This window comes from Trachinotus anak, unplaced genomic scaffold (assembly GCF_046630095.1).
Source record: "Trachinotus anak isolate AG129_WGS33_773 ecotype Australia unplaced genomic scaffold, CSIRO_AGI_Tana_v1 ptg000009l, whole genome shotgun sequence".
Classification (NCBI taxonomy): domain Eukaryota; kingdom Metazoa; phylum Chordata; class Actinopteri; order Carangiformes; family Carangidae; genus Trachinotus; species Trachinotus anak.
The window spans coordinates 8291255-8363343 of record NW_027273860.1 but is presented as its reverse complement, the minus strand read 5'-3'; the positions used below and the strand labels follow the sequence as shown (position 1 = coordinate 8363343).

At 40.1% G+C, this 72089-nt stretch overlaps 3 protein-coding genes across 5 annotated transcripts; 2 read left to right on the top strand and 1 right to left on the bottom strand.

Moving 5' to 3' along the window:
• Positions 1-219: 219 nt before the first annotated feature.
• On the top strand, positions 220-5484 carry en2a (engrailed homeobox 2a). The gene is made up of 2 exons (XM_071485019.1): positions 220-1108; positions 3156-5484. Exons 1-2 carry the CDS (start codon positions 622-624, stop codon positions 3473-3475), a joined length of 807 nt encoding a protein of 268 aa, XP_071341120.1. The 5' UTR covers positions 220-621; the 3' UTR covers positions 3476-5484.
• Positions 5485-31666: 26182 nt separating this feature from the next.
• rbm33a (RNA binding motif protein 33a) lies at positions 31667-58662 on the top strand. 3 transcript variants are annotated; one of them, XM_071485015.1, is made up of 19 exons: positions 31667-31875; positions 34954-35029; positions 35702-35750; positions 36231-36304; positions 36451-36763; positions 38634-38807; positions 39499-39667; positions 39868-40115; positions 41372-41666; positions 43153-43214; positions 45688-45817; positions 46283-46647; positions 47393-47656; positions 47907-48203; positions 48632-49420; positions 51170-51346; positions 52206-52391; positions 52808-52896; positions 53092-58662. In XM_071485015.1, the coding sequence occupies exons 1-19, from the start codon at positions 31857-31859 to the stop codon at positions 53138-53140; spliced, it is 3825 nt and encodes a 1274-aa protein (XP_071341116.1). In that variant the 5' UTR covers positions 31667-31856; the 3' UTR covers positions 53141-58662. The 3 variants fall into 3 exon arrangements, with proteins under 3 accessions (XP_071341116.1, XP_071341117.1, XP_071341115.1); XM_071485016.1 differs by having other exon boundaries at positions 41369-41666; positions 46283-46635; XM_071485014.1 differs by having other exon boundaries at positions 41369-41666.
• A 2340-nt stretch (positions 58663-61002) lies between these two features.
• Positions 61003-69879, bottom strand: shha (sonic hedgehog signaling molecule a). The gene is made up of 3 exons (XM_071485017.1): positions 69233-69879; positions 64928-65189; positions 61003-62794 (listed from the first exon to the last, which is right to left on the bottom strand). The coding sequence occupies exons 1-3, from the start codon at positions 69530-69532 to the stop codon at positions 62106-62108; spliced, it is 1251 nt and encodes a 416-aa protein (XP_071341118.1). The 5' UTR covers positions 69533-69879; the 3' UTR covers positions 61003-62105.
• Between the last annotated feature and the right edge of the window lie 2210 nt (positions 69880-72089).

Genomic DNA, 72089 nt, shown 5'->3' with positions numbered 1-72089 from the left:
AGATGAATTATTGGGAGGATCCGCGGACATGCACGGGATTTAAATGAGGTTTCTTCTCCGTTAGTCCAGGACTCTTTCCCTTTACCGAGGCGAGGATGGGCGTTTGTGGACTGCTCTGGGTCCGCGTCACATGGCCTGGTTTCTGCCACCCGATTGGTCCAAGGCACGTGTCTGGGAGGACGGTGGGAAAACGTCACTCGGGGGGCTCGTATTGAAAATAAGAACAAAACTCCAGAGTGAGAGTATTAGAGCATCAGTTTAGGAGCCTCTTTATTTACCCTTAGTTTAGTTTAGGTGTAGGCATTACTGAGCACACTGAAATCGGATAACACTAAATTGGATGGTGCGCAAATGGCACATGTTTTAGGTCTACGGTGTCAGTTGTAACCCGAGATTGAGGGAATATATGTCAAAAAGTATGCTTTTCTCTGAGGACACTACCGCAAGGCTTTGCATGGTGTCCAAGGCACTCACTAGTATTTGAGTTTTATTTATTTATTTTTTTATTTTACGCGTGCAGTTTTTTGCAATTTAATTTCCCCGAAGTTCTTTGCGAATTTTATTGCAGCGGAGAGAGCGACAAAGGGGTTAAAGAGAGTAAAGCGGGGAAAGTGAATCAGTATGGAAGAAAATGATCACGGCAACAGAGACGTGGTGGAGCGGCAGGAGTCGGCGGATGAATCAAACAGAGCCATCCTTCCCCTGTTACAGGCGCCGGGGAACCTGCAGATCCCTCACCGGGTCACCAATTTCTTCATCGACAACATCCTGCGGCCGGATTTCGGGAAGAGAAAAGACGGGGGCGCAAACCAAGAAGAGAGTAGCCTGGCATCGCGGGAGAGCCACAACAGCCCCGCCGCCCCTCAGACCGAGCCGGTGGGGAGCACGGTGCCGGCGGAGGGGACCTCCACTCCACACACGGTTACCGCCGCTAAGAAGCCCACTATAGCCGCCGAGGAGCCCCTGAAAGCCCGCGGGGAGAACGGAGACCAGTGCCTAAGCTCAGACTCAGACAGTTCCCAAGCCAGCTCAAACCAGGCCATGTCTCAGCCCATGCTGTGGCCAGCCTGGGTTTACTGCACCAGATACTCGGACAGGCCTTCTTCAGGTTGGTGGCACCGTGCATGCGTTTTACTATACCATATTCTCGGTAACCTGAAATACCCCGTAACACTGACCCCGGATGCCTTGACCGACTTCTGCCGAGCAGAGTGGAGCGAACCGTGCAGTTCAGAGACTGAACCAGATATACATCTAGTTGAAAAATACAGAAATATTACTGAATACAAAACACAAGCGATCGCCTAGCTTATATCAACAACACGTCTTTGTGCAACGCACAAAAAAAAAAAAAAAAAAAAAACATTAAAAAAAACGCAGAATAAAAAGAAATTAAAAATTGGCTTTTCGAAGAGAGTTTTACAAGCAAACGAGAAAGAAGAAAATGTTTCTTTTAAAACACTGACACGTTGTAAAATGTTTATATTTGGATAACTCGCCAAAACATAAAAAAAAAAAAAAAAAACTGTCAATTTTTCCAACTATTACGCGCAGATTTTTTCTTCACCAAAATGCTCCCGTTCAGGCACATTTGTGTGGGTTATGAATTATAGCTGAAGCTGGGGTCCTGCATGTGGGCTGGTAAACACGAGCGCTGACAGGCTGCACGTCTCTCAGAGAATCCGCTCCATATTATTCCGTGCGATTGTCGCAGCTGGTTTATTTTTCTCGTGTGTTTTTTGCTCCTTGGTAGCACTGGATGAGTTGCGTTTGGGATGAATTCAAAATGCCTGTTTTCACAATGGACGCTCCCACTGGTTCACGTATATCCTGGCCAGCAGTGAGCTTTTTGGTTTTTTTTTTTTTGTATTATTTATAATCTTCATTTGTAAGGAAACAATGGCAACAACCTCTCAGCCTGCAGCTTGGTTAATATCTACTGTAATTTTTTTGTGTGTCCATCAAAAGTGGAGTACAACTTGTTCTCATGCATTATGTAACGCTGTATAGAGTGGCGTAGGCGACTACTACGAGTTGTAGAGCTGCACAGTTTTTATATGGGCTGCTTGGGAAAAAAAAAAAAAACAACACACACATACACACACACACACACACACACACGCACAAGCTGATTCATCAGTAAAGAAGTTCGGCCTGTATTATGTCGTTTTAATGTTTTTTTTCTTTTCACTGTTTGGAGGAGGGAACCAAACACTCAGACCAAAGCTCCACCAAACAGGCCTCGATCCAGATAGAAAATTAATGTGTATCCACTGTGCTGCTCAGATTCTGTTCACGTTTGCTCATTGTGGAGCTTTTCAAGTGGCCCACAAAAACAAAAATGCTAAGTAGCTGTATTGAAATTTATCCTGTCTTTTTTTTTTTTTTTTTTTTCCCCAACCGACTTTGCAACAACAGTGGCTGAGATGTGTCACTGATGTTTTCCAGTGTTGTCCTATTGGCTAATAATTCCCTACTACTAGAGACGGTGTGTGTGTGTGTGTGTGTGTGTGTGTATACGTACGTAGCCTATGTGTGTGCAAGTGAGGAAGAGGGATAGAAACAGGGAGGGAGGGGAGGTTTTTGCTTCTTGGAGGATTTCTCCAGTGGACGTGCCAACATTTTACAATAACTTGTCTTTTTTTATTATTTTTTTTTTTTTACCGTTTGTCCAAAATGTTTTGGGCCATTAGAAAAACTTCATTTGGGGTTGTTTTTTTTTTTTTTTTTTTTGGAACAAAAAAAAAAAAAAAAAAACTTCTAAAGACAGTAATGTAGTAATGTCAACATATGTCTAAACAACCATTTGTTTACTTATTTCCAAATTTTGGAGACTGAAATAAGTTTCAAAATCTACATGTTCTTATGAAATACACTTTACGCAACTGCTTTAGATACAATTGGAGGCACTATCCAATATCAAGAGTAGCAGATTAGTATGTTGAGTATTTTAAAGGGAAACCCTAAAACTGCGTATTTCTTTGGTTAGGGGGTTTTTATTGATCACTTTGCCTGATTATTGCCAATGTAAAAGTTTACCCACATTTTCTTTTAATCTTTGCCTATATTCATTCCCATGTTTTGACACTGACAAACCAATGTATCTGTGTTTGTCAACCTCCCCACCTCCAATCCCCAAATCCCCTCCACTCCAGGGCCAAGATCTCGCAAACCAAAGAAGAAAACGACCAGCAAAGAGGACAAGCGACCACGGACGGCCTTCACAGCAGAACAGCTGCAAAGACTAAAGTCGGAGTTTCAGACAAATCGGTATCTGACCGAGCAGAGGCGGCAGAACCTGGCGCAGGAACTGGGCCTGAACGAGTCCCAGATCAAGATCTGGTTTCAGAACAAGAGGGCCAAAATCAAGAAGGCCAGCGGCACTAAAAACGGCCTGGCCTTGCACCTGATGGCACAGGGACTGTACAATCACGCCACCATCACGTCGAAAGACGAAAAATCAGACAGCGATTGATTTTCAGAGAAGTAACAGCAGCCTCCTGACGAAAAAGAACCTATAGTAATCCTATAGAGTTTGTTTTATAGAGATGTCACAGCAACACTCTGCCTACAGGAATATCTCATGACACCGCAGCAGATCAAAACACCACAAAGTACTAAATGTTGGCCCAATACAATGGGTCCAGGACAGCATCAGAAATAATTACAAAAATACTCCAGATGAGCAGTAAGGTCACTGAACCGCCGAGAGTCCCTACAGGAACACTGGCTGACCTCTATAGGTTCCTATAGGAGTATTATAGTGATTTTTCGTTATAATGGAGGTTTAATCAAGCCTACAATGCAATAATTTCATCGAATAAAGGGCCAGTGTATAGAGTATACCAGCATAAATTGTTTAAAAAATAACAGAGAGAGATATTTCTGCAATATCACGTCTATAAAAGATGTTGTATAAAGGTATGTTTTCATTGTTTGTCGCCCCCCCCCCCCACCCCCACCCCCAAGGAGGTACAAATGCTTACACCCTTCATTTTTCTATAGGCCTACTGCTATCCATGATTGTCATCATTACACATTTAACTGGCACTTGACGTTTCGATCTGTCAGTGAAGTGAACAAACTTAAGTCCAAAGAATATTTTTCTGCTGCATCCAGGCTACTGTGAATTTAAATAAATGCTAACACGATTTTATTTCCATGCTTGTTGGTTTCCTTGGTTGTGTTTGATGTGAAAAAAAAAACAAACAAAAAAAAAACAAACAAAAAAAATGAACAGGAGGTGTTTTTGAGTCTCACTCGCAGACCTAATTGGGCAGACAATGAATTTTGATACGTTTTTTAAAAAGAAATTCACAGGAACAGTTTATTATTCTAAGTGACTGAGAGAGGTAGCGATTTTTTCTAACACGCCACTTCACTAAAATGCTGACTTAAGCCTTGTTTCTATGTATGTGGTCGTCTCATAGCCTTTAAACAACTATAATGCGCGTATTCCCTTCGTTATACCAATGCATCAGTGCAGCTATTATAGTTTTGAATAGCAATATGAGTCATTTTTTTGTAGCTAAATGATTTCAAGGCTATAATGCTGCCCATAAAGTCACAGAAACAACTCTGTAGCATAAAGACAATGATGACAACCATTTTGCGCACTCTTGAGTATAGACTATAAATGCAGGTTATTGGATGTTCTTGTTAAATCTTTCTCTATATACATTTTTATTACATATCCATATATCATAAAAGAAGGCAAATCCATCAGTGACTGTATTACAAATGTTGGAAATCTCTTATCGTTGTTGAAAGGACTTCATATGTGTATTTATATAGATTATATTGAGAAAAAAATCTATCCAATGACCAGTGTTGCTTTAGAGTAGATATCTGAGGTGTTTACACTGCTTGTTTATCTTGCAATAACTTCTTTTTGTTTTCTTTTCTTTTTTTTTTTTTTTTTTTTGTGAATGAAAAATAGTTTATGGGGCCTTTGCATGAAAGCTGCAATTTGTTGTACTTGGGCAAATAACTGTGTTTATAAACTTTGGTCTTTATCGACGGAAGTATGATCGAGCTAAGTTTTAGACTGTATCCATACCAAATTGTGGACTTTTTGCCTTTCAAAGTGTTTTTGTTGTGTATCTGCAAAAAGTGTGTGTGAATTAAAATCCACCAAACAGAAACACACTTTGCCTTAAAGTTCAAGTGTGAACTTTTTATGAAACAGAACTGTGCCGAATCAGAGAAGCAGTATTACTTCAAATGCAGACTATTCAAGTTTAATGCCTTTATGAAAACTGCTGGTACGACATTATGAATTTACTCATCAGCGTATATCTATCTATATATGAACATGTTTAAATAAAATTACAACACAGAGTTGTAGAATACAATGCTATTTTTTATTTTATGTTGGAAGTATTCTTTGGTATAAATGTACATAATTTGTATCATGTATTAATTGTGTAATTAACTGCCTCCTGAAAACTGCAAAAGAAGAGTAAATAAAGCTTGAAGATTATACACAAAGTTTCTGGAACATTTATATGAAGCAAAGTTTCATATATTGATCTAAAAATGCAGAAAAAAATAACTGAGGTCTGGTAAGGCAGCAAATGTAAGCTTCAGTCAATGTTTAGCTTCTGCAGGTCTGAAAAAACAATTGCATTACAGGCTAAATTTGTCCAAAAGAGAAACACATACAATAATAATTTTAAATAAATGTTTCAAGACTTCAAATAATCACAAATTTGATCACAAACATTATTAATTTGCATAGCACAACAAACATCCACTCATTCTATGGGCAGTTCAGGATCAGATTCATGAAGGATCAAATTCTCTGGTTGTGAGATTAAAACATTAGCAATAGCATCAACATTATGCAAGGGAAAGCCTTGAACAATTCCCAGGCATGTTTCCTCAACAATGCCTTATCTGCATTTCCATACTTGCACCACTAGTCTTTGAACGCCATGTCTAACGGCCAGTGACTACCCATTAGAGCAGATAGGGCTGCTCCCAGCAGTGTCTTCACGACGGTCAGTCCTCCTCGCTGCTTCTGAAAAGAGCCTGTGCTTCTATCACAAGGCAGAAATGGGAGTCGAAAGGAGAGAGAGACAGAGAGAGAGAGAGGGTGGGGGTGAGCAAGGGAGAGAGAGAGAGAGAGAGAGAGGGAGAGAGAAAGAGAGAGGGAGAGAGAGAGCAATGAAGGTCAAAGCCTGTCATGGCTGCAGGTGGCTGGTTTCCCCCTCCCACCCTGCAGTAACCCATTCTCCACACACAGCTTTCTCACTCACTAACTCGTACTCTCCCTCTCCTCTCCTTCACACACACACACACACACGCACACACACACACTCTCTCTTACTATCACTTGGTTTTATTATATTCTTGCCTGGCACACATACGTCCGCACACACACACCAACACATTTCATTCATTTTTGTTCCTCCTCACATACGCACATGCCCCTGTTGTTTTGGTCCTTCATTCAGAGCATCAATAGGAACTCTCATCAAAATATTCACAGGCAGAGAAGCTCCCTGAAGTTCAGATAGGGACACCAATGCATGAACAATAGCTAAAGCTGTAAGGCTGCATGGGCACATTCTCCTAGAACAAAAGCCTTCATCTGAGAATCATTTGATTCATCTCCGACAGTGAGATCCAGGTGGTCAAGTGACCTCAAGTGGTTGTCGATCAGGGCTCTTAACTGAAACGGAAAAGTCTTGACCTGCTGTCAAAAAATAATACATGGCAGTATAAATCATCCTAATCTGTGTAGATGACACAGAAAAATAAACATCTCCTCCAGAACGTGATGTAGAAAGTGTAAAAGTGCCTGGAATTACAGTTATCTTCTGCAGGATTGCTGACTATTTCAGAAAGTTCTCATGCTGTAGAAATGGAAGTGAGCGCTGGATACATCAGGAAAGTATCAATGTCTACCTCTAAACACAAAAGGGCCCCATCCTGCTATGACCTCTCCTACCATCCTCCCCCTCCCCTACTGTGTCATTTACCCACAGTTTTTAAATGCTTCCTACGGCCAGAGAGGAATCTGCTCAGAGGTGCCTGGGCTTTGTGGCGGAAACATAATTAAAGTGGTGAAAGATGTAAAAGGTGAAGAATAGGGATGACATCAGGCCAATTTCACACTTGGCACTCGAATGGCTAGGTCCAAGCCAGGACTCTTGCCTCGCAACACAGATCAAAGCCCACTGTCACCGCACCAGTGCAGGAAAAAAAAAGGCAAAAGGACACCTAACTATGCTAATCCCCAGGACGAATATATTTTAATCTTGTTAGAATACAAGTTAATGCCGTGGCTCAGTGACTGAACTTTCTGGCAAGAATGAGAGGTGGACAGAACTACTTTTACCTTTTCTACATGAGGTGCCTCTGTCTGGCACCGGATAAACAGCCAGAGTCTGAACAAACTTTCTTTTGGGCAAACTCAGCGTATTATAAAGCCACATACTGTACAGGCTGCAGATAGCAGTCACAAGCCACTGAAAAGGCAAGCAACAGTTTTCATTAAGTACAACCATGGAGGGGAAAAAAAAAAAAAAGCTCAAGCCCAGTCGCTGTGTCAGTGACCCCGTCTGAATCCCCACTAGGGCACCTAACATGCAAAGGAAATGAGTATTTTGTGGACTGGTTTGTCCCCTCTCACATTGAGCTCTCCTTTCTCAAAAGCACCTTGGTAACCCTTGATCTCTCATGTATGGAAGTCAGGGCACTGGGGCCTGCAGAAGTTGACTAGGCAGACAATGGCGAGCGGATGCTTTCTGGAAAAGTCACACCCAGGCAACTCTCATTTCACACACCGTGTTTGAGTGACCCTTGAAAAAAGATGCAAGACTTTTCACTGAAGCTTCTTTTTGTTCCCTTAACGAAATTCAGGGGGGAAAAAAACATCAGTGTCCTTTTTCCCATGTAGCCACCACATCTGGTTTCTAGAGTGGATGTTTTCTGCTCAGTGGGACTGAATTAAAACATGAAATCTTGCATTAAAATTTCATAGTTGTTTATAACATGGTTTGACCCACAGTGCTTCTTCTCTACCTTAGCTGAATCGTGGACGTATCTCAAAAAGATTACCTCTCTTTTGGACAACATGTGGAAACAATAACCAGAGAACAGCGTAGGAAATATATGCACATGAAGAGTAGGTGTAAAGAACCAGTTTATGCTACAATTGAAATGATGGCAGGATGTATCTGTTGTTACAATTACAGGGATTCTGAGAAAAGGCCACAACTTTCAAAATAATGTACTGATATGACAGCTCCCTTTTAGCCAAGTGGAAGGAGACGTCTTTCACTGAACAAAGTGATTCATATTTTATTTGAATCCATGAAACATCAACAGTTTTTGTCCATTTCTAACTTTATAGCAGCGCTTAACATAACGAAGGCTGCAACTAACGATTACTTTCATTATCAATGAATCTGTTGTTTACATTTTTCATTAGCTGATTAATCATTTAGTCGATAAAATCACAGATGATACTGGAAAATGCCCATCACAGTTTCCCAGAGCATGAGGTGACTTTTAAATTGCTTGTTTCGTCCGACCATTGACCAAAAACCAAAACAGATTTTATTTTTCATGATAAACACAGCAGTGAAAGGCAGGAAATGCTTCCAATTGCTGCAAGTGTTCAGGAGCTTTGCTTGATAAATGACTTGAGCTTTTATCGATAACAAAGACTGTTGTTAAATACTTGTTTGTCAATCAGCTAATTGATTCATCAACTAACAGTTACAGCAGAAAATATAAAGATAACACCAGTAATAGGACTGTGATATATGTAAAATCAATAACATTTCACTTTACGCTCTTTCCCATATAGTATAAGTCATTTTTTTTCCCCCAACAAATTCCTCGATCATTTGAGTTGAAGTTTGATAGAGCACTGATTAGCCATTCATGTTAACAAGATATGGTTAATTTTAAGTAGTTTTCTTTCCCCCCAAACACATATTAGATTATCAGTGCAGTTAGATCACCTTAAAATACTATAACACCTAGTGTGGCGGTTGATTGACAGTTGAGCACTAAGGAGTGTTCAGTCATCTTCTACAGAATATGTCATAAATAGAAAAGTTTTCTCAAATTCCAGCTTGGAATATCTGAGTAATAAACTTAAAATCAAAAAAAAAAAAAAGAATGAACAGCACCTACCTTCTTCTGCCCTTTGCATCTGAAAATATAAGTAAAATATGAGCTAAAATGAGTATCTGCGACGATTAAAAACCCCCTCTCATAATAAACAAGCTTTAAAAACCAATTGTGACTGCACAGAATGACACAGATATAATACTTTTCTCTAACATTGCCAACATGGCTTTGGGTGTTTTATGCGGTGTCTCTAATGGATGGGAGTAAACAACGTTGAATATTTTCCAAAATAAGTACTGAGTTCATTCTTAATATCACAAAGGCAAGAGTCAAACATTCAGCACTCTGTTGGAAATACAAATGCAAGCAAAAGTATCAGTTGTAATGTGATATGCTGCATTATAATTTCATAATTCATAAGGGAGTGTATGCAATGAAAACTAGATCTCTTGAACAGGAGCAGTCACGGTGATTGTGTTTGTAGGTGTGTCTTAAAAAGGCTCTCTCACATTCTTCTTCTACATACTAAATTAAGATGTACAATGTACAGTCATGCCAGTTCGGGCCTCTTTTTTACTGAGTTTGTGTTGCTTGCTGACACACAGCTAGACAGGGTCAAGGATACATCTGACTCACCTCAGGCCCCTTGCTCTCCCCAGGGGCTGGCCTGTCACTCACTTTGTGGTTACGCATCATAGCTGACAGAGGCACAAAGTAAGAGCTCGATGCTGCATCAACAGCAGCAACATCATCACCAAAACCCATCCTTAGTATGACATCTTCCTCCTAGTCCACCACCAACTCTTTACACTGTGGAAGGGAAGGGAAAAAAAAAAACATTCACACCAAGAAGCAATAATAAAATGTCATTCAGTTTGAGTAGGAGGACCTAAAAATAGAAGATATGGACGTTTACCTTAAAATTCTCCACACTGCAGCCTGGATATGGTATGCTTTGCAATAGAGTTGTTCTGAGGTGGCAGCCAGTCCTGCAAAGGTTTAAAATGATTGGGTGTAATACTTAATTTCAGTTGGTTTATTGAGACTGAATACACACATCTACGCTCTGTGAGCCATTTTAAATGGGTCTCTAGCTCACTGAAATAGCACTGGGTTGGTGTAGCGTATAGCCTTTAATTGGTGTTAGTTAGATGACATAATAAGCACATGCATAGAGCTGTTTGACTAAGAGAAAAGGGTTTCAATGATCACTGATCATAGCACTTTGTTCTTTCTACATTAAAAATGAATATACACTGAAATACTGTACTGCACCACTTTAGAATACAAATGATGCTGTGGGCAACGCTGACAACCCAAACTAAGACATATTACAACTAAGAAATATAAGCAGTATATGAACAACATAGCTTGTTCTTATATCTTAGATGCTACAGAGCAGGAAATTCTGTGATAATCAGCGAGCGCCCGTTCCCATCGTGCTGAGCTGCAACCGATCATTTAGGGAATAAAATGGTTGCTCGCCAAAAACCTGCGAGAAAATATGTTGTCACTTTCCATTGGAATGTAGTAAGTGTCACAATAAATACCAAAAAGCATAAAAGCGTAGATGTTTAACACTTGGCTGCATTTGTACTCTGAAATGTTGGAGACGTGGTTTCGCAAATGATACCTAGATACATTTTATGTCTTAAATTATTTTGCAGGAGAATATACAGCGACATTTTGTTCTATAGCTATATATATTGTGGCCGAAAATAGAGCACTGTCGCGAACAACAGATTTTGGATGAATCTGCGACAAAACAGGTTAACCCTTCCCTGGTTTCAGCCCCAGCTACCTGTCTAGACATCTTTAGATTCTAAATCCTACTCAGACGGCCGAATACACCAAAAAATAATCATCTCAGTTTGAGATGGCATACAAGGAGAACTGCGGCTCGGTCGACTGTGCCTTAGCTCACAGTAGTGGGCGTTTCTCTCTTTCTCCCTCTCACTCATTTTGCTGCATGCTGCCATTTTAACTGTTCCTGAGTGGCAGGCGAGAGGGCGGGGTTGGTAGTGGCGGCCATGATGGGGGAAACTCTACACCCACTCCTGAGGAACAGACTCAACATCAAAGCCAATTCACACATTAGGCTATGTTGTGGTTCAGGCCAAAACTAGGGATTCTGGGTATAGGACAACATATGACGCGTAATAAATAATTATATCGACCACATCTCACTGTGTGCATGACAAAACATTTTTATTAGAGTATAAAAATACTAATTATGTTAAATCTCACAATATATTGTAACTGAAAATTCCTTCTAATGTTACAAAAAAATGTATCCAAAAATTCAAGACTTGTAAGCAGAGGTTTGAGATGTTTAAATTCAAAATACTTCGTAAACATCAATATTATACATCAGTGAGTCTACTTTTTTTTTTATCTCCCAAAGACTTAGAATCAGATTGCACTGCATATTTCTCGAGAATCCATTTTGGATATTTTCAAATCTCTTGAGTATATGTTTTTTTAGTTTTTTTGTTTAAAGTACAGATTACTAAAAAAGTGCATGTACAGAAGATCTACAGATCATCATGCACATTACTTAAATGTAAAACCACAGTTTCGTAAAGATAAAACTGAAAAAATAGAAAGAAATGTTACATCTGGCCGAGACAGAAAAGTGGCTCGACAAGGCACAACATAAAAACAACAGCTCAGAAAGACAGTTCTTACTCAGCTATGTTAATGTTAAATATTGAGTAAATGTATGAATATTTTTTACAGTTTACAGGATACAACAGTTTCATCAGAATCAAAGCTTACTTACTGTGCAGGAGAAATAAATGTCCAAAAATGTATCAAAATCAAAAAACAGTCATGAATCAAAAACAGTAAGGCTTCCTTGGTGTTAGAATAAGTCACAAATGAAAAAAAATAAAACAAAATCAGTCCTCCCTTAAAGACGTGTCATCATGGGGTCAGATGAACTAAAGCAAACAAACATAAAATTGTCAGAAAAGTGTCATTTTAGAGCTGAAAAGCAAAGGCATTAGTCAGCAATATTATCTGTCCTGACCTGACGCTCTCTATCCTCACTGAAAATGTCACAATTATTAAAATCTAAACAGGAACTTTTGCCAATAAATTCATGCTTGTGGTCGCTCAAAGCAGATTCAGTGTTATGTGGGTCACATCCATATCCCCGCCTCATTTCCCCACCCCCAACCCTGAAAATTAAAAAGAAAAAAAAATGTCTTCCTCGGATAACCAGAGTGGCTCCTAACCAACTACATTTGAGGTCAAAGTTCATTATGTCCCCTTGGCAACACCAGGGCAACAAGGAAGGGTGTCTAGACGGGTCATGGTATCCCCCCAATGCCCAAACCAACCCACCACCCCTGGCTCTTTCCGGAAGGAGGTGTCAGCAGCAGCCAAGTGCAGGGTAAACAGATCAGGGGGGGTGGCCTTTCACCCTCATGAGGTCGGCTCAGCACCTCCACCCTCCACTGATCAAAGATGAGGATCCTCCATGCCAGGACCTTGGTCAAAGGGGGCAGGGTCGGGAGATGAACTCTGCGTTTCTGTAATCTAGACGTGTCCAGACCCGATTGTCTTCTTTCACAGCCCAAAATGGACCCTTCCGGTGCCGCTGATTACATTAGGGAGGACAGCCTCTTTTCACAGGGGCGCCCGGACAAAAGAGGCGCTTCCGTGCCCCTCGCCATCTGGTCCCAAAATAACAGAAAAGGTCCCAGAAAAAAAAAAAAAAAAAGCCCAGCCAGCACACAGCCTTAAATGAAAGGAAAGCTGTTTGAATAGATGGGATGGCTGGACAGATAAGCAAACATACAGTAAAGCCTCACACATTTACGCAGAGATTGGAACCCAATCTACATCAGCAAATAAAGCAGTGTACATGGGCTCTGATGAGCAGGCCTGCAAATCAATGACGGATTTAAGCAAAAATGGAATTCTGCTGTGCACCAAACACAGAGCTGTGCCACACATACATCATTATTATTGCAAGCGATCACTGCCCAGAGGCTGTTCCATTAGTTTTAAACTAATCTGCTATATGTTGTACCACCACGGACCACGTGGACAGATATGTGATGGAAATTAGAATAAAACACTAAAATATGTGATAGTTCTGAGTTTTTAATACAATACAATCAATAGGAATGGAGATAAATAATTCAAGACGCCATACATTAGGCATAATATTATTAGACTAGCCAAAATGATTTTAAATCCGAATATAGCATCACATTGAACTGCCAATTAGCAGTATCTGCAGCCTCATAGACCCTGCACACTGTATGTTTGTCCCTTAGTTTCAAACAGGCCCAGTCCTTTGAGTTTTCTGTCAGTGTTTCTGCACGTTGTCATGACGTTTGACTCTTCGCTTCACCCATCAAAGATTTTTTTTGGGGTGATTTAGCCTAATTGCAGCTCATGTTGCCTTGAAAACTCCCAGAAATCCAAGTACTGATTAGTATACCTCTGTTATATCTGAAAAATGCTACTAACTGGCACTCCAGATAATATCACCAGCCTCTGTTATTGTTTGTAACAGTGATGAAGTTACTTTATAGCTGGGATTCTGTGCCACTGTTTTTCTGTCTATCTCTTACTATCTACCTCTGTCTATACTACATAATGACAACCCAGCTATTAATACTCAGATGAAGAGGTTGGGTTTCAAAAGACATCACGGCTGACGTAATCTATCACCTGAACATCTCTGCTGTCAAACAGTTTTGGTTTGTTGACAACATGAGATGAATTTAAAAGTAGAGGATGTTATAAAATAGCTAACCTGTCCTCATTGCTTTCCAGTACCACTTTGTTCAAGGTATAATAATGTGGTCTGTTAAACTCAGCAGCCTCTTTGAGAGGTTTTACGTGTTCAACATGCAGGTATTTCAGATAAGCTATGTGGTGTTATACTGTCACCAAATGTATAACTCAGGGCTTTTGGAGCTCTGTTTGCTAATGCTGATTATGTGCTTTGCTATGCATGGCCTGTTTTTCTCTCACAGTTTAGGTCCACAAGGAAATTTGGTAAATAAACAACCTCATTAGTGGCAAAGGTGATGCTGCCCTTGATCTTGAATGGTTTTGTCAGGAGAAAGGTGAATGTGCGGCACTGAGAAGTAAAGTTAGATGGAGCAGCCTGCCCACATGGGACTATCTGCTTTGTTATGAAAACTGATTTCATGACAAAGCTACAAATCTAAATTCAACTCTTGACTGGCACAAGCCAAGTAACGATGATATGTAAAGATGTACTGTGTACAAGCACAAAGCTCCCTCCGAAACATATGGTTCTGCACAGATCATTCAATTCTAACAGCTACAAACCACAGGGATATTGTGTCTTCTGCTTAAATGTGATACTGAAGGATTCTCAAAACCTTGAAATTTGTCTAACACAACCATCACACTGTCCACCAGTCATGACGGGGAAGCTTGGACCATGAACCAATTCAGTGTCATCTCTTCAGTCTATACCTGCTGCCCTGCACACAAGATCAGTTTATGTAACCAGCTACAGCAAAGAACTCAGTTTCTAATCAATGTATGCATTCAAGGTTTCGGACAGATGTGTCGTCCTAACTTTGAATTTAGATATGAGGGATTTATAAAATCCAATTTATAAGTATTGCCAGAGCAAACTGATGTTTTAATGAATCATGAGATTTGTGAATATTGTTTGTAGAACTAGGACATACAGAATATCCAAGGTAAAACTAAAGATGATTTTTTGATAACGTTTTTCTTATTAGCTTTGAACTCCAGAGAAATTATGCAAAGCTGATTTTAAGTACTGAAATTGAATGTAATTTTAATATAAAAATTTCATTTCAGTGTTAAAGATACAGTATTAGGTCTGGCATAGCAAGGTTTGTAAAAGATAAACAGCACTTCTGTGACTCATTCACCTTCTAACTTTTCCTTTTCTACAGTCACTAATTTTCTAACTTTTCTCTGCCTGCTTTTCTTGCTTCTATTCTTCGTTATCCCTCCTGTACAGGAACCCTACACGAATCACATCCAGACCTAATACTTTCAGTTTTCTGTTTTATATACAAGAATAAAAGTGAAATGCATGAACAGAAGCAAATAAGTAAACAAATACGGAAAACAACTGTGTTAACATAGTAATCTAATTTGCACAAAAAGTAGCCAAAAAATGGTCCAGTGGCACAGATAAATAAACCGATTCATAAAAATGCACTGTCAGTGAATGACAGTCTGCTGGTATGAATTTTGACAGCTATATCCTGAGAAGACTGGAAATTACCGTAGACTTCAATGTCTTAAAAGACTTACTTCACACATGACAACAAGCTCGTCTCATCCCTGCTGTGATGCAGCCACATCCTGGAAGTACTTTACATCAGGTTTTTTTTTTCATCTGTGTTATTTCTAGGAGAAGCAGTTCATATTAAAACTATATGGACAGAATACACTGAAGCAGGTGAGGTGTAGTGATCTGTGCTATTCTTGTGATTAAATACAATATTTTTACTCTTAATAAAAGTACACATTCCTAACTTCAAAGATGTGGCACTGGCACATAAACAGTACAACTGCTCTATAATACTGAAGATGTAATATATTGACTTGCATTCAAACCAGGATATGACATTCATACACATGGCTTCAACAGTCAGTCATCAACCACATTGATTGTACTTTGTAATGAGGCTGCACACTTGCACCCGTTTTGGTACCTTCAGACTGGCAGTAAAACTTCTCACACACACACACACACACACACACACACACACACACACACACACACACACACACACAGACTGATGTGGCTGATGTTTTTCTTTGTACTTTTTGGTCTTGCAATTATTGATAAAAAAACAGTCAGGAAAAAAGGCCTGTGTACCAGAAGAGAATATGAAATTTCAGGGCAGGTAAAGCCAGAAAGTTTATGGAGTTTAGCTGAGGTTACTATGCTGCTGTTGACAGTGTATTACTATATAATATACCGGTGAATCATGTAAAAGTAAAACATTACTTTTAATGTCTCAAAGATGCACAGTGCGGGTGTTGGCCAATTATTATTCACACAGCTTAACTCATTTCAGGAAATCACTTTAAGTATTTCAACCTGCTGTAGTTGTGCAGAAAAACATTTAAACTTAAGTTTTCTATAAGCTCAAACAATCTTACACAAAAGTCTTACAAACACAGAACTGTTTCATATTCATAAACCACTTTGCCAGTTTTTCGAGCAGGTAGTGTGGAGGAAAAAAATGATGCAGAGGAAAGAGCTTCACAGCCACAGCCAGAACTCCTCATACAATACTTCGTATGATCATAAACCTTGTTCCTGCCCTGCTGAATGTCTACTGCCAACACTTTTTAAAAATATTTCAGACCAGATGTATGAAAACCAAAGCTCCAGCAGGTTAAGCTACGCAATCTGACAAATACTGTCCAGAGAAACACATGTGCCACTACTCGCCTCGACAAATATTTCTAGAACTTTCTCTGCAGCGCTCAACTTTTCTCCTGTCTCAGTAAAAACAGAAACACTAAGTGGAGTTTCCTTACTTTTGCTATCACTGAACCCTCCTTCCACCAAACTCTCAATCCTGCACTTCATCAAATTATTTTTTTATGGGAAATGCAAATCTAAACAACAGCAGCATTATAAAGCCCAATCCACAACTGATTCATTGTGTGTGTGTCTGCTGGGGGTTGCGCATAACTGGCAGACACCAGCTCGGTTTCACAACTGTGGGATAAGTGAAGTGAGTGTGACATATAGAGGGCAGGTGGTGCCAGTCAAGTGAAATACACAAGCGTAGTCCCAATCTGTACTTTCTTAGCTCCATAATTAGTTATTTTTCCATAGCAATCTCCAAATTATGTCATCAGGCCTTACAGAGTACTCATTATTCACTGCAGCAAACAAGCTGGAAATAACACTCAATCCTATGGAGACCTGAGAACTGCGTTCCAGGGAGGGACTTGAGTCGCTGTGTGAAACGAACAAGAACCAACACGACACCTGGCATTTTCCAGCTAAAGTGGGCTGTTGCACACTGCTGAGCACAATAGAAAGACATGCTTCTTAATTGTGCAGGTTTGAGTGTACTGAGGGGAAAAAAGGAGAAATCACACATATGGTTGTCCATAAATGCCTTAAAAACCAGGAGCTTTGATAAACATGTATATGCGTAAAAAGTGTTTAGAGGATTTTTTAAAAAGCCACCAAATCTTGATGTCACTGTTCACATGCAGTAATTAGTCATTTTGAAGGAAATGCTCAAAAGCAGTCAGTAGTATGAACATATAAAAAAAATAAAAATAAAATAAAATAAAAATATGAAATGGTTTTGAAAGTGGGAAAACTTTTCTTGAGAAGAATGAAATGTATCCACAGAATAAACATGTTAAAATGCATCTAGGGTTAATTAATGTGCTTATTCTACAACAATATTGCAGTGGTTATAATTTTGTTGTTGTTTCTTTCTCACACAGTAAGCCTTGTGAGCACGAATCACGTCATTACATCATTATTTTGTCCTTCGATTAATGTTGTATTTGTATTATAAATGTACAAATGAGTCTTCATCTTGCCCAGCTGCATTGTTGGAGGTGGGGTTGAGGGGGGGTTGCAGATCACTGTAATCTGCCAGTGTAAATAAATGAAGGATACTGATGGTAGGTTGGACCTCTCTCTCAATGTTGTCATCTTTTTAAGACTGAACATGGCTCCAGTTGAACACAACTAAGTTCCTGTTTAATTGAATGATTTCCTGTTGGACCCTTTCAAAGTATTTTAAAATAAAAGTGGTCCTCCTCCACTACACACTTGCTTATGCTAAACCTTTTTACACTAAAACTGATCATAGGTTCAAGCTCAAGTAAAACTGATTGTGTTCACCCTGATACCCGAATAAAGATATCGAAGATACAAATTAATGAAAGTCGTACAATAACAACTGTCATACCACATCATATAAACATATAAATCATACCATTTCTGTGATTTGAGGAGATATGTAGGATATAAGGAGTTTATGAAACATAAGAACTCACACTCCATCACTGCTTGGACTGAATTCACCTTCATGATGAAGGAATGTGCTAAAATTTTGAAATAACGGTGATCATTGACAAGAGGGTAAATTAAAATAAATAAATATATATATAAAAATCTACACTAATGTGAGAGTAACAGAAGAATTCAGTTCTTTTAGATGTGAAAAAAATAATCATACACTTATGTGAGAATTACACAACAATTTTGTTCTTTTAGATGTTTCATCATGAAAGAGTTCTTCTATAGTTTACTTAAGTAGACTGCCACTTCTAGCTGCTATAAAAAAAAGCTGTAAATGGACAACTATAAGAATCAATGAAAAGGTTTCATCAGTCCAAAGAAAACCACTAAGCATCAATAGACATTCATAATTAGCATCAACAGTTAAATCAACATTAAAAGTTTAAACTAATGTAATTTAAACAAATATTTTATATTTTTGACATAGATAAAGTTACTGAAATAAAGCCCTTGGGAACTGGTACAACACCTGCACTTTGGAAATAATGCAATGTCTGGACTTTCATGAAAGTGACATGCAAACATTTTAAAGAGGGTAATTAGTCAACGGTTAAGGGCTTTAATCACCTAGTGATGAAGATAAAAGGGCTCAAAGGAAAACAAACTGAAAATGGGCTGGTACCATTCACATCACAGTCGGATTCTAGAGGTCATGTGCTAAGTCCTGTTAAGAACCTCAAAGGGCAAATGCTGAACACTGAGCACTTTTGTGTGAGTGTTTAGAAACACTGCCAGATTTTAAGCACACAAACACGAAAAATATCAATTTCACATTTGGTTTAACGCTTTCACACTTTGTGTCACTGACACCCAGAGAGACGGGCTGTGGAAGACAAAACACAGCTCCTGGATAAGGATCATGTTAATGCCTATCAATTAGGATCAAAAAGGGATTAACCGGCATGGTTGCAGCGGTGGGATAGGGGCCCATGCAAAGTCACTGAATACTAGGGGTCACACCCCCGACTTCATTAGGCCTGACCTTTCCACGCCATTGTGTGACAGGAAAGAGACCCTGCAGTCTGTTTCCCCTATACTCATCTTGGATGGCTTATGGAGAGTCAAATATGAGACATGCAGAAAAGCTGTTAGAGATCAGTGAAATATGAAATATTCAGTTTCAGAGTCCAGGGAGACTTATTGGGTTTCTGCAACTTGGTGCAGGTGGGTATTTACTCATCAACACCCACCCTCCTTGAAAAGGAAATCATTTTTTTTCACCTTAGAGAGAAGTGAGATTTACTAATTAGTCATGGTGCAGCCTCCCCTTGCTATGATGTACCGCAGGGTTGACGAGCTCTAAGTCTGCCTTACCGTCTTAATTCACAAAAGGTCAAATGGCAAAGTGAAAGCAGGTATTCCAGGTGTGTTAAAATAAGCCCCAATTAGGGAAAAATGCAAGCATACCCTCAAGTCTTACATATCTGACTTTGAAGGAAAGCTTCTGAACTGGGGAAATTTTTAGGGCTCTAGCACATTGGAGTATTTTTTTTTTTTTTTTTTTTTTTTTTTTTTACATATTCATTGGATACATAGAGAGAAATTACAACTATAGAAATAATTTTCACACACATTGTTTATGATATTTACACCAAATTATCACAATTACTGGATTTTCTGTGTTTACACAAGACCCAGTCCACAACAACCAGTTACTGATAAACAGTAGTTGCTGCAGTATTTTTTTCCCACATCCCACGAGATTCAACTAGGCAAGAGCTTGGACGAAAGCTGTACAACTATGAACTACTTGTAGTTTCTCTTTAGTCATCTATAAAGTTAATGTTACACTTTCATTCAAGCACCTTTGGGGTTGGAACGATTTGTATTGTGCAGACAAGAAACAAACACTTATTTGCTATGTGGAATAGAATTCAGCCTGGTTCTCAGAGTATACAATATTACAGTGTGACCAGATGTTAATCAACACTGGTAAGAATGATTACCTTATTGTTCAACTGTAATGTGCCTTTGAAGTAAACAAATATGTGCTGATTCATCATTATCAGATTGTTTTTGGGACTCCTAAATATCACTGACCCTAAAATCCACCATTGGTAAAGATCTCTGTATACAAGGACACAATGTACAGTATCTGGCCTGTGTAAAACCCTGGCTGAGAACAAGGTGGACCAGGGTCCGATAACTGATGTTGACCCATTCTTACCTACAGCAGCCACAGGTTTATTTTTGTCTGTATAAAAAGGGTGAAAAAATAAAATCTTTCAGCTGACAATTAAACATACAAACACACTTCTGATAATGCAGCCGATAAATCGATGAGTTGATCCTGTTGTTGTAATGAAAAATAAATCCTTTACTAAGCAGTGTAGCATGTTAAATGAAGAAATACATATGGCTGTTTTGCCATTTTGCTGGAAACTTAGAGTAGAGGACTACTCCTCTCCATTTCACACCTCCATCCAGCGGTATGTTTTTACTTTCTATGTACTCAGGACTCAAGGAAAGTTAAGACTTAAGTAAAAATGCAGAAGTTCATCTCAGGCCAAAAGTTTCTCCCCAGTAACTAAGCGCTTGTTCAGGCTGCTGTTCAGTTTAAGCAGGCATGCAGCCTTGCACTGCAGTCAAACAGTGGTCACCCAGGCCTACAGCCTTCTTTGTAGCGTTCATGAGGGTGTTATAGATGAGCACACCCCATTTAAAAGTCAGTGGTGGATTTGCAGTCAAATGAAAACAGGAAGTATTGCTGAAGCTGTCAAAGCTATGCAGCTGAGTAGTAACGGACATGCAGCATGTGCACATCTAAAGAATGGCTGGATCACAAACAGTGGAAACAAATGCAGGCAACACACAACATTCACAACACAGTCAACAAAAGGAAGCAATTTATTTACCTCTCACAAAGCTAAAAAATAACAGTGTTTTAACAATCGACATTTACAGTATCGTCACTGTGCAATTTCAGGTAGGCAGCCTTCTTCTAATAAGGATCTAATATTTATGAGATGTTGATACTGATGTTGTGGCTGCAGCTTAAATTCAACATCTCTGCTCACTCAGTAAGTGGTGTGTTGACTGTGTTTGTTTTAATGATAAACAAAGGTCTGCCATGTCTATGCAAAGATCTTACTGTTGAACCAAGATCAATTTCATACCTAAGAAACTGTGAGCAGAAGACAAGTTGGTTTGCAAATTCCTCCCGATAAACATTTCATTCATATTTTTATTCTATTATTGGCGCATTTTGAACACCTTGTAAAACGAAACATACTCTGATCGGCAGAAATATTAGATAAACAACAAAAAACAACAAAGCAGATTATAAAAAGTGTTTGGAATGGAAATGCCCGTACTGTCTGCCTGCATTAGGGGAATCCACAATATGCCAATATGCTGGTGAAGTACACTTTACTTGTTTTGTTCCATCTACGAAGGTCAACTAGTCTGAGAGTGCAAAAAAAATCTAATCATTCAATCTGACATTAATCTATAGGTTTGGTCATTCCGACCTGCCTAGTTCCTTCTTGACACTACAACACATGATTAAATCCAGCCTCTATTTTTGTGGCAACAGAGCATAGGCCCAGCTTAATATGTTACTGACAGCCACTGTTGTGTTAGGTGGCATCAGAACACAGTCTGGCTTTCATACAAAGTCTTAACAGTGGACGAAAACAAGTATTCAAGGGAGTAAAGGTTACCTAAACCTTTTAGTAGTTCAACGTCACAATATGCAATACCTTTAAATGTTGCAATGTGTGGACTTTCATTTAAAGTACAATTACAGCATTTACATTACAAAATATAGAGAGATTACTTTTTGTTTTGAATTAATGCAAAACAATAAACTAATGATATAGCGTTATTGCTATAGTTATATTGGCTTTGATTTTCAGTAAACATAAAACGCATCAAGATATTTCATTATATGAATTATAATTACTGTATTTGCATGTATGTATATTGTTAGTCTTAACACAATTAAAATGGTATCGAGCATAATTCAACAAATATGTGTGAACTAAAATAGTCTGAAAATAAATGCATAACATGATTATACAAAGACACAAAATACAGAACTATCACAACATTTTATTGTCATCGATGACTGCGATGACAAACCAAAAACTATTTGTTTATTAATGTTTTTGATGCACGATTCACGTAAAAAAATAGCGCTATATTTAATGTGTACATATCCTTTTGATATAATTTTTTATAATTCCTTTAAAACGCAATCTATCTACATTGAGAACTAATAATTGCTCTAATATTCACCGAAGTGAAAACTTCAATTTCACAGCACAAAATCTCCAAACACAAGACAAACCATACGCCTTAAAAAACTGTTTTCATTGCTTTTCAATTTTTTTAAAAAACCCAAATACACTGCATGACTTACTCATCACCCCGTGTTTTTGATAAACTTGTAGCTTTGCTGCTCATTTTCGCAATAAAAAATACGAAATAAATAATAGCAACCGTGCTTCAGACATAAGATTTAATAGCAAATAATTTCATTTTATACCATTATGTTATTGTGTTTTAATACGCGTGGAATTTAATTATTTTAACTCCTCAATGATGTGCATTTGTAGTAAATCATTAAATATTCCATCAAAAGCATTTGTTAGTTTAAAATGTATGAAAATAAAATAAGCACATTTTATGATAAAAACAAAATGCTTATCTAAAAAAAAAATGTATTGCGCTGCGCTTGACAAAAAGCAAAACTATAAATCATAAACCACAATTCAGTAAAAGTATTTTTCACAAGTACCCGTTTGTTCAGTATTATTTTGAAATATGCTCCAATGAAAAGTTTGTTTACTTCACAAAAGTCATGCGGTTTTGGAACTGAATTTACACTTAGAACTGTGATTCCTTTTTCCACAAGCTACATTATAGTCATCTCTTTCGCCGCTGTCTAAAATCTAAAATGGACGCTGCTGGCTTTGAGTTATCAATGCCTAGGACCAGCTAAGGGTTACAGCTGTGCAGTTGTGCTTTTAGGAGAGAGCAGGCAAATGGATCCATGTTTTGGCAGACTGCCAGGAGACTCCTTAAAATACAGGGAAGGCCTTGATTTAAAATATGCCACACCAGAGTCAAAGGAAACTACGTCATTACGCAGCAGAGGCTGGTGCGGTAAACAACCCACCACTTACAACAGACAATGGCAGGTGCTGCTGTTGTACAGTGCAATGCTTTGAAACATGCTCAAATTTTGCTCTGTATGTACACAGAAATAACCCAAGAAATCTTTTCACCACAGCTCAGGAAGCATTAGAGCCTAGATGAAAGCCTGTTTTCTCCAGACATCATCATGATGTTAGACCTCGTGACTGCACTGTGGGTGGAGACAATGAGCCAATAGAAAAACGGGATGAAGATTCAGAGCCCTTCTTGCATCAGCATTTTCCGGCTAAGCCTCAAGTGAAAGTTACAAGATCCATATCCATGATTATCTTATGAAGAGATCAAAAATCTGTGTTAATAAAAAATGATTGCCGCTGACGAGTGAATGACAGCAATGAATTTGATTAGCCATTTCTCAGTATCATATCATGCAGAATTGGCATTGCAAGCCAAAGCTCAACCTCTGTAAATACTGGTGTGCAGAGGACTGAGATTTCCCTCAGGCAATCACATTCACTCCATGCAGCACCTTGAAGCATTTCTAGAATTGCTTCTCTCAACTTTAAACATGCCCAAATGTGCTTTAATGAACAGGTCAACACAGATCTTACCATTTGAGCAGACACTGCAGCGTCAAAGACATGAAGGCATGACAGGTGGCAAGAAACCAAGGATCTCCTGTAAAAACAAAAGGAGAAAACATTAACAAACAACCATGCAGCTTGGAAATAGTCAAGATACACATTATGTTGTCACAGACAAAACAAAACAAAAAAAACTCATAAGGACAAGCATTAAATTAAAATGCTTTTTAATTGTGCATTGGAGATTAGGGTTATAAAACATTCCAACTAAATTCATGATGAAAACAGTTACAGTATATGAATAGATATTACATTGCCTATGTTTCAAGTATCACTGAAATTATTTTTACGGTTCTAAAAAAATGTGTTATCTGTGATTGTTATATTTACTTTAATATAGCTGAGATCTAATTCAAGACGCATAAATGAGGAATAACTTTGTTTTAAGGTAGTGTTGAGTAATGCATCTCTTTAATTCCTGTTGTCCATGCAAGTAGCAGTTAAAACACACACACACACACACACACACACACACACACACACACACACAACAAAAAAAAACTATTGATATATGACCCCTGCTTTACGTTTTGTGTAGCAAAAACTAAATATAGTTACTGCAAAAAGGTAAATAACATTTGCCAATTTATGACTAGAAATGCAAACTGCGATAAGTTACCGCAAGATAAATTTATGAACCTAAAACTCTGCTTCCCGTGTCTTTCTTACCTTTCTAACTGCAATTCCAATCATTTTTGTCAGACACTGGATCAGGTGTGGGACAGGCCTGCAAAGATACTGCATGTTTTAAGTGTGGCTGTACGCTCCAGTGAAAACGTAATCAACAAGTACTCAAAAGCCATTAAGGAATCTAACAAGACTAGACTAAGGGAGCTGTCTGACAGCAGTAGTATGTACTAAGTAGGTGAAAATGAAGAGATCTGTCCAGGCTGGTCACTGATATGGCAAACAGATAAACTTCACAGACTCACTGAGTGAAAGTAACTTGTAATGTCAGAGAGAAGCTTGGAGCACTTTTGAAAGCCAAAGTTAATATGGCTTGGACCCTCCCTCACTGACAGAGAGCACTGTGGAAAGCACACTGCAGCTACTTTGACTTTAGAAACATCTCTTTGCTTGTTACAAAATATGACATTTCAAAGCAGAAAACATGCATAATCTTTCCTTCACTTTAAGTTAATTAGTGCTGAGCGACAGGTTGCTGTTTATAATACTAAATCCCCTGTGAAATGAATAAATTTTATATTGTTCCAGCTTTCCCAGCACTTAATGATGGTAATGATACAACAACACTGAACTGAGTCCACAGCAAAAAAAATAAAAGTATCAATAACACTTAAAAAAAGCAACCTGTTGCAGATTTCCTTTCCTTCAGAACTGATGAGCCATGCAACCTGCCAGACTTCCCAGATTTAGGAGAAAGGATTAGGTCACTTTTCACTGACTTTCAGTAATCAGTTATAAATCAACCACATAGCTGTCTATTCAAAAATGATTAACTAAATGTTATATAGCTGCTATTTTCCTTTCTCGTGACCGCGAACACACTATTTCACACTGCATAAAATGGTATTTGTGTTCACACTGTTGCCTTACAAAGTGCTTCACCACATGTTAAGAAAAGCTAAGTAGTTACAGGTATTTTTTTTTTCTTTCAGACTGCCAGTAAGATTATCTAAGAGACAGCTATTATGTGTGTACTTAAAATACATTCAACAGACACGATGGAATCTTCACAAGAATGACTTAACAAACATGCTTTATAAAAAGAATATGAAAACTCTAAACTGATACAAATCTTTCAAAATCAGAAGCCACCACTGACATTTCTAGAACATGCAGAGCGATTATGGTTGTTCACAACAAATTCTGGGATACCCTGCAAGCATTTGGCAGTGATGAATCAGACAAAATGGCTACCAAGCGTCCCACGAACAGACAGAGAGGCAACGGTAGAGAAACTAGAGAGTTAGGAATTACATGAAAATACTGGAACTGGCTAGTTACTCGCAGGCTGCGTTGACCCAAGGATGGCGACTGGTGGCAAAATAATCATCCAGTCGACTAAACACAACAAATTTAGGTCAGAGGAACCCGTTACAGAGTTAACATCCACTATCCCTTCTGTGTGCACTATATGCTCAGGCAGATGTCAGTTTCCTTTAAATCCAGTGTTACACTGGCCTCACCATGTTTTTTCCACCTCACACTGATTCATATACGTCATGGGTAACAACAATGCTATAGCAGCCATCTTGCCCCAAAAGAGCAGACATATGGGAGGGGTGAACAAGGCTCCCCAAGTCATATGACTGCACTGTCTGCAGACAACTGCAGTGACAGAGCAAAAGCGTCTAGACGGGTCTGAAGCAGCAGTAGATCAGGTACACATTCACAGTTGCACACAACTTACAGTGTTAGAGTCGTCTTTTCATTTCTGCAAAAGCTCATCATTTTGGGCAGGAAATACTATGACTATTAACCTCCTTAAATGTATGAGGAAGCATTGTTTGCACTGAATTCTACTGGAGATGAGAACATCTCCAAATATACCAAGCCAACCACAGAGAATGTCAACAAAACAACTCATTTACAAAGTGATGGTACAGCGAGAATTTTTTTTTTTTAAACAGCTATAGATTAAATATAGCATGAAAGAAAGGAGACACATATACTACTACTACGATATGCTGTGGAAAAATGTTTTATTGTACTTTGAAGCTAATTGTGGGAAGTTAAAGATAATTACTGAAAGAAAAATGTGTACTACTTGTTGGTAGGAGATGCAACGGTGTGATAAAGCCTAATAAATCCATGCAGTATGACCCTAAAAACACTTCCATCCTTAAATGAGCACACTATCCATGTCTCAACCTACACTGTGTACAGCAACCAACCTTTTTGTGCTGGTGCACACTGCCTTCTGGATGGTGCACTCCTCTTGAACTCCAGGGCTGAGGGCTGATCCCCTGCAGAGCATAAACAAGGACAGCAAAAGACACAGGAGTCATATTAGGCTACATCACCTCCTCAGGACCACATGGTTTACTTCAGATTAGTTAACAAAAAAAAAAAAAAAAAAAAAAAAAGTACATTGTTCGGTGCTTTGTTTTCAGCAATATCACTGGACGAGTTAATAAGAGAACTGAAGAGTGCACATGTAAAGGACAGTTTCCCCTCAGGTGTCCTCTGAGTAACAGGTAGCTTAAGCGAGTGTGGGGTTAATCAACAACCACGTCAGCAAAGGTGCGTCACCTGCGCATCCTCCTGAAGTAGTGTGAATGAGGTCAAGCACTGAAACCAAAACAGCTACTCTGTTGAATTCCTAAGAAATTAAAAAAAAAATATATATATATATATATATGTATATCTATATATCATAAGCGTTGTTGACGACAAAAAATGCATCAGGCTACTTGCAGTTTGTTACGGTACAACGGGCTAATTTAAATTATAAGATGGGAAACCGTTTTGGACCAAAAAGCCGCACAGCTAACGTTGACAAATAAACATTTACTTGGCAGTAGAGTAACGCTTCAATCCCCCGCTGTATGTTAGGCAAACTTGCTCTCTGGCGCCTGTCTTACCTGCCTGTGCATAAAGAAATGTCTCCTGGTAGCCTGCAGAAGAAAAAAACTTTCACAGCATTTATCTGAAAAAAAAATTTTTTTTTTTTTTGGCTAAGCGTGGCGGCTGGTGGGCGAAGGCGTTTGAGGAGGGGAGCAAAAAAAAAAAAAAAAAAAAAAAAAATTCCCATTTCCAATAGGCAGCTTTCTTGCAAATGAGCAAAAGAGGTGTAAAAGTCCATCTCCAATTTTATCAATTTCAGACAGACTCCAGACAGTCTCCAAGCGGTTACGTGCCTGCTTGCCTTTGCGCGTTCACGCTGAATGGCGCGGGAAGCTTCGATAACAGATCCGGAGTGACACTTTCGAGTAGCCAATGGCGAAGAGGAGCCGAAGTCTGGCGTCCAATCACAGTGGCCGATAAGTACGAACCCCCGCCCCCTCCTCCTCCTCACCCGTCTGTTGACAGTGCATTGAATAAAACAACAGTCTGAGTTAAGCAGTTCATTGCACTGAGATGTGGGTCACTGACTGCAGCCTGTTCAGTCTGGTAAAAATGGCAGAGATGCATGGTCTTATGCATTACAGAGAAATCATATATATAATTAATTCAGACATGTACATACATCATAATATTAACTGTGCATTTCATGCCTTATATTCAATTAACTGCTGTGATCATAATCTTTCAGAGGCTTTTCAAATATACACAGTATTGTACATCATCTAAAGGGCAATAAAGATGACCTCAGGTTATAAACTAATCAGACAGATTTTCCTGTGATCTGTAACTACCGGTGCCTGTTTTAAATCGGAGAGCACCACATGCGATTTCTTGTGATACTGCATATGCTGCAGCCATTGTGTCAGCACATGCAATACTTGTTATAGACTAGATGCAGCTGACTGCAACTCCTGAAATGGTCTTCTGATTATCAGCAATGTGTGCTGCCCAGGTCTTTGTCCATTTATCTGTGTGAATAGTAAAAATTCATGTAGATAAATAGAAAAAGTCTGCTATTTTAAATGCATATGCTAGTTAATAAGATCCAGTTTACCATTGTCCAGGGAAAGTTTATCTGATTCAAACCACAGTCTCCTATGTGGGTTTGAAACAGACACTTACATATCTGTCAAGATGAAATCTTCCTGTTTGCGTGTATGAAGCTAATAGGTCATGGGTATGGCCACATGGTAATACATACCTTTGACCTGCCCTCATCGAGTAAAGAACTTGGACAATGAAATCAGTCTCAGAAGGTCTCAGAGAGGGCTAGTCTGCACTTAAACATAGTACATAATGATTTTTTTTTTTAATTAGCAAATTAGATTTCTTTAATTTACAAAATAATCTATTGCAGGCCTATATATACACGCCTTCGCCACAGCGCCTGTATCCCATTCACAAGACAGATGCTGAGCCTTATGAATTGACAGCAAAAATGTATTGTCTCACACAAAACAACTTCCAAGTTGGCATTTAAATTCTGTCAAAGTCTACACAAGGCGTACAGACAAGTTTGTTGTAAAGAACCTCTGTCCTTTGGATGGAAAATAACAAGTCTTGTCTCCTTCGGCTTTGCACCCTTTAATTTGCATTGTTATGGAAAACCGCTGGATTTGGGTAGGGCACAGAATCATTGAGGTCACCATAATAGAGTGTGACAGCTCCCCTTTTCACATCTATTTGGAAGTAAAATCAAAATTCCTGGGAAAGTGAATCCAGGGAGCACAGAAATATCTCATACAGCTTTGGAAACAGCTGTTTAGAGTGAATATTTAGTAAGGTATAGAATACATATTGAGATGAACTGCACCTGTATTCATTTAAAGGAGAAAAACTGGATTTATGAGTGTGAGTTTGGGAGGCTAAGACATCAGGATTTTGGAAAGTTTAGAAAACACGTTATAAAAGAGCATCAGCACTGTGCCCTTGTCATTTTTAATTCATGTTTTAACTTTTACACTATTGTAAACCAGCAGTAACAAGGAAAGAACAAGGAAGTGTCTGGGAGCTTCCAATACTGTGGGTAAACTGCATATCTTATAACCTTAAAAAGAGAAAAAAAAATTAGCCAACTCAACATCTTGTCTGTACAATCCTCACAATCCATTATAATTCACAGTCTTGCACTAGGAAAGTCCCTTTACGCTTTCTCAAATTAAAAATCTCACGGCTGATCCCCTCCATCGCCCTGGCTTTCAGATATTGACCTTGTGGTGCTACAAAATAGCTTCTTCCTCACTGCGGGACACCATAATGAGCCGATACAATGAGGCTTCAGTTCACTGCTCACCTCTCTTTGGTGTCTCTCGGGGTCTTTGTTGACGTTTGTCAGCCCAGGAGGAATTTGGGGGGTTAGAATTCTGCTGTAGTCAAGCTGTAGAGTCAGACAACAACTCTGACTCCCGGACCTGAGCACGAAAGAGGAAAAAATTTGGTCAGAGATATAAAGGCTTTGACCTTACAGGCAAGAAAAATCAAAGGAGTGACTTGAATAAAGATTAAGCAGCATTTTGAGTTTCAGCCAAAGTGACCAAGATCTGGAAAGGGCAAGCATTTAGGCATCTTTGCTGTGGGACTAATAGGAAAACCAAGAATGGTCATATCTTTGAACTTTGAGTAGTTTTCAGGATTTCATTAATGCAGTGATTTGTTAAACTATTAAACCTGTCTCCAGTGGAAAACAAAAGGTCATACTGGTTCAAGTGAGTTCAGTTCTGTCCATATAGATGTGCCAAACTTGTGTTGCATTGGGACAGCTCAACACAAAATCTTAATGCTAAGCAGATCAGAAACCCCATTCTAGTAACAACCTACAGTATGTCTCATCTATGAATCCTGCCCACACGATGATGATCACAAGCTAATACTGTGGAGTTAAATGAAGCAGAACCAGCTATGATGCGGCCATGCAAGATGAAAATGTAATTGCTAACATGTGTGCTAATATTACCAGAATCTATAATGTTAAAATCAGTATTTGATTGATTTTGTTTTGTTTTTTAACCTGTGACAACTTTGTCAAAATCTCAGTGGAAAAACTACAAGAAAGGTGTGGCGCTGGCTCGCTGAACATCTGATTTGTAGTAACACAGGATCCAGAAAGCCACTCCAACTATTTTATTTGTTTCATTTGTCAATGGTTAGATGGATGGATGATTTTTTTCTATGCACCAAGAGAGATATCAAGTACAACTACATGTCAAATTAAAAGAACATAAGGTTTGAAAGTCCATTCTTTAACTCACAGTGATTCACTTTGTTCTCAGGTGGTTTTGGAGTGAAAGGGCTTTGCAGACCAGAAAGGTGGGGTTATATAACTTCCTGGGTGTGGTTAACAGGATGACAGGCGATTTCAGGTAAGGCAGGGTATTGAACACTCAGTTTTGTTCTCTTGCAATTCTGTGACAGATATCTGTTATGATATCCTTCTACCCTTGTGTTTATGTAGCCTATACACTGTCATTCTTATTTTGTACCTCCTTAGAATAAACAGGAAAAAATGTGTGAAAATGCAGTTTCATGTATGTTCAACTTACTATATCAAGAAGAAAATATTAATACATTTTCATGGCTATACAGTTCTCACCAGGAGGCCAGGACAACAGAAGTAATCATGTGAAATAATTACTTGTGGAGTCTGGAGAACAAAGAGAAACATTAATATACAGATGGCTGACATGCTAATGGTGGCAACCATTAGGTTTTTTATGATCTATGTTTTGATTATCTTGTATCACTTACCATCTTGTACCCACTACAACAAAGGCAATGCCAACCTTGAGTGCAATGCATATATTAAGAGAAATACTGGGTTCCAATTTAGCCCAGAAGTAATATATATATATATATATATATATATATATATATATATATATATATATAATATAATAATATATATATAATATAAAGTATAAGATATATATTCACATATATTCATATCCTACGTGTAGGTCTCCTATAATTTCTAAATTTATAAAGGAAATGCCTTCTGTGGCTGTGCGCTTCATGATAAACTAAGGCTTTTAATGAGGCCCGTTTTTGGAAACCACATTGAACCAAACTGCATAATCTATCCAAGTATACTGCAAACGTATTTTCCACAACACTAACTTGTCATAAACTACGTGCAATTGTGGAGGGCAAATACTTGCCAGATTCATAATGATCAGCATCTATGTTTATATGATCTGTCAGGCAGCTTGCGTTTGTGCAGCAAAAACCTATCGGGGGAGCTGGTGTTTCCCACCCACAATGCATCATCGTAGCGACCACTGCTCTGCCATGTTTGTACTCCGGTCGTGGATGGAAGTCGTTGCCGCATAGGAGCTGTCTGGTATCTAGTCTTACGTTTCGTACAGTCGCACAGGTGAAATACTAAAGATTAAATGCAACCCCGATTTTTGTAGTCAGACTTCAGGCGGGACGCGCAGTGCACCATGTCAGCCAACGCACAGGGTGAGTAATGTCAGATGCTTTTGTCGATAATGCTAAGTTAGCTATGTTAGCGAGCTAAGTTAGCTAACATAGCTAGCTACTGTTAACAGTAGATTAAAACGCGGCTGCAGTGACTGTAGGCCATAAACTGGACCTCAGCTATGATTAGCTAATTAGCTTAACCCTGATCAAACATTAGTAACCACTAGTGGTTGACATTCTTGGTTATATACACGTATAAGTTTCGGCGAACGGTAGTGTTAGCTTGGCAGCTAAGTAATTAGCAGCTTAGCGAGACATATTATCCAAGTTTAAATTCTGTAATGCTCGTATTGTCCACTATTTTAGCAAATTAATTCAGGGCCAAGTACCAACGTCAAAGATAGGTTTTAATATTTCAGCCCAAATTCCCGGCCTGCAGTTGTTAGCAGCTGCGTTAGCAAATATCATTAGCAACTGAACTAGCTAATCAGGAAACGGGTGGAAAAAACAAATACTTGATTAAATGATGTAGGGTAGTTGTAGCGTTTTGTTCGTCATATTAACGATATGTTGAAACTGCTATAATGGCATTTTTATTGAAAAGTGGCGCCATAACGTCAGGTGTTTGTACCTTAATAAAATCTGTCGTCAGCCACAACATTGCTGATAAAAGCTAGCTAGCGAACCTTGATCCGCTCAACACAGTCGGTTCTTTGACTAATGGTGGTGTTTTAAAAAAACTTAAAATTTAAAAAAAGTTTTAAATTATGTAGTAAGTGTTGGTTTTTATCTGCTGGCCTTGTCGCCAGGGTTGGGACTGAACCAACAACAGCATGTATACACAGGAGAGCTAGTATATGACGCAGATTACGTGCTGTTTTTGTTCCACATTCACGTTGATTTATTTTTTATTTTTTATTTTTTAGCAACATTGAGTTGCAGTGGCTTTCAGAAGATACATAGGATGTCAGTTATATTCCATCATACGTGCAGTTAAATCTCATTGTTCATTATCTGAAAAGTTGCCCTACAATGTGTATTAGAATAAATACCAATGGGAGCACATTATCTAAAACTCAGTTTGCACTATGAACTTTGACATTTTAACTTGCTTCCATTAAGTTTTGTATATGTAGATAGGAATTTGTACCTTGCTTCCAATATTGGAATCATGCAGGCTTTTCTTGTAGTCAAGTTGAATAGAAGAACTCTGTAATAAGGCATAGTCATGTAATGTTTGCCACATGTATGAGTTTGTTAGAATGGCCTGTCTATTTCTTTAAACAAGTGAGTGGTGCAAAATGAATTGTGGGGTAGCTATTTTGGCCTGTCATGTCCAGGTAAGTCTTGACTGAAATATTAGACCAACAGTTTTAGACTAAATCTTGGGCAGATCCTTAACTTCATCTTAAAGCCATTAATATGTTTTGTCATGCAAGACGTTGTGGCATATCACAACAGGAAAAGCACAGGTTTAAAACCTAAAATTAATGTCTGAATTCTGTTTAGCTGCAAATCGTTTGCCTGGGCCATCTTGACCTGGACAGATAAAATATGGGGATGTTAATGTGGCGTGGCCATAAGTTCTTGGGTAACAACTGGGACGACAGTGTTGTGGGATGAAGGGCCTATTAGACCATATTTGATGTTGTTTTGTCCCCTTATCTCTGTCAGAGGGTGGTGTTGAGTGTCTAAAAGAGAGATGATTTCTGTATTAGAGTAGGGTGTCACTTGCACATGTACTGAGTGTTATGTGTAACTCTATCCTCAGCATTTCATCAGTTTCCCTTTGCTTATGTTATTCTGTTTTCATACAGAGAATTCCCCTCACAGCTCTAATTACGCTCCCTATGGAAACCTGTGTGCTGTCTCCTTTGCAGGTGTATTCACATTGGTCACAACAATTATTTTATACATACTCACACAACCACTTTATCTGTGCAGCAGTTGCCATTGCTCTCTGACACTGTAGAAGGCACTGTGGACATGACTACAGCATGCAGACAAGCGAAGAAGAGAGTTTGTTAAAACTTTTACAGTGGATTTGTTTCGCCTTTGTACAGCATGTGTGTTGCTTCCTCGATTTTCTTGTCTTTATAAGTACATTGTTCATCTGATTATCAGTTTATTTTGGAAAGAGATGTGTGAAAGAGACATGTGGCAGGTCTGTATGCTGGCTGCAATTACGTAATTGTGGAGGTTTGTGGGTACATTTACAGAAATTGGCATGGGAAGTATGTAGCAGGCCTTATTGAGACTCATGAATAGAGTGAAGCCATTCTCAATGGTGTTTTCCCCACTATGACAAGTCAGCATGTCTGCTAGGTCTATGCTCGTTTTAAATAGTTCAAACTGTGCCAAGATTTTATTGCAAGACCCATCCTGTATTTAATATTTTCAGTTTTTCATTGTTTCCAACTTATTACATATTAAATAATATTTTGTTACATAAAATATGCTTTAATATCTGTAGTGTCATTGTTTTGGTTACTCTTCCCATTTTTTTTTAATAGAAGAGGTGTGACTTTGATGGAATCAAGGGTCTCCCTTTCTCCCTGGAGCTGTGCTCCTTTTGGTAGAGTCAGTGTACCAAATGTTATGTAATGGCAGGGTTGGGAGAACCTGTTAAAACAGAGAGCATGCGTCACATGAGGCAGGGGCTTTGTTGTTGATCTGTATCAGTTGAGGATTAAACAGCAGCAGCAGCTAGTATGGCAGATGTTGTGATAATGCATTCTTGCTGAGGGTCAAGTGTAAGTAGAAATGCATAAGTATCTAGTATGACAACATTATAAACACTTCAGTTTATACAACTATAATTCAGGCCAATCTTAAATGTTATTTTAGGACAGCTTTTAAATATTGGGCACATATCTTTTCTATTTGTATTCAGTGATGAGAAAATTTACTGGTCTCTACTGTTTACCATGCTGTTGGTGAACATGGCGTTTGTGTACTTTCTACACAAATGGATCATTCAGGCTGGCATAAGGGGAATGTGCTGTTCAAATTGTGGTTGTAGAATAAGTGATGTCAGCCCACCAGGATGTTTCATATTATTAGCATAACCCATTGCTCTGGTGCAAATCTATTAGCAAAACCTCCTTTCTGTTGCAGATTATGACTTTGAATATAACAAACCCGGTGCTGAGCGGTCACGCAGGAGGAGAGGTGAAGATGATGATCTGGAGAGGTAAATCATCATGTCATGTTCTCATGTCTACGGGGAGAGTGCTGTACTGTATCTAACTCACAACCTGCTAAGGTAGTCAAAATCAAGATCAGTCCAGTGCAGCAAAAACTCATATCTTCCTATAAACAAAATGTGATTGTCTTGTGAAAAATATATATTATAAGAACATTGTGACAATGTATTTTTCAGATAAGTCAATGGCTTGAACAGTGCATTTATTGCAAATAAATGTTCTTATCCTATAAGGAACAGTTAATCCCTCACTTCATCTGAAAAAAGAAAAAATCTAAAACACTAAAGATACTTAAAGATCCATGGCTTTTATTGTAGTGACATCAGCATTTTCATCTGTAGTCTGCATATAAGGCGGAAGGTACATCTATTATTATAAATAACAGCAGTGGTATCAGAAGACGTGAGCCTAGTGTAAAAATAAATAGAATAAAAATAAAGACCCAGACAGTACTGAAAACAGAAATGTGTTGGTTTTGCAATGTTTTCCCGCTGCTTAATACCCTTAAAATATCAAACTCTAATTTTTACTAATAGAATATTAGAATAGAGAGAGTGACAGTATCACATAAGCAGCACATAATCATTTGTAAAAGGACATAACATTTTGCACTGTCTGACTCTGCTAACCTGTTATTGGTTGTCTTTTCTTCTTAAAAGTGATTTGGAAGAAGATTTATTGGAGGAGGATTGGCTCTCAGGTAAAAAGGTAAGATTAAACAAAACCTCTTTGAATCTCACTTTTTTGTTTACTTTGATATTATGCTAGGCACCAAAAGGCACTGTTTGTTTGTCAGTATGGTATCTCTGCTCACAAGCATGAAATGGATAATAACATCGAAAACATTGGGTGTTATTGTTGAAAGAACATTTAGAAAATAGAAGTGAGCAGTGGACTTGTAGCAGGTGGCTCCTCCACAGGGGGAACTGTTGATGTGAACTAGGAGGAAGTACAGTGGACAAAAAAGAACTGTGTTGACCTGCCCAGATTGTCTTCACCACATGGGAATAGAGCATCCTTTGGGGTTGGAGGTGGTCCCCTGCCCCCATGCTTTATACACACACCCACACACACACACACACACACACACACACACACACACACACACACACACACAAACACAACTGAGGAAGAGTAGAATAGAATTGAAAAAGAGCAAAAGAAAATGTTCCTATATTTTTGTTTCAGAATCCCTCAGAAGTGTCAGATGAAGAGCTGAATGATGACCTTCTACAAAGTGATGATGAAGATGTGAATATGAGGTAATCTAATACATCATTGTCATGTGTTCAGTTGTATAATGTTGTCAGTTATCAAGCCAACAAGGTTAAGCTCTGAGTTTTGCATATTTTCCCATCATACTTTATTTATGTTTTCTGTAAAGTGTAATGTTTTGTTTTGTTTTCAGTGGTCAGGATGTGAGCCTCAATGCCACATACACCTTGGGCACGTCCTATGACCAGCAGGACAACTCGCAGGAAGCAGACTACACAGATGATGTTGTGAACCTGGGTGCAGAGGGCTGTGAAGAAGGGGATGTAGAGGAGGAGGGGTACCAGCAAGAGGAGGAGGAGTACACAGAGGGATACAGCCAGGACGAAAACGCAGATATGCCTGAAGACCAGATGGATTACACTGGAGAGCTAGCGGAGGGTGAAGATGGCTACCAGGATGAGGTGTTAGACATCCAAATCAATGAGCCCTTAGATGGTGAATTTCAAGTGAGTTCTCACATTTGCCTACTCACATATAAATGCCTGCTGATGCACACACAAACACACACACGCACACACACGTCCTCCACCTCCATTTTCTGTCTAACTCTATTGTATCCGAGAGATAACGTCAGTTTTCTTGTCTCGGTTAGGGGAAAGTCAGGACTGAAAATCTATTCAGGAGAAGGAGATGTAGGTTGGCGTTTTTGGGCAAGGGAGGATTAGATTCATTATCACATCCTGCCAGTTAATTTCTCCATCTTGCTGACAAAGTTTGTGTTGACAGCTTGTTTGGTGTGAAGTAATGCTCTGCTGTCGCCTCCAAATCCCCGTGCCATTGTGACCTTGGGCCCTGTATCTTTGGGGGAGTAAGAAGCTGCTTTGTGTTGAGGAGATGTGCTGCCAATCGACGGAGGTTAATGTGGGGGGCTTTTATCTCGGGCTTTAGACTGGATCTGATAAAGTCTCATGCAGGTGAAAAGATTATTGACCTTCCTGAGGACACCCCATACAGTTTTCTAATGATTGATGCGAGTTTCCCTTTTATACGTTTCCCTTCCCTCTTAGCCCAGACTAAGAGGATCAAAGATAAGACCAGATCCATGTGCAAATGTCCGTTATGGTCCATTTACCAAGGTGTGATGGTGTTTGGCACCTGACAGAGATATATTAGCCTACCTCCTTTCTCCAAACAAAGATAAGATGTTGACCTTCTTACTGAGGGTACACAGCTCAAGTGGATGCCTACTTTGGATTTGGAAATGTCTGTAGGTGTGGATGTGTATTTCTATTATGTGTAATAACTGTTTACAAGGTCACTAAACTGCCTGGCCTTGACATTTTGCACACTATGCTATTGAATGGGTACTATGTGGAACAGTTTAAAGGATTAAGCTGTTTAGTTCCCCTGGGGCAGCCTGTCCATCCATCAGGTTTACCAAGAGTGTTTTTTTGTGTGTCTTTTCTGCATTAATATGTGCTGCTGTTTTGCAGGTTAATGGAGCAGAACACAAAACACCATTGTGTGACCTACAGTCTGACCTTATTTAGGAATGAGTTTTTGTCAGAGGTTGTTAATGCAGATAGGATGTTTGAATAACCAGCAAATGCTGTACCAGTTTGTGGTCTCTCTGCTTGTTGGTTTTCTGGAATGACAGAGACGTGTATTTGGGATTATATGAAGTGATTCTACCTCGAGTTGAACTGAAATCTTGTTATGGAGTAGAAAAAAAAGATGATTTGTCATCTCCTAGAATGTTTGCATCTGTGCCATGTTTCTGGCATGGAGTCATGAACTTACAGTGCAGCCAATAAGTGTGATTTGCGAGGAGTCAGTCAATGATATTTTCACCATCACTGAAGCGGGGAGGAGTGTTTTTATCTGGGCCTGCATTTCTGTATATCATGTCAAACATTTACATCTCATTGAATTTCAAATGCTGTCAGGAATAGTAATGAAGCCTTGCTCCCACTGTTATGGTAATTTGGTTTGGGGGGTGGGGGGTGGGGGGAACATAGTGCCTCCCCAAAATCCTCTCCATAACATTTTAATGTTTGCCTTTATTCCCTGTATCATTTTTGTCTTTATCTTTACATTTCTATTTATCTTTTTATAAACATTACAGTGTGTCGTCATTTAGCCCACTTATATTTATTTTAGCCATTCAAATAATACCAGTGAAACTAATAATGTGTTCTGTATGCTTACATATATTGGCCATACAAACATAACAGCATTGCGTGGTAGGAACAGATGTAGGAACTAAGCAATTGTTTTCCAGCAATGGCTGAAATGCAGTCGGCCATTTCTGATCCTTATCAGAGCGGTGTTACCACCTAAACTAATCAATACGTATTATCCATGTGATCTTTAAAGGATGATGAATATCAAACCTCCTATGATGATGAGCCCCTGGAAGAACATGGAGTCCAACAGGAGGAGGCCCCCGAGGAGGAGGAGGAGGAGGAGGAGGAGGAGGAGGAGGTGGGGGGAGAACAGCAGCAGGAAGAGGAGGAGGAAGACACTGCAGAGGTCTTTGACACAGAGGAGGTATGTTAAAAGCCTCCAGACAACACCTTAGTTTTTGTTGCTATAGATTGATTGACCTCAAGCATAGGAGGCGCAGATACCTGACCACTGATTTTTTTTTTTTTTTTTTTTTTACCTCATCATAGCTCAAGGTATGAAGACATGAGTCTGTAGTTACGTGGTCCATTCAAAACAGTGTCGTTTAAAATTCACTTTAAGTTAAGTTTAATAGACTTATTTGTTTTTTTTGTTTTTGAAAATTGATACAGAAGCATTGAAAATTGACACTCATTGTTAAATGTTAATTACTATATCAATTTTTTTTATTATCTATTAACCTGCTGTTTCTTGATTAATCAGTTAAACATGTGGTCTGTAAAATAACATTTTAAAAAAGTCACAATTTTCTAAAGCTCAACTCAGGTTGTCCTCTTCAGATGTCTTGTTCTGTTTGTCTTACAGTTGAAATATATTTGGTTTTATCAAAGAAGGTGAAGAAGAAAACCAGTGAATATTGACATTTTAGGAACTGGAACCAGAGAATATTCTGCATTTTGTTCAACAAAATGACTTGATCCATAGATTGATTTTCAAAATTGTGCCTGAATGAAATTATTTTTGTCAACTAATGGATTAATTGGCTAATTGTTTAGCTCTAGACAACAGTACAGGAGAGGAGACTTTTGTTTTTAACCTCTGAAAATGTCCTCAGGTTGAAAATGAAGCTGTACCCGAAGAAGAAACCAAGGAAGAATCAGATGAGGAGGATGAGGAAGATGAAGAGTCCGGTCGCCTACGGTTCAAATCAGAGAGAAAGGATGGCGCTGTTGTGCGGTTGGCTGATGCAGGCAGTAAAAGGAGGAATATCCCTGAAACATTAGGTAGAAATGCTTGTGCCTGTGCCTGTTGGGCACAATTTCTTCTTGATTTATTGACCACCAGAGTGAATCCTCACATGTTTTATAATCTTGAATCTCTCCTCTAATCAGTAATGGGTTTACATTAATAAGGTTGAATATTAATTCAAGTTTTCCAGAAGTAATATACAAGTGCTCTGCTTTCCTGTTCCACATATCATCAGAACTGTCAGAGAAGGCCAAGCAAGATCTGAGGGATTTTGAGGAGCAAGAACGGCAGAAGAGGCAAAACCGTTACGGAGGCCGAGGGAGAGGAGGAGGAGGAGGAGGAGGAGGAGGAGGAGGAGGAGGAGGGCGAGGAGGCAGAGGAAGAGGAGGCTTCCCTGGCTTTGGAATGACAGACTTTAGAGGAGTACACAGAGGAAGAATGAGTGACCAGAGGCTCCCCCTGATGGGAAATATGGGCATGCAGGTAAACTACTGTACAGTCATCCTGAAGAAATTAAAGGGATTATCTATTTGGCTACACAGAGTAATACATCACTTGTACTGAGACACTCCTCTTGAAGAGTAGCTTAAGGGAGCATATGGGCTTCACTGGATTAGACCATTTGAAATGACTTGACTTTTTTCTTTCTTGTATTTGTCACAGTTATAATGCTGTGTGTCTTTGTACTTGAGATGTGTTTATTCACTGTTGTTGTCTTCACTGTCTAAGACCTCCAAAGAAGTGGTCATTTATGCATAAAAAAAGTCAAAACACTCTTTCCCTGTATCAGTGTTGATATATGGATGATAGCAAATCTTTTGGCAGTAGTCCATTTAGACAGTATTAAACAAAATTAAATTTGTTCTTTGCCCAGGATTTAGTTTCTTGTGGGCTTTTATTATTTGATATCAATTCATGCATTTAATCCTTTGATTTACATGGCTCATCAGTTCAGACAAGACCCTTAAAAGTATAAGTCACGTCAAACATGTAAATGATGATGATCTTCAGCAAAACAGTGGAAGGTTTTTTGGATTTCTGAGCTGGGCCAGGGTTACACAAAAGTACACAAAATAAAAGTATTAATAAATAATAAAATACCAATAGACCATTGTGTTAAAGTGATTCCTCTCATGGCAGCATGGCCTTTTTTTTCCAGCTCTTCATTATTTAGGTACTATTGATTAATGATAATAGGCTGTATAATTCAAAACAAATGTCAGCAGTGGAAATGAAAATTTAAAGGCAGATGGACAACATGCCAACACCACAAACAATGTGCTGACTGCTGTTAATGAGTTTGTACGAAGTTGAACCACTTGATTAAATTGGTCAATGGCATGTTTGTTTATTTGTTTGTTTGGTAGTTTGAATAGATAGACTGGCCAATTATCAAGGACCCATTTGAAACATTGCTTAACTATATAATTATGGCTGTAGCTCACTTTAAAAATACAGAGTATGATCACACCAAGGTTTCAGTTCTTTCAGTTTTATGTCACTTATATAAATTCTAAAAAAAAAAAACAAAAAAACACTTGCACTTTTAATCTTCAGGGGAGACTTGCACTAAATTACTTTAGGATACAGTCTTCAGTTTTGCTAGTGAATTGACTTGTTGGCGTGTCATCGCATGGCTGCAAGCAATGATATCAGAATCTTCCCAGAAAGAAATGTGTTTTGACAGGTTGTTTTGGTTTTCCCTCCTCTCCGTTTCCCCATCTCTTTCCAATTAGCAGCCACCCTCCAGAATGCCTCCTCCTCATCAGCCTCATCAGCAGCAACTGCAGTCCCAGCAGCACCACCCTTCACGTCCAAGAGGACCTCCTCCCTTTCAAGACCATGGGCGCCCACTAGCCCAGCAGCCCCTTCAGCCCCTCATCCCCCCACACATGGCTCACCGCTCCCCACCGTTGCGGCCCCAGATGGAGCCACCACCCCACTTCCCCCAGCATCACGAGCAGCAACCTCCACAGCCCAAAAACATCCACATTAACCCCCATTTCAGAGGGCCGGCGTCATCCTCTGTACAAGGTAAATAAATCCTTATGCATTAGCAAGAGGTTATTTGTTGTATCAAACCAAACTCTTCTAATTATATCCAGAAGTTGTCTCAACAAATGACAAAACTGATTTCACACCATGAGATGAACTGTGTTAAGGAAAAGTGTGAGAGAGGGATATAAGACATAAAATTGTGTTTATACAAAGAAAAGGGTCATATTGAAACGTATGGACCCAAGATGATGTCCAAGCACAGTATTTAAATAGTTGATAATTAAAATGGTTTTTAAATGTAATTTTTATACAGCACAATTAAAGATCCAGAAATGTAGTCTGCTGTGTCTTTAGTTTATTATTTTGGTCAGGGTTAGGCTAAGGGTTGACTTCAGTGCTATCCCTTCAGCTATAAGACAAGCAGTTGGTTATAAGCTGTCTGTTTGAAATGTGACTGTGCCTTTTGTCTTGTGCAGAATTGATGTGATAGTCCCATACAAGTTACAAATAATCAGTCTGCATGAAGACAAATAGAAATGTGATAAATATTTTTATTTTAAAATTATTTCTGTAAGATTCATAGTCTCAATTCCAAGTATGAAAAATCGTAATTGTCATTTTATTAAATTGTGCAGCCCTAGTTTATCAGCAAGATCCTCAGTTGAGGTGCATGATGCCGTTTGGGCTGGCAGTTATCCTTATACCGTCCTGAAAGGTGTCTGGATTAGAATGTCATTTTGTTGTTTGGTTGAGTGACAAGTGAATAGCTCTCTGAGCCAGTAATGGGTTTATCCTCATTTTTTTTTTTTTTTTTTTTCTTCTGGCGGCATCACCATTTCGTTCCCTGAGATGGGTTTATCTGGCCTGTCTGTCCAGGCTAAGATTGAAATTTTGTTAGCAAAGCTTGTGTGTGTATGTGTGTGTATCACTGTGTGTGCATGTGGGGGTTTGGGTTTTGCTCCTGAGAGGAAGACATGTTCTGGAAGATCAGGGATTGCCTCTGGTTATGATTAAGTGTGTGTGTGTGTGTATGTGCATGTGTTTGTATATATGTCTGTGTTGATTTATTTATATATTTATTTAAGTGATAGATTCCAGTTGAATGTTTTCCAGTTCTAAATGTTGACATACAATTACAGCAACCCTTATTTTGAATCAGTATGCCAGCGGTAAGCAAAATGAAAATACAGTTATTGAATTGTATTGTGCCAAATGTTGTCAACCAGCAAATGTCTTATTCATTTCTATTTGTTGAATTTGGAAAATGATTCACATGCATTTCACATTTGCTTGAGCTAACTGGCCTGTGTCCAGCTGTGTAAAGATGTGAGGAGCAACTCTGAGACAAAATTTAAGATGTAGCTCTGTGTAACAGCCTTTAGCATGGAGATGTCTAATGGTCCCCTCCCTTTCTACTATCACCACCCTCTCTCTGCCTATTGCCCCTCATTTTCATTTCTCTCCCCTCCCCCCCACACCCCTTTTCCTCTTGCTCTCTCCCTCTCCCTCTCTCTCATTGCAGTGCCCTTGATGCCTCCTGCTCAGAGCCAGCCCAGACCTGCTGTGGGTCCTCAGAGGTTTCCTGTGAGTAGCAGCTGCTCCTCTCTCTCCCTTTTGCCTCACTTTCTCTCCCTCCCCACACGGTTAGCGTTCCTTTTTGTGAGGGTAATATCATTACGGCAATTAGACTGTCCTGCCCTGGCCAAATACTGTTAAAGCAAATCTGTAAACACTGATACGAGTCTAGCTGCACAACTGGAAATACGTGATAGGGGCTTTAGGCAGTAGACTTTTGGAGGTCGGGGCTGCAATGGCGGGACTTAGTTAACAACTCTTCATGGATGGGCTGGGGCTCAGACTACCCAGCTTGGCACATAATGGAATTGTGAAACCAGGATATATTGCCAGTTAAAATTCACTTTCCACAAGTTTGTGTCCCAAAGGCATGGAGACCTTTTTTGAACGGTATTTGAATTAATGAAACACGGTGGTGGTTTGATGGGGCTGGGCTGTGAGCGTCTTGCCTTTTTGCACTATATATTAGGAAGGCTGAATTTCATGTCAGAGAAAAGGGATCTTAAGTCTGTGATTTCCTTTAAGAAAAGGTCCTTTATTTCACTCACAAAGAACCCATCCATGAGATGACAGAAATGCCTTTAAAGTAATTACTGTATTGAGGGAAATGGCTCACTAGCAAGTCAGCCAAAGTGCCTTAAGTTACTCCGTCCTTCTAGTTAATGATGCCCAGGCATCAGGTGGCGCTGGTACTGACTGACATCTTCCTGGAAAGTACATTTTATATGGATTTATGCAAATTAGCCATTGGAAAATAGCTGCATCCAATTGCATTCATGTGGATTTACAGCCCTGTTGCCAAATGAGCCAGGCTTTCACATTGGAGTCAATCTTTGTCAAAAAAAAAAAAAAATGTATTTTTATTTACCTCTTTTCCAGCCTTCAATGTCAGTATCATGCAATCCCTGCTCCCCGAGGTCTGTGATGGTGCTAGATATTGATAGCGCGGTAGCAGGGAGCTGTTTTGGCTCTTATCAGACAGTAGAAGGTGGGGTTGGAAGGGTATGGGCTGATGAACAACATAGTGTTGGATTCCCCAGCTGTCAATTGCATTTAGGCTGCTGTTGCCAAGGACACAATTTGAAATGCAGGTGACATACCAGCCGGCAACATTCCATTTACCAGTGGGCACCTGATTACTCATGATTATCATACATTATCATCCCATCAAATTTAATTGTTAAAAGACCTGGCGAATGGGGGGTCATAGCCTCTAGTATTACTGCATTAAATTTTTGCAGGTGGAGACTGGTATTGAAATATTAATCTCAGTGCCAATTAAAGTTATTAGAATATTTAATCCATTTAGATAATGACATTCAGTTTAACCATGAAATAGAGATGCCACCATCTGCACTTTTGGGAATAATGTCAGTGTGGGCGGTAAATTCTAGCGGTTGGTACCTTTTTGAAATTTTTAGTGTTTTGTTGCAGATTTTGATAATTAAATTCTTCCTTTATGGCAGTCAGTAGCAGTCACAGGTCCCTGACTGTTACCTTGTGTGAAAACTATGATATCCTGGTAACAAAGAACATGCTTTAAGCTCAAATTTCCATTCTTTATTAGATATGTGACATTTCACCCCTCTCTGTTATATTTGTCATGGTTATCCCCTTATTGAGCAGCCTGCAGCCTTTTTTTTTTTATCAAGGGTGAGAGGATGAGCCGTGTTATTTTAGAGGTATTATATGGACACCAGAGTCCTCATTGTGCAAACCTGCCTGTCTGACCGTTTAGAACAGTGTGATTGCGCCCCCATTGTGATCCCCTGTCTTTTTAAGCCCCTTTGATTAACTTTCTGTTAAGCAAGTTTTTGGGACTCTGGCCTTCTAGCTTTCTAACACCTCTCCTCTCTAAATACCGCCACACGGCAGTGGAATAAAGATGGATTAAGCCTTGATAGCATCTTAAGTAATTTACAATAAGCTTGGAGGAGGCAAGCAGCCCATTTGTGGAAGTGCCACGTGTTGAATAGCAGGTTAATTTTTCAACAGAGATGGATGTTTAAAAGAATAAAGGAGACAGTTATGAGGGGGATTCGAATTCCAAGGAGGGATTAAAAGGTTGTTATCTACTTTTCCTTGGAAGATAGATGGGGAGTAGTGTGCATGCAGTGAAAGCTGTCGAACATGCAAAGTGAAAACGAAGTTGAAACAAAGGTGAGGGCACTTATCCCCTCCTAAAATACCCTTTCCTTGTTAGAGACAGACTTCTAGAAGGTTTATCAACAATGCCTCAAGTAGCATTAATGCAGGTTTGCTCACAAATTCATGCTAAAGGGTTTCTTTAATATTGGCATGCATATTGATGTTTACAACTCAAGATTCTGTGTCTTTTTAATGACCCTAGCCCTTCAATTACAAGCATTCCCTGCCCGATGCAATACTCCACAGCAAATTCCCATTTTTCATTAGTTTAATTTGTTTGTGATTATTGAGTTCCCAGTATGGGCTATAATTCATGAGTTTTGTGTTTTCCCAGGGACCGGGAGACTTCCAGCATCACATGCCTGGTAATTTTGGTCAGCCCCAGCGGCCTCCTCATCACATGGAGCCCTTTAGGAACCAGCCACCTCAAGGCCCCCAGGATAGGGAGCCCCTCTTTATGACAGGTGAGTCTCATACCCAGCCTTGACGAGGGTTACAAAGCTCTCTTAGCATATTTAACCCTATTCAACATCAGCTCTGGCAATATACCTACAGGGTATGCTGCTAGCTTTCTGGTGCTGCTCTGTTAACAGCACTCATGTTAAATGCATGTGTGAGTGTGTGTGTGTGTATGTGTGTGTATTTACATATATATATATATATGTGTACATCTGAATGAGGCTCGGAAACTTAAGACATGCATTAAACATATATATTGCTGATTTTTTATTCACAGTGTTAATGTTAAGTTAAATACAACCCACTTGGTTGTTTACCATTTCACCTTGATAGAGTTGTCTGTTTTTGTTTCCCTTGCCATAACACTATACATCTAGAGAGGGAGTTACTGATGTATTGAAATTGGCTCACAGTGCAAAAAAACTGACATCTCTGTTGAGTTGTTGTTTGGTCTTCTTGCTTGGGCACAGAACGCACAGAGTCAACACGGTTTCCAGGGCAGCACATGTTTGATCACCAGGGCCCCAGCCCGCTGATGAACAGCAACAACCTCCACCATCAGCAGCAGCTGCCCGGACAGGGCCCCATGGGCTTTGGCCCACCAGGACCAGCCTTCAACCAGCCGGGTCAGGGCCCGCTAGGACTGTTTCCAAGAGAACCCCCAAGACCCAACCTCCCTCCCCACCAAGGTCACCAAGGGATGGTCGGCTTAAATCAACAAAGTGGCCCCCCTAACCAGCCCAGACCTTTCATGGGCCCTCGTCAGCCGTTTGGCCAACAGGGGAACCTTTTCCCCCCTCCTCAAGTTCAGTTTGGGATGCAGGTACGACTAAGAGTAAGTGATTTTTATAACTAATAGATGTACTGTGTAATTGTCTGTATGTTGTGCAACAGTTGGGTGCTGTTTGTCTATTTCTTCCCCAGTTGTTTCTTGAACTAGCTTGCTGAGTACGGTAATTTGATGTTGGTATTATGAGTTTTTTTTTTGTGTCCTCTCTTGCCTTTGACAATTCATGTAAAGGAGCCTAGCATACAATTCACATGCTTTCTCTGCCATGAATGTATGAATTTTTACTGGCTTTTCTCCAGATTAAAAAAATGGTTGTGGCAAGAGCGATAACTAGATGACTAGAGTACTGTTCACATGAATAAACTAGACTAGTTATCATATTCACTGCTACTGAAGCATTAAAGAAAAAGACTTGTGCCTGTTTGGCATCTCAGCATTTTGTTGAGACATATACGTGAGCTCCCTCTAGTGACTGAATCACCATTGTAGTCGAACTATGTGGATACATTAGGACACCAATTGGGGGTTAATTACATGCGGAAATGATCTGATTCTCTGTTGAAAATAGTGTTTGTTAGAAAAGATACTTTGGCTGTTGATTTAAAAAAAAATAATAAATAAAAACAGTGTATATATACATGTATAAGCACATGATGCAGTCAGTTTTTATTTCATTATTTTACATAATTTATTATTAAACTTATATATAAGTTATATATAAAAACTACATTCTGCGTGATAGTAATTCTGCCTGTTACTCATTCTGTAGTCTTCTTTTCTGTAATTTCAGGGCTTAATGCATGGTCCTCCTGTCTCCCAGCTTCCACATCATGACCCACTGTCATCGCATCCGCCCATGCATCAGCAGCAGCAACATCATAGGCAGGAGTTACCCCATCACCAGCAGCAACACCTAAATCTCAGTGAGCCTCGCCCCATGATGCACCATGGCCAAAATCCCTTCCATCAACAGCAGTCGCACGGTAGCCCCAGGCAGATGACTCCCCGCCCTCAGAACCCCCAGCAGCGCAGCATGTCCAACAGGCAGAGGATGGTGAGAGATTAACATATTATCTTATTAGCATATCGGCATATTATCTTTTTTCTGCTCAAACTGATGAAAAGCAGTTACTTTGGGTCTATATTTTTGTCGCTGTCATTCTAATTATTCTTCATTATTCTGTCAGTATCTTTCCTCAGTAAACAAAATATTGCACAGTGAAAATGGATAGAACTAAGTGTATATTAAGATTAGACTGATTGTAAACTCAACATGAAATGTTTACATTTTGCCGTTTCTTCAGAACACACCTGTTTCCAAGCAAATGCAGCAGCGCAACAGCAACCTACGGGAGCTCCCTGTAGCACCTGGCAACACAAACATGAACAGTGCCCGTCCCACCTTCTCCCCCGCTGCCAACGTCAGGCCTGTTGCCAGGGCAACACAGGGGGTGCGTCCTGGGCAGAACACTCAGCCGGTGCCTGACAGTGGCAGAGGAAGAGGCCAAGTTGCTGCCAAGACTGAATTGCAGCCTGGGGGAGCAGGCAGGACAGTGGTTCGCAAGGAAATCCCAAGCACACCATCCAATAGGGCACGACAGGTCAGCCTTTTTACACTCATGATTAAAAAAAAACAAAGAGATGGAAAAATATTGAGTTTGTTTGCACATTTGTGCAAATTATTTCACATAAGTGCTTGTTCTATTTTCTCAAATATTTTCTTTAAATGGTACTGTAAAGTGAGTCATTTTTGTTTTTTTTCCCTGATAAATTCAGTGCAGCTGAGCTTATCAGTGTGCTGAGGAGCACTCCCATTTATTAAAAGCCCAATCATAAGGTTGTTAATGACAGCAGTCTCATTCCGTTGGAAAGAACAGATCAATACTATTGCATTTTTCTCTTGGGGTTTTGACTTTGATTACATCTGGGTGTCAAGTAATATGGTTCAAATAGGACACAGTGGCTCATGGCACCCGTCACGTAAATGGAGACAGGCAGTCATATTGTCAACTTGTGTTTTGTGCCACAGGACCCTGATGAGGATGAGGAGACACGGCAGTATCGTCTGAAGATTGAGGAGCAGAAGCGTCTGAGAGAGGAGATCCTGAAGAGGAAGGAGATGCGACGGCAGATGCAAGCTGGTGTCAGAAAGAAGGAGCTGCTGGAAAGACTTAATTCCCAGACAAACACTCCAAGCCAAGGCCCTGCTCCTACACAGATACAACCAGCACAGCAAAATCAACAAACACACCCTGTACCAAAACAACAACAACCACCACCACCATTACCACCGCAGCAGCAGCACCACCAGCCAGAACAAAAACAGCAGCAACAGTTACATCCACAACAGCAGAGACAGTTTCCTCAGAGAACACAACAACCAGTAAATCAGCCATTAAAGAATCCTGATCAAGGCACCCCTATCCCTCCTAATGGCACCACTCAGACCCTTACACCACGGCCCAATGTCAAGACACGCCTGCAGATGGTAAAAGGTAACACACCACAGCAACAGACCCCCGGGCCTATTCCAGACCAGCAATGGAAACAGCCCCAACAAAATCAGCAGCAGCTGCAACAACAACAACGAAGGAACAGTGCTCCACAGAACTTAAACAGACCTGGCACTCAGATCCAGCCCACTCAAAACAACATACCTGTAACTCCATCACCGGGCCCTGGCCAGGCTCAGGCTCAGGCTCAGAGTCAAGGACCTAAACCTGGGGCTAAAAGAACTGTGATGCAGCGAGCCAAGAATTCTGGTGTCGATGGTCAGCAGGTGCCGCAAAAAGTCAGAGTTGTCAAACTTGCAGGAGCGGTGAGCATATGATTTCATTTTTATCCAACACCTTCTTTTGTGTTGTGGTTCGACATTTACTTCATCGTCTACAACTGATTTTTACTCACGGGGGAACATGCATAGTTTTGAAATGAAATAGTTTTAAATGCCACTGAAAGCCCTCACGCTGTCTATTTTGTAATCTAAAAGATAGCTAACCTATGGGGCTGACAAGATGATGTCTGTGTCATTTTGGCAAAATTGATCTGGTAAGAGTTTCCTCTCTAAAGCTTTGGGAACTGGTATTTAAGCCACAATGCCTTTACGTACATTTTACCTTGAGAGCGCAGAAAGGCTGTAGGCATTAAAGAGAGCGGTATGACATTTATCTGTAGAGATGGGGACATCTCATCACTGCTCTTAAAGGTTGATATCCTCTTTTAAGGGCACAAGAGTATTCTTTTAAAAAGATAGAGGCCTTGGAGAGGGTAAAACAAGAATGACAGTAACACCAACAAAGTCCAGAATTACCACTGCTGGCTATTTTATACTCACTTGATAAGTTACTGCTGTGGCCTTAATTACACATTAATCTTTATTGAAAAACCACAAAGGCATGCATGTTAAACATTCATACTTGTCACTGATGAGACATGTTGGTGGGATGTGATAGTATTTGAAATAAGCCGCTTTCCGACTCCATCCCAGAGGATCAAGCCGCAGAGCCAAAATCGCAGGCTGGCTGCAGATGAAGATAACTGGGTGTCAGTGCCTTAATGGAAACCTGCGCAGAGCTATCTGATGTACCGCATCTTGGAGAAAAAAGGGGAGTGGGATGTGAGGTGGTGAAAGAGAGATAGAAACAGAAAGACACAGCTAAGGCCTATAGCTGCGATGAAAAGAAGATTCTCTAGATGCTCTCTCTTCCACATTGTTCTGCTGTCATCAACGGGAGCTTGACAATGTTATCTGCTCTCTTGTCTTTTTTCTTGCTCTCTCTCTTCCTCTCTGTCATCCCTCAGTTGCTTTTTTCCATCAACCCATCTCTCAGGTGTGAGGCAACAAAAGAATGCCAATCCAAGAGCCTTGTAATTAATCTTTCTTGGTTGAGGGGTGGGGTGGGAGGGGTGGGGGTGTGGGGGGGGGGTTGGGGGCAACATAATACCTGTGTAAGAAAGTTGCCACTTTTGAGGATTTGGATTTGTATGGCTTAGGCACACAGATAAGAGGCAAATTATATTTTCATCAGGGATAATACAAAGCAGCACAAGACACAAAAGCTGTGGAGAAGGGGGGTGTAAGGGGGATGGGGTACACATCGAGCTTCTGTCGTTCCAGTGTAATGCAGCTTAGCATTTGATGGGTGCAATCAGGAGCTGTGATTTCTATAGGAGGGATTAATCCATTTACTCTCAACTGGGGACAGGTCAGAGATATCGCCTCTTTTCTTCCCCTGTATTGATCTGTCACATCTCTGCAGAGTCGGGGAAGAGACGACCTTCAATTCCTCCCCGCATGTCAACAGAGTTGAGCTGTGACTTTATTTGATAATGAGACCATCACCTTGTTGGGTTGATCTTTATTTCCCACAGCCTGTGCAATAGGGATCCAGCTCCAATGCTGGCATATTTTCAGTTTGCTTTGTAGAAATGGCCTCGCATTTCTTCCTCTTGTCCATCCACTTGACATTTCCCCTAAATGCTTAATGTGAGCGAAGCCTGCAAACTAAGATAAAGACTGGAAATTTTTTCAGTTGTTAAATTAGTGTTGTCCTCCATCATCATTCAGAGTGGAAAGGGGCCTGAGGCCACTGGCAGCCCAATGCAGCAACAAGGCACTTGGTCTGCACCTGCACTCAACCAGGGCGTCCAGAGGAAGGTTACCATGACAGGACAGCAGCAACAGGGACCAGGCGGCGCACCGCAGGCTTGCCGAGGGGGCATGGGCAACCCACAGCAAAACAGGGTATGTCTGTATAAATGAGTGCTCACCTCCTGTGTTGTGGGCATCAGTAACCATCTCACCTGAAGTATGTATATATTAATAGTCCAGACTGTGAGGTAATGGCAGTTCTGATATAAAAGCAGCCAAAATGTCTCCTGTAAAGTTGTCCTGTGCCGCTGGCGCTACCTTGGCATTCAGTAGACATACCAATCGAGCATAGTGGTAATAAGACAGGACAGTATGCCAGGTGCAGGAGTATTGACAAGCTGAAAGCAGTGTAACACAGGGGGCTACACAAGGTCCCCTGGCCTCTCTGCACGCCTGTCACCACCAGGCTGCTGTCACAGTTACCATACTCACTGATGCTGACAGGGTAAGGCAGCCACCATAACGCTTGCATGGCTCCTCTCCCTTAATGCTCCCCCGCCCCCAACACACACACACTCACTCACATATTCCCTCTACCTCCTCTCTTTTCGGGGTGTCTCCCTCCTCCTCCTCCTCGTCCTCCTCCTCTTCTTCCTCTGCAGCTGAAGAAACATACCTCTCACTCAGGAGCTCATATGAAGATATGCCTTGCCACATGCATCATGTTCTGATGTTGATGTTCTATGTAGAAATATGATAAGTCAATCACATGAAAGCGTGGCGTGTCTGAGAGGTGCGAGAGGAAAACATAGCGTTTTAAAATTTTCCTTTGTGCTGAGAAACAGTATAGTTCCTCTCCACACGGTTGAACGCTGGATTAAAACATCAACATGCCTGTTTGAGCAGGAAAAGGTTCAGTCTGTATTTTCGCCGCTTTCCCTCTTACCCCTTCCCCTGTATTTTTCTGTAATGTCGGCAATTTTTCTCACACCCGGCGTTGGTTGGTCGGTAGGTTGTCGTGTCGGGCCGGGGCCGTGGTAGAGGGGGTGGTCAGATGGGTCGAGGTCGTCCGATGGCCACCAGACAAAGCCAAAGAGGTGCAGAGAGCGAACGCTGTACTGTGTCTATAGAGGGCCTCTCCTCATCCACAACTGACGCTCAGCTGAAGAACCTTCTCAGATCCATCGGCCCCATTGAGGTTTGTATCAGATGCTTTACAGCTTAATGCTTAAATGTACAAACGTGTTGTATTTCACTTCCTTTCTTATGACTTAACATTTTCCAGCTTGTATAAAGAGTAACAGTATTCATGACATTTGGGCAGAAGTTAAAGCTGTGGCTAAATTACATATTTACATATGTTATTTTTATATTAAAGCTACGTACCTTGTGAGGAAAACTTAAATAAAAAATAAATTGTATTTATTTGCATCCACCATAGTGGCAGTGATGAAATTCACCTAATGTGATCTAATAGCGCCCTCTGTCGTAGTGATTAGGTAGGTAGACAAAGTGAATGAGCTAATCAATTTTTCTTCACCACCCTCACTCCCTCTTGTGGATCAGAGGAGTATCTAGTTGTTTGATATTTGTTCTTTTCTGTTCCTGTCGCAGATGTTCAAAATGATGCCACAGCAGAGGAAAGCAGTTGCCACATTTTCCAGTCCCCAGCACGCAGCAAGTTTTCAAATGAGCTTCCATAGGTAATCAATATTCCCTCTTCTTCTCATTACCTTTATACACATGCCAGTTACATGAGTACGTATTGTGATAGGTCTTTACATTTTGCCAATGTGATGGTCTTGAAATTCAGCTTGTACAGACTGTGCAAATTCCAACATGAGTGTTCATTCGCCCCTTTTGACACTGGTTCAAACATTATCACAATTACCACACAGGCACATGATTGATTTGTCCCACATTGATGTGTCGCTGATTGATGGATGAGGAGCACAATAGAGCCAGGGAGTCCTGTCACAAGAAGTCGCTTTCTACTGACGTGGGAGCTTCTCATGCACAGCTCCATCTTGGCTTAGGAGTATTTCTTCAGACTTTTGGGGTCACTCATAGTCAACGTCTGCACAGAAGCATCGTTCGTCACCGCCTCTCAACTTGGAACAGTGAACACAAAGACATTAGCTGCAAGCACGTCTGAGTTTGACGTTGTCTACCAATTGTCCATTATTGTAAAGTGGCACTGGAGAGACACTGGACAGTTAATTCTACTTTGATGTAGTTTGTGAAGAATGTTTTTGTGCATCTTACACGGACATTAAGTAGAACATATCATGAGATAATGGTTGCTCCCCTCCTCAGTGAGATTCATATTAACAAATGCAAATAACACTTGAACGTTGTAATTCTGACCACTACATAGTATTTTTTTTTCTTTATTATCATTTGCGGCTCGATGTTTACACGCAGGGAACGGTCGTAGCAGATTGTGGCCAACCTATTCATGTGGGCTCTACCTTAGCAGTGTCTGTCCCCCTCTGTAGATGGCAGTATTTCATTACTATTGGTGCCTCATTTTTTCAACCCAAACCTGCTTTTAGGCCAAGAGATGAGTTGCCAAGCAGTTTTTGGATAAATGGCACTACCTAGTGGAGAACTAGCATACAGGCATACAGGTGCCCTGGGTGGACGATTTAATAGAGGAGACATAGCAGTGACTAAAACCAAGTTAACACAGGATGTTATAGGAATGTGTGTTTTCTGAATTCCCTGTAGTTTTGGGAATTGTGACTGTGTTGTGTAGATTTTGTGGTGCTTTAAGTTTCAGTGCTGCTTCTCAGACAAATTGTTCAGCTCATATCTCTCATTAGTTCCTTTGGCCATTCGGAAGTTCTCCTTGTTCTAGATGTTAGAATGTCTTTTAACTGTTTAATTTTAACACCTGGGATACATTTTGGAAAAATATTTAATGTCTTTTGGATGTATATTTTAGTTGTATATCTAATTATGGAGTTAGATTTAGCTTTCTAATCTGTCCTCACTGTGGATTGAGGTACTGTTTTTAGGTTTTTTGAGATTTTTTTATGCGTATGACTTAAATGTATGTTGTTGGGAATTTAATATTTGTATTATTTTGTAGCTCAGAGATAATTGCTTCCAATTCATTTCAGGATATACACATTTCTATAAATTATTTGAGCTTGGATATATGATTCACTTTCTCCTTTCAGAAGTAACTGCTCTCAATCTGTATGACTATCAGTTGATAATTTGATGCCTTATTAATGAGCTATATAATGTACCTGGAATAGCACTTCGAACAAAAGGCCTTCACACTGAGTTAGTAATGTAGATATTTGGCAGAAGAACAGAAAAGCAGAAGAAATTCACCAAAAGAAATGACCTTAAATGTTGAATTCCCTTTATTATGCCCTTTAGACCTTCTTGTAATTCTGGTCTTTAAATCATAATGATGTCTTACTCTTACTCTTACAAAGGTTCAAATTTTCACACACGTGAGAAATGAACTTGTACAATCACTAATGCAACCTTTTTTTCTGAGCATGTGCCCTTGGTTTTGGGAGTGCTCCCACATCACTGAAAACTTTTGATTCCCTAAACACTTAACTTCCGTTCCTGGCTTCATTATTTAACTAAATATAGCAAGTTAGTCTCATTTACTTTTTCAGTAATTCCAAGATTTTTTTTTTCTTAATGACACAACATTTTTGTCTGTTCCCGGTTTAAGATTTGTCAAACAGAAACAGGTCTTCTAAATATTCAAACATTGTTTCGCGTACATTATTGATATGGCTGTGACGCAGGAAGGTGAGGGGGCAACCATTATCTATGTAGTGATCATGTACATAAGTAGACCACAACTTTAACTCAATATTTATCCTGTTAACTTTTTTTGAGTTATTCTTTACTTATGTTGTATCAAGTTAAAACAGTTTTATATGTAAGGATATGCTGATGTGTCCAGGCATAAATCATTTTACAAGTGTTTTGTTTTCAATTTAGAGCCAAAATGAAAAAATGACTGGACCACGTTTCTGTTTATAAGATATTTGACAAAAAGTTTAAGGGAAACAAGAAAATAAAACATGGCCAATATACCGTGAACACGCAGGTATGTAAAGCCGGTTAAAATTTAGCCCAAAGATGTGTGGTTGTGTGTGATGTCCATGTGTCTGGTGCAATGACGTATCTTTCTTATTTGTGCCACATTTCAAGGATTTATACTTAACATATTACAAGTTCCTGGGTATTCACTTTGCAACATATCATATATACTTTTAAAAACTATTTACCACCTTGGGATTAATGCACAACTCTTTTGAGGCTTTATTCTTATTATTTTTGTAAGTTTATAGATTCAAGGAATTATACAGCAAGAACTTCTACCTCATAAAAATTAAGGGGAATGCCACTGAATTTTGGTATTTGGCAATTATTTGCTTCATATTCTTAAACAAAAATTTTGTCCTGCAAATTTAACCTTGATGTCATACTAATGTGCTGCTCCATGACATGAGTAAGATATAGGAATAGGTTCAGTAATTATTACATCCTAGAGAACTTCATTGGAATATATTTTTGGGTTAGAGCACGCTGTATTACAAGAAAGATTAGAGGGTTAACATGCTCAAAGTCTTTATACACTGTCAGAAAATCAACACCTGGCTGTGCATCTGGATGACATCACAGATCAAGTCCTCTGCTTTTGAGATTTACGAAGTAGTTGCTCACAAATAGTTCCACTTGTCCTTTATGCATGTGTAAATCAAATTCATAAATTGAGTGGTATTTCCCTTAAATTAGTCATTACTTGAAATAATTCAAAATCTATTACGTTTTTAAATAAGCTGCACTTAGTGACTCTTGCCAGTGAAGGTCACTAGATTCTCAAAATACTTTTAAGTACCAAAGGTATTTGGATGAATGGGGTGTCTAAAAATGTCTAAACCCCTAAATTCCGTCTCACTTCTTGTAAAACTTAAGGTTTGGTGGTTTAAAGCCTTTTGTATGTTTTATGGTTGTTCTAAACTGGCTTCTTTATGTTTTAATCCTTTTGTTTTGAGTTGAACTGATGTAGAGGTTTTTGTTCTTTCACATTGTGTATTTACTGTCTTTCATGTTGTGGGTTATGCATGATTTTTAGTCCTGTGGTAAATCCTATGGATTTGAAAAAGTATCGGCAATGCCAGTCGTAGAGATATTATTATAAGACATTTGGTCTTGTAATGCCAGAACAGATTCATATTGAATCTATTTGTACCTTAATTTTAAGAATTTCACACATATATGTACCTTCAGTTTTTAGAAACAATGTTCTATATTTCTGAGAGTCATTTTCTTGAGGAAAATGGTGCTTACTTAATACATGATTTACAGTAAGCTATTTAACTAGCAAGGTGATTTTCAAATCGCATCACCTCATATGGTTTCGGGAGGCTATTTAGATATTTGAATCAGAAAGGCTCATCTGTCAGATGTGTATGGAGCTTTCTTGTGCTTGCATAAGAGAACTTCAGTTTTGTTGCTGCTGACTAGTATTAGTATGTTTCTACTAGCATTGGGTCAAATGTGCAACACTAGCTGAGTCGAGTTCTATACAACACTAATTTACAACTTTTTTTTTCAACAGGTCCATTTGGTGAATAAGGGTGCTGAGATTTTGCAGACTGTGGCTGAAATAATCATTTCATTCTTTCTTTTTCTTCAGGTTGCATCCATGTCAACAGAGTGGTTTCACAACCAGTTATCAGTGTGTTGCTTGCACCGAATGCAAAGTTAAGGGACCATACCAAGGGTTTAGCATGTTTTAGCAAATTAACAAAGAAGGTATACTTGCAGAGACTTGAAACCTGCTAAAGCTGGGCTTTATTTTTCTCAGTTATGTTACTATTTAACGATAATATTGTTCAGTGTTATTTGTTCCAATTTGGTTCTTATGCATAGCTTCAACACATGAAATTTGAGTTGGGCAGTTAATTGTTGATGTACTAAAACTAACACCAATTTATATCTCTAATGTAATCATCTATTGCCTATTTTTGAAAATAGTAGGTCATTTAATATCACTTACTGTTGTTTTGAAGACATGTCCAGATTATTTAAAACACTTTTCTATCCTGCTGGTATAAAAAAATAATAATTTCCCCACTGCATGTTTTATACAACACATCTCCAAAACTTAGGTTTATTCAATCCAGCTTTTTCTGAAGTTGTGCTAGACAACCAAGGAGATACAGTATGGTATGCCATCTCCAGTTTTTGTTTGGTAAGTTGCACCATGTTTAAATTTACTTCACTATAAACCAGATTAAATATTTTTGTACAAGCAAAACGTGGCTTTAAGTGTTGTCAAATGACCTAGACTTTCTCTGTCTTTTAGGTAATCAATGGCTAAAATCTGTTAATCTTCATGTAACCATCAGTGGAAAAAGTCTTAAAAGTAGAAGTATTGATTACATAAGAAGTATAAATGGGTTGAGCAGAAGCATGCAAAACCACTGGTATGGTCCAAACACTTGTGGTGCTGGTTTAATCACGTTGGGCTGTTTACACAGATGTTTGGTTTGGGATGGCACTAATAAGATTTGTCTTATGAAAACACACCTTTATGTGACCACAATTGTCACATCATCCAAACAATGCCTTCTCAGATTAACACTTTAATTTTTCCACAGCATACTGGTGGGAGGAGCCGGTTACCAGCTTTATCCATGAAAATGCTTTGTCACTTTTCCTGCCTTAACTCATTCACTTCACGCTTCAGGTTTTTTTTTTTTTTACTACACTAATGCAGCCTGCGACCATGGGATGAAGACTTTACTTGAATTTACTTCCCTCACTAAATAGATGTTGCTGGGCCCTACACATTTCCTCCCATTACTGCTTTTTCTGCCATCGCTGTTCTTCCAGCTTGCATATATTTTTACAGTTGCTCATCTTTTCCTTGATGCTGCTGTTGTTGAATGAACTTGAGACTTCTGTATCAAGCAGGGTGGCCTACCTGGATTACCATTGTTTGTTAGCCCAGTGGCTGAAGGTTTCCATCTCTATGACGACAGCCGGGTTCACAGAGCAGACACGTAACTCTAAAGCCGCTTTATGGCTTTCACTGCACCAAAGGTCATCCAAGCTTCATGACATTCATTGTTTGGTTGGATTTTGAAAAAGACACTACAGTGGTTTCCTCATCTCAAACAGTATGGTTCACCAAATAATGACTGAAAATCCAACCTATTGAGCTTTGACTGAAACTGTTGTCACCGTTCAAACATGTTTTCACCGTTCAAACTGATCTATCATATGAAGTAATCATGTTTTATGTTGGAATATTCTGAAATCACTGTGAAAATAGTTCTGATACCGTAAACTGTGATGTCTGTAAAGAGGTAAAATGATTTTATAAGAAACTGAGTATGTTTTGAAATAGATGGAATATGTTAAATTTGGTACCAGAAATTTAAGGAAAATAAATAGAAATAAACTTTTGATATACACTGCAAAATGAATTTGTTTTCATTGTGAAATCGGGAGTGGCTGGCGCTTTTCAGAGATCAAGTCTACTTAATTTCAGAACAAAACAACCACGGTGCTTTAGTTAGAAGTAAATGCCTAGACTGGAATGGGTGTCACCTGAAGGAGTGGTTCCCAACTTTTTTTGGCTACTGAACCCTTAAAATGAAGGACTGGTTACCTGCGACCTCTTGTCACAGGTTGAATGTTATTTTTCAGCTGTGGGCAGTTCAATGACACTTCAAAAAGTGAAGAGGCACTTTATTTTACAAGAAAAAAAAATAATTAGAGAAAAATTGGTAAGAAGGATCTATACTTCTTTTTTCTTGTCCTATTAATTATCTGACAACCCCTTCAGGGTGTCCTGACCCCCAGGTTGGGAAGCACTGATCTGAAGAAATGTCATCTGAAATCTAGAAAGAAATAAAGTGCAGCTAAATGTTGAGCGTGTGGTTGTGATGCTTTGATATAAGGTTAAAACAGTGATGCAGCTGTAGAGATTTGCAACCATGTTCACTTGAGCACCCTCCATATGGCTAGTATTTTTTTTCTCTTTATTTTTGTGAAAAATGTACACAGTATGTCTCAATCTAGCCATTTGTCCATCCATCTATCCTGAGTTTATCTGCAATATCAACATGTATGAAATTCAGTCTGGTTTGATGGTAAGGGAGGGGTCAGTAGTGAAGGTGCGTTGCTCCTTAAGGATCAGATCCTTGTCGCTTTTCATTTACCTCCAACCTACCACTTGCGTCTTGCGCACTGCTGATTGCTGCCACAGAGGAGTAAATGTTGCCTGGGAAGAGCAGAGTACTGCCATTTGCAGACCTCTCTTAGAAACGGGGAGTTTTGTTTTCCAGAATGCCAGACTGTTCATGTTTGCAAATGTCAACATTTGTAAAAGCCGTTGTTGAGCTCCAGCAGACTGAGGGACCCTGAGGGATTAGAGGAGGCTCTGTTTACCTGATCTGAGGAATGCTGCCCTGCACGGACGCCTTTGTATCTGTCAGGGACCCAAGGTCACAGTGCCGGGAGAGATGGGGCGCTTTGTCCCTCCTCAAAGTTTCCACCTCACAATATCAACAACAAAACACAATGTGGGAGAAGGAAATGGAATTCCTGCTCATGTTGCAACAGTATTCAGACACTTGGGTTCAATGGCCCCTTTTACCTTTGATAAATCTGAGTGAAAGATGGCTTTTATCATTTTGGTGATTGAAAAACTATAGAAGATTCACTTTATTTGTATTTTTCATATATTTCAACTCCATTTGAACCTCTGCGTCTCTCTAGACCGGTACAGTTATTTTGTTTGAAGAACCAAACTCAAATCCTTTAAAACAACCAAAGCGTGAGCCCCAGACAGTTTGTTCTATAACCCCTTCAGTCTCCCAGTACATTCATTCATTCAGTTGTGAACTTAAATACCAGATTAAGCTCCTTTCTTGCTATAAGTAAAGGCAGTTTTCTTGTAAAACTATGTACATCTCCCAGCTGTAGAATGATTTAAAAAAAACACAAAAAAAAACATATATATTATAGGCAGCACTGTCGGTGATGCACCACACGGTGTCGCACTTGCACAACTTAACAACATGGCAGCTGGGCGAGACTGATGCTGTAATCAATTGCAGAGGGATATGCAGCCTTACAATACCAAAGCACATCTCAGGAGGACAAACATACATCACGAAAAGCTCACTATTAAGTGCTACATGCACACTCTAAGTCCCTATGAAAATATTGAAGGATTATAGCGATTTGTCAGGACTAACAAATGTTTTACTAAGCTGTGATTTAGACTACAATGACTGTATTTCTTCTGATGGAGCAATCTGACCTCAGCCGGCAGACACCGAGCAGCAGATTCAGGGCCAACAAACACGCTTCTGTTTCATTTGTCTGCGAGTTAGAAGTTATTTGCGGAGGGCAAACCTCGTTAAATTCGACATGGACTCTCAACATTTCGCAAGCATGCAGAAGGTAGTTCAAAGCGCAATATTTTTCGCCATTTTGTAAGAGCTATAGCAAAGAGGGCGAAATTTGTTTGCTAGCTTTTCCCAGTGAGCTAAACTCACTGTTACCATGTAAAACTTGTCACACATGAACCATAACCGCCTAAAAATGAATGATCTGCTCATTATAAAACATAACTGGACCGAGGAGGAAATACTAACACAGTCTATAATTGATTTGTCAATCAATTAGTTGTCCTAACAACTAATTTAAGACCTTAATATGGCCATAAAATATCTCATAATATTGTTCAAATGTTCCTCTTTGTGTTTCCTGTGAAGCTCATTCAGACAAAGACATGTAACAACTGCAAGTTTGAAGATTTTCTTTATCTCATTTTGTAATAAACATATAAATAATAAACTCTAGACATTTTTGACACATCGCCCTGTTATGAAAGTTAACTGGTATGGTCTGGCTATATAGACTATCCAAACTGTGCATCTGCCGCAGGTCATTTCTATAAAACTATTTCCCTATTACAAAATATGAAAAGAAAAATACATTTTAGTACATTTACAGGAGTTACTTATTAATTTATTTAACGAAACCGTTTCAGTACTACTTTAACTGTTACTGAATTGTCAGAATCTGCATTTAATATTTTTCTCAGAAGAAAACAGAAAAAATAGAAACACACAAAAGAAAAGAAAAAAAAAATGCAAGAGAATGCAGACATGAGGCAGAATATCTGTCCCTCTCCGACAACTTAAACGAACAGTTTCCAAAATAATAAAATTCTTAATAAACCAAGCAGTACAAGATTTTCCAATACTTTCCCAACTACTGTATTTAAATTAAAATATATTCTCATATCTTACACTATTTCAAATAACGAAATGTGATTCGGTAGCGATCTGTCAAAATCTAATTTACAATTCTGTGTATAAAAATATAATTTATGGAACCCCGCGAAGTTTGTTCTCCCCCAAAATATAACAGTCAGTTGCACATATATGCACATATGAACATTACAACCTGTCAAAGTTAGCTCCTTTCTACATGGTCTTCTTTCTCTTTGCGCAGTTTTTTTTTGTTTCTTTTTCACTTTTTTCTTTTTTTTTTTCTTCGTTTTTTTTTTCCTTTCTTTTGTTTTGCATTTGAGATATACAAAAATAGATTATGCACAATTTGCTGCTCACACCGTTTCAGAATCCATTTGTGTGACAGCAGCGAGTTCACATGAGAATAAATTATTCAAAGAGAAACTTTTTAAGGCTCCATTCATTCTTTGAAAGGGGACACATCTTGGAAAAGTCACTGAAATAAATATCCCAACTCCGCTGGGGCCTTTTGTCTTGTTTGTCTGTCTGTTCGTTTTTTTAATTATTATTATTATTTTATTTTTTAATCTACTGAATAGTTCGTGTGTCCTACATTTAAGTCCCATTCTTCTCCTGTAGTTGAGGTTTCAACTCGGGTATACTGACATCCCAAGTGGATGGATCGAGTGGCTGTCCAAGAGCCATGTTCCTAATTGATAAAGGATCTTGGAGTACCAGTGCACTCCGTCGTTCTGCGCACAGGCTTGAGGCTGGGAACTAAAAAGCAACGAGGACACCCAGTGGGCGAGCCTGACAGGTGCCAGGGCCCAGTGCGCCAGGTCGTGGTCTTCGATCACTGCGTAACAAGACGCAAGGACCTGGTCCACAACAAGGGTCCCCTGCACGGTCACCGGGGCAAAGGAGCCTTCGTGCTCTTGCGTGTAAATCCGTTTTACGGTCACTGGCTGGAGTCGACTTCCCTCGGTGTCGAAGACGAACACCTCTTGTCCAGGTTGGACTTGGCTGGCGAAGATCGCCGACATCCGCTTGTCCGCCTTCTCCGTGTAATTGTTGTGGCCAACGAAGAGGAGGTGCGCGGCCGTGAGGGTGATTTTCTGGTCCGACTCGGTTTCGATCACGTAGAAGAGCCTCTTAGTTGTAGAGTCTTGGTCGATGAACATGATGAAGTCGGTGTAAATCGGGTTTCCATCCTCATCTGCTGCCAGCACCTTGTCGCCGGGTTGGAGGTCTTTGACTGCCTTCTTGGTGCCATCCTGGATGGTGACAGTGGAGGATCCTGGGAAGCAGCCACCTGATTTTGCTGCCACTGAGTTTTCTGTTAAAATAAAAGATTATGGTGTTAAAACGTGAAACCCTGACAAAATATACGGTTTTACACCATGAAATAAGGATTATTCATGTGGAACTGCAAGAATATTTTTTTAAAACATCTTCAAAACGCACAGTGTCCTGAGGCTGGTGATATCTGAAGCTTTCAAACACTTTTAGGACTTAAACGATAACTAACAAGTGCTTTGACGCATTACAGTTAAGGAGCACTGCCCCATTCAAAAGCCCATTCAAAAACTTCTCTTTTTTTTTTTTTGCTTGTATTTGTGTTTTCTCCTGCCTCCACACATCATGGTGGGCCATATGCATTTTGCATAATGATGCCTGTCGGCTCCTCCAAGCCAAATGCGTATTGGCTTGGCCCATGTTGTCTGAGACGAGAAAACTGAAAGCCTTGGCTCATCTATTCTTAATTAAAAAACCCAATAAAGAGCAGGCATTGATATTCTAAATCAGCTTGTGGATCGAGCCACTCTCGGTAAAGAACACTTACGCCTTTCCCAGCTACTCTTCCCATATTTACTCAGGTGCAGAAACCTCTATGTGACAATTCACACAAATAGGCGACTCACAACTACTATTTACCCAGTGGAGCCACTTTTCCAAGCCTCTCGAGTTGTAGATTTGAATTTAAATGAGGGCCCGGACTCTTAAATGCTTTCTGTTGTGCAACATCAATGTCCCCTCTTTCTACCACCTCTCCCTGCTTTGTTGTCAGTCTTGATGACAATAATTTTGGCCTTGGTGGAGCTCTCCACATACCAGTCTCTAGGATCACACTGTCCTACACACAGAAAAGGCGGTTTCCTACCCAGAATTTGGGGTTTTTAATCTTCTTTTAAGATTCCCGAGCATGAAATAAGGTGACAACTGAAAACCAGATTTACCCCAACCAATTCAACATTGTTCAGCCAAATCCTTTTGGTAAAGTCGCATGACCCCTAATGACACGTCGGCCTGGCCCATACTGTGATCTCAAAACGTGTGTGCTGAATGATAAATAAGGGATTTATCAATAAAGTCTGAGCTAAGAAAAAGTGCCATGGTTCATCAATCAGCGTGAAGAAATATTTTCTAAGCCCCGTAGGTGTCCTATTGCTTAGTGAAGGCCTGAGAGGAAGATTATTTCAGGCAAAAGTGAGCCACAATAAAGGTCTTAAAATTAAAAATTAGTTGTCAAAGCTTGGACAAATGAGATCCAAAATAAAGAGGTTAACAGGAGAGTTCTTTTTTTTTTTTTTTTTTTTTTTTTTTTGGTTTATCCCCTATATGACCAAATCTAAAAATGTTACCTAATTTAGAACAACACAACATAACACAACTTGCAGCATCTTATTTTGGCTGCAGCTGCTGTGCAGAAATCCACAGAACAAAATGATTTGCTTTTCTGGGTCACACCGAAGAGCCTTGTTAGATTATGGCCGTGGTTCCCACCAGGAGACAGTGTGGGGCGATGTAAGATCAAGAAATAAGCTGCATGGTAAATGCTCATAACGCCACTGGCTGGGATGTGCCCGTACATCATTCATGGAAATATATATATTTGCAATTTCCCACTCCGAAAATCGACTTAAAATGAGTAGTTATACTCCAACATGTGGTTTCTGCACTTCAGTTACCTCATCAGATAAATATGGAGATCTCATTTTTGTTAATAATCATTAATTGACTGATAATTTCTGCTTTATGGCTGATCACTCCATGGGCAAAAATGTATAGTTCTGCAATAAGATACAGTTTATTTCACTTCCTCTCATCTTATTTCACCTTTATCTTCTTAGAGCTTGTGAATCTTGCAGCTGATTGGTCGCTGCCCTTTTTTTTTTTTTTTTTTTTGACACTTGCATAACTTGCTTAACTTCATTACATCTAATCTACATTTTACTCACAAGCAGCTGATGAAAGTCTGATTTTGCATGAACCTTTCCTACGAGATAACGCAGGGCTGCAGTTTCCCTGAGCTGCACCTGCTCTTTTAGATGATTACAATCGCACCTGACGGAAAATGAGCCCTGCTGATAGACTTGGTCATTTTCTCCTACAGCCAGCATCACAGCGCGCATGAGAGATTTTGTAAAGGTGCAACAAAGTGGCTTTCCTCCCGCCCCGCAGTCATTACCTGCTTTCACAGAGCAGTGAATGTGGGCTTTGGACTCATAATAGACCCAGTCGAATCCGGCTTCCACCGCCAGCCTGGACAGAGTGCCGTATTTGCTCTTGTCTCTGTCTGAGGTGGTGATGTCCACGGCTCTGCCCTCGTAGTGAAGAGACTCCTCAAAGTGGTGCCCGTCCTCGTCCCAGCCCTCGGTGACCCGCAGCTTTACCCCGGGCCACTGGTTCATCACTGAGATGGCCAGCGAGTTCAGCTTGTCTTTACATCTCTGCGGGAGGGAGAAATGGATCAGTTAGTCACCTGCTCTGCCATAGATTGCAGGTATAGGCTGTCCTGGCGCGTAAAGTGCAAGAAAGGCTGAGTGTGGAATAGCATCTGCCACCAAAGCCTTTACATTGACACATTTGAGTTGCCAAGAGTCTCAGGTGCTCACAACTGTCTAAAAATAAATCATCTTTTGGTCAGAGAAATAAAATATTAGCCCGCATGGGCCACAAATAGAAGTTTCTCCCTATATTTCCACACTGGAATATACCTTCCCGACAGATTCATGGGATGTTTGTTTGATCTCTGCTGTCTCTTATAGAATGATAACAATTAAAAAAATCTTATTAGGACTCACTGAGGCCTCGACCACGCCTCTCCATACCCACCTGACGCCCCTGATTCCTCCCTGCTGAGGTGAAACACTGCAGCTCTGATCCTGAATGTGAGCTTGCATTTCTCAGTGTGAGCAGCAGCGTCAGAGGGCACATCTCGGATAAGAAAGCTGCTGATGAAATATTAATAAGGCACCGCATTCGCTTCACTGGCCTATAACATATGGGTCTTTGGTCTTGGGGAGGTGCGAGCAGCGCCCCTTTCTATCCAAAAAAAAAGTGTTGCATTGAGCACAACACGTATACATTATATATTCATGAGTTTGTATTAGGTCATGAAATAAGCGACTTTTTTGTTGGTTGCAACTTGTCTGTTTTCTTTGAATAAATAATTGATATGCAGATGTTATGAAGATAATCTTCAAGAGCAGCTGAAGCCTTAAAATATCAGGAGTTTGTCCTATAAATAAATCGTCGCACCCCAACCTCTCTGCGCTCTCTCAATGAAGATGCTTGGCCTTCTCCAAGACAACTATTCTCAACACTCAACCAATATGTCAAATAAAACATCACAAAGAGTCTTTTCAGTCCAACCGCGGAGGGAAACTTTCGTTATTCTTCTCCTGCAAAGTCTTGGAAACGTGACATGCCTCCTTAAGTCGTGGTGTTTTGGGTGCTGACTGACAGACTTGTGAAATATCCAGGGATGGTATGGGCGCACAGAAAAGCGTCTATGTGTGACCCACTGTCCTTTTCCCTTATGGACAGACTGTGTGTCCTAAAGCAAGAATGTTCACACAGACTCAAAAACTCGTATAACAAGAAAGAAAAAAAGAGGTTCCTCATATATCAGTGGCTGTTTTATGAGGATATCACACTTGTAGAATGTGCTGTATAAAAAAGCAGCTCCCTAAAAAAAAACCCTCCCACATTCTGAGTGGGTTTGTCGGAGTCAAGAGCCGTAAAGCTTAACCTATTTATTAATTCATTAGGTCGTGTGCCGCAAATCAAGCCAAATTCTGCTCAGCCACCGTGAAGCCCAGCAGGGTGCCCCGGACCGGCGCTTTGTGCTCGGGGTAAAGTTGTTCAACAGCCTCCCTCTTAATCTTTTCACAAATGATTTGGTTAGAGGAAACACTTATCAGCTACCTGTCAGTGCAAACAAGCCGCCAGCTCATCTCTTTCCGACTCGTTTGCACTGTGGGCAGGGACTGCAGGTTCCTAATAGTGCTACACTGCAAAAAAAAAAAAAAAAAAAAAAAAGCAAACAAACAAACACTTGAATCTAGGAGGAACTTTTCTTATATGTTAAAAGTAACACTTCCCAGGTTGCGTGGTCTCACACGGCAAATCATGCATTTTCTTGTCACAAAATCCACTCAACACCTTATTCTGCTTTACAAGCTGTCTCTGGAAAATTCTTGAAACAGTTGAAGCTTCATTGGAAATAAGTGCAATTTAGGAGATGGGCAATCCGGCTGCTCCACAAGACAACATTTCCACATATTTTGAGACAAATGATATTCTTCCACTGACAGTACAGCTGGGATTTGTAGATAAGATCAGCCTCCAAACTGATGCTCCTGCTCACTATAGACCCGTCACTCCAGGACACAACATCTGTAAATGTCTGTAAAACACCTCTACTGGCAACTTTCCTGGGAGTGAGCTGCGTCTTAATAGTTAAGTTCTTAATAGGTGCTTGTTCAAACGCTCCTTCAAGTATCAGGTATTGTAGTCTTGATTAGACCTCAGTCTAGTGATTGATTAATTCACTTGTCGCACACACCTAGGGGAGCTGCAGAAGACACGTGCCTCATGTATGAATACAACATCTATTTTCTGCGACATAAGATAAGGTGTAAAGTTCACTATATCCGTGCGTAAAACTCCGTGCGTAAAAACCCACCGGGTTCATGCGTAAAGCCGTGGAACAGCGCAAAGACTGTTGGCACAGCGTAAATCCCCATGTGATAATGCTTAAGCCTTTGTCAGAGTAGTCTACAAAACAGCTACAGTCGCCCTCTTTTGAATGTACATGCTTTAATTTGATGGCTTTTCAGGGGCATTGGCGATAAGGAAAATCTCACCTGTTTTAACTTACTATGGCCTCCCGCTGACCAAAGGTCATAAGTTCAAATTGCGTCTCAGGCCCAGTCAGGGGTGCCTAAAAGCCCTTTCATGTACATTTCACACTTAGAGTCGGCTGTTGTGTTTTCTGTAAACGCTCGGATGCTGAATGGAAAACGGATGATGAACCAGAAGCCACAATTGCTCTGTTTTTTCTTTTGAAAACATAAATCTGTAAAACAGGAAGCATATCCTAAAAATGTTATTTAAGGCTCCAAAAGCCTTTGTCAGAGGATTTCCCTCCTCGTTTGTGTGATTTGATACAGACCTGCAAACACAAGTGTTTATACAGCAGGTGGGGCATTTTACTTAGATTGAAAGCCTTAATGAAGACACGTTTCTCTGTATTCTCACACATGAATGAGACGAGAGAGAAATCAAGCCTTTCCTGTTTTGTGGAGACGCTGGAACCTCAGAGAGGAAACCTATCGGGGGGTCCCTCAACCCCGCTTTGCTCATCACATCCCCACCTCTGTGTGTGTGTGTGTGTGTGTGTGTGTGTGTGTGTGTGTGTGTGTGTGTGGGGGGGGGGGGGGGGGGGGGGGGGGGGGGGGGGCACGCACGGTGAATATTTCATCGGAGCTCGTGCTCATGCATGGTGCGAGGCACGGGTTCAGGGACTCCGGCGCGCGCCCGGCGTCATCACCACCACCACCACCACCGGCATTTTTATTCTCACTGAGCCAATATCACCCAAGCGCCTTTAATAATTCACCAGCATCTGAGTGCTAAAAGTCATGCCGAAGAGACGCGGCATCCTGCAGCCCACATCTCTCCGATGTGCTGTGAGCCTCGTCCTCTCTGTGCCGAACTAACTGCCTACATGAGGATGGAGTGTTTAAAAAAGATGTCATCTTCCATGCAAGTGCATTTGTAAAAAAAAAAAAAAAAAAGGCACCATCGCCGCTGTGCGCCTTGCTCCTAGAATTGACCGAGTCCCACCCATTTATGAAGTCCTGAACACTCTCAAAGAAATGTCACTGTTTTCATGCACTGATGCACACTATGCGAAAAGCTAAATTACAGCAGCCTGTGCGAGAAAATGTCTGAGTGAGCCACGCCATGCCTGAATAAGCCCGGCTGTTTGAAGCGGTGCGCATCCCCAGGGCTGGAATAAAGAAAAGGCGCTTTAAACAAGCTGTAATGTGAAGCTTAAATATGCAACAAACATTGAACGTCTTCATGAAATATAAGGCAATATAGATGAGCGCCTGTAAGGCAACAAATACTGTTTCACAGAGATACAAATATAGACATGAGGAGAGGGGCACATTAATATTTTAAATACACTGTCACAATCATGAAGGCCGAGTGTCCTGACTGTCCGCCTGCACATTACTTCTCCAGCTGGATTTCTACATTCGCTTCAAGCCTGTAGCCCCTGAAAACTGCCCATGCTGGTGCATAAAGCGCATCTGCTTTTACAGTGAAGTTAAAAGGCTCAGTGTGAAGAGTTCAGCAGCGGGTAACACAGACTTCACTTAAGGTGCGCAATCAGTCTGACAAGGAGGTTGTTGCAGTGCGCAGTGATGGTGCGTTAGGAGACGGGCAGTAGGGGGAAAAGGTTATTCTGTCTCCTTACCTGAGTCATTAGCCTGTCGGCACCGGTGTTCTCCTCATCCTTGAATATGATGTCTGTGTTATAATTGGGAGTCAGTTCTTTAAATCGCTCGGAGTTTCTTGTGATCTTGCCTTCGTATCTGCCGCTTGCCCCGAGGGTCTTCTCCGCCACGTTGGGGATGAACTGCTTGTACGCAAGAGGTGTCAGCTTCTTCGGGTGTCTTCTCCTGCCGTAGCCCCTGCCCGGTCCGCATCCCATCCCAGAGGACACCAAGGACAAGCAGATGAGACCGACCAATACGATTCTGGTCCAGAGCAGCATTTTTGTCCTTTTAGATCTCAAACGAGTCGCCGCTGCTATCTCAACCGTCTGCCTCTCCCGGCTCTCGCAATGTCCTTGTCTCCTCTACTTCGCCTTCGCCTGGTCTCTACCGTGGCAGGTGCGGAAATGAACGCCTCAGACAAATGGTAATAACGGGGCACATCGAAGGAGGGTTAAAAAAAAGTAGTGAGGGAATTAAAAGCCACGGGATCTCTAGTCGAGCTGCAGCCGCTTGTGTGAGGCGACCGCTTTTACTGCTTTGTATTATAGCACCGATCTATAGCAGGGGAGGGACTTGATTGGCTCGCCTAGACAAACCCTCCTGATGTTATCCCACAAAAAAATCTTAAAAGATTTCTTCCACCTGAGGGTTAGCCTGTGTCGCGGGGAGGAGGGGCAGTTCCATGGGAAAACATCAATTATATACCGTTTTTTTTCACCCTCCCATTTTCCAGATTTCACAGGGAGGGCAGGATAGACGGGAGCAGTCGCACAGTGCTGAGCTCAAATCTGAAGCAGTGTAGTTGAAGTGATTTCAATGTGTGTGCGGTAATTGAAGTGCGTCTGGAAGAACTTTCCGCACAGACTGCATATCCCAGGAGAATAAAACCGCTCATGGACGCGCACTGCGCACGCCGTTTGCTGTGACCCCATATCCACAGAATGAATGAATAAACGTAAAATAATAGTTTGCTTGCTGTGCTAATTATTAGATTGGTGGATCTGGTTTCTAAAACAGACGAACGCCAACGCGAACATACGCACGAAAATGACTCTGGAGACGTTTCATTCCATTTTGTTAATCAAAGTCTAAAAAAGCAGAACAAATACAACGAAATATACCTCTTCCTTTGACACCACTCGTTTGACCCAAACTCTGTCAAACTTTAGCAAAACTTAAAAATAAAGCTGCACTGTATCCATGCAGTGAGCGCGCTGTGCGCCCTTGTTGCACCCTCCATTTTTACGCATCAAAATATGCATTTTATTCTTTGAATGATTCTTCCGTCCATTCACTTTTTATCGACATCTGTGTTCAACTAATTATAGCACATTGTTACAACTCTGACTCACATCATGAAGTTAACTCCTGAAGAATGAGGGTGGGAACGGGACAGACAATAGTGGTTGAGGCTTTAGAAGGTGTATCCCAGATCTGTCCGACTCATCCAAGGCGGATTCTCATTGGAAACAGCCTCTTTAATGCGTAAAATGTTCTCCGTGCATCTGTTATGGACCAAGGATCATCTATAGGCTCTCCTTCACTCTCTTTTTCTTCCAAAGTTCACGTCATTGAAAGGTTTCGCCTTGGAAACCGCTGTATTTACTGGAAAGGGTAGAGGCATACTTGTTGATGCTTAACTCTAACTTTCTCTTATAATCTCTCCTTTAAAGGAGAAGGGCTAAAGGAGGCTTCTTGCACTCTTGACAAGCACCCAGCACTTCTGCAATCAATTCTCCACATGTATTATGATTTTGCTTGGATGTGAAAATATATTTCATTTCAATCACCAACCTTCCTATGCTGTTTTTAGCCCAACACACAGATAGTAACATTCCTGTGATTAGAGCCAATTAAGAAATGTTTTAGTTATTTAATATTTAGAAAACATCACTGTATCCACATTCAAGGCATATTAGTTTAGATAAAAACAGATATCTACAATGTTTCAGGAAGGAAAAGTATTTGTGTGATAACAAAGAGTAATTACAGGAAGAGGGACTGTTTTGGAGCAACTTTAGCTCTCATCACACCAACTGTGTGGCACAGGTGCTCTGAAGTGAGGACAGATATATCAGCCTTTGGTGTTGCTTCAGTCTCATTAAACCTCACTCTGGCTGACCTCCAGTCTGGTGTTGCTCAGTCTGTGCCAGGCTTGTGGCACCACAACCAGGGCAGGTGAGACTACCTGCCGCTAACTCAGACCATGAACATCAAGTCTTGGCCAAAAGATGGCTTGTGCACTTGGCACACTGCTGTGTTGCCCGACCAAAATACTCGACTACCAGTGATAGCTTTCAGCCTACGAATCCCTGAATCCCCTCTGTTTTTGCTAAATGTCATGGAGATTCTCAAGATGTCTTTGTTAAATTTCAGCAGCTGTCTCTGCAGAGGTGCTGTTCAAACACAGAGCTGACAGCAGTTGTGGTGCCCTGAGGGACACCGGAGGTGCTGTCTGGCCCCAGGTCAGAGTCTTGGTTCAGGTGTCACAGCTCTGAGATAAAAACCTGGCATGCCACATGAATGTCTCAAAACCACAGAGAGGGGAAGTGGATGCAGTAACAGTCCTTCGTCTCAGTCTTCACATCCCAGAAGTATAAGGGTGTAATAATAATAATAACAGAGGCTGTAAAGGGTTCTTTGTAAATGAACCAAGTCACAAAATGTGATGCTAAGTGAAATGAATAATGCAGAGATTGCAATGAATAATGCAGCCTAAAGATCAGACGAGATCTGAACTTGAGTTTCTCACACAGAGGAAACCCAGCATCTATCAGCTAGGCTTGTGGCAAATAGTATTGGCAAACATTACACTTCATTGTTTGGTTTTTGCCT

Excerpts from the sequence above, each read along its gene's own strand:
- en2a (XM_071485019.1), top strand. The coding sequence starts at position 622 with ATGGAAGAAAATGATCACGGCAACAGAGACGTGGTGGAGCGGCAGGAG. Across the intron at positions 1,109-3,155 it reads CTCGGACAGGCCTTCTTCAG|GGCCAAGATCTCGCAAACCA; the intron begins GTTGGTGGCACC and ends CCTCCACTCCAG.
- rbm33a (XM_071485014.1), top strand. Across the intron at positions 47,657-47,906 it reads TGTCCAACAGGCAGAGGATG|AACACACCTGTTTCCAAGCA; the intron begins GTGAGAGATTAA and ends CCGTTTCTTCAG. Across the intron at positions 48,204-48,631 it reads CATCCAATAGGGCACGACAG|GACCCTGATGAGGATGAGGA; the intron begins GTCAGCCTTTTT and ends TTTGTGCCACAG.
- shha (XM_071485017.1), bottom strand. The coding sequence starts at position 69,532 with ATGCTGCTCTGGACCAGAATCGTATTGGTCGGTCTCATCTGCTTGTCC. Across the intron at positions 65,190-69,232 it reads CCGACAGGCTAATGACTCAG|AGATGTAAAGACAAGCTGAA; the intron begins GTAAGGAGACAG and ends TCCCTCCCGCAG. Across the intron at positions 62,795-64,927 it reads TCACTGCTCTGTGAAAGCAG|AAAACTCAGTGGCAGCAAAA; the intron begins GTAATGACTGCG and ends TTATTTTAACAG.